This window comes from Stegostoma tigrinum, chromosome 11, assembly GCF_030684315.1.
Source record: "Stegostoma tigrinum isolate sSteTig4 chromosome 11, sSteTig4.hap1, whole genome shotgun sequence".
Lineage (NCBI taxonomy): Eukaryota > Metazoa > Chordata > Chondrichthyes > Orectolobiformes > Stegostomatidae > Stegostoma > Stegostoma tigrinum.
This window is the reverse complement of record NC_081364.1, coordinates 9,204-80,945: the sequence shown is the minus strand read 5'-3', so window position 1 is coordinate 80,945 and position 71,742 is coordinate 9,204. Positions and strand designations below refer to the sequence as shown.

At 48.9% G+C, this 71,742-nt stretch overlaps 2 long non-coding RNA genes and 3 other non-coding genes across 5 annotated transcripts; 2 read left to right on the top strand and 3 right to left on the bottom strand.

Annotated features, from left to right (window-relative positions):
- Positions 1-29,049: 29,049 nt before the first annotated feature.
- On the bottom strand, positions 29,050-39,622 carry LOC132210206 (uncharacterized). The gene is made up of 4 exons (XR_009446442.1): positions 38,799-39,622; positions 37,967-38,037; positions 34,735-34,920; positions 29,050-31,596 (listed from the first exon to the last, which is right to left on the bottom strand). It is a non-coding gene; the product is annotated as an uncharacterized LOC132210206 (long non-coding RNA).
- Positions 39,623-40,345: 723 nt separating this feature from the next.
- LOC132210262 (U2 spliceosomal RNA) lies at positions 40,346-40,536 on the bottom strand. The gene has a single exon (XR_009446509.1). It is a non-coding gene; the product is annotated as a U2 spliceosomal RNA (small nuclear RNA).
- A 7,465-nt stretch (positions 40,537-48,001) lies between these two features.
- Positions 48,002-48,192, bottom strand: LOC132210263 (U2 spliceosomal RNA). Its single transcript, XR_009446510.1, has one exon. It is a non-coding gene; the product is annotated as a U2 spliceosomal RNA (small nuclear RNA).
- Positions 48,193-55,781: 7,589 nt separating this feature from the next.
- LOC125450236 (U2 spliceosomal RNA) lies at positions 55,782-55,972 on the top strand. The gene has a single exon (XR_009446508.1). It is a non-coding gene; the product is annotated as a U2 spliceosomal RNA (small nuclear RNA).
- A 980-nt stretch (positions 55,973-56,952) lies between these two features.
- On the top strand, positions 56,953-67,915 carry LOC132210205 (uncharacterized). The gene is made up of 4 exons (XR_009446441.1): positions 56,953-57,519; positions 58,281-58,351; positions 61,398-61,583; positions 64,722-67,915. It is a non-coding gene; the product is annotated as an uncharacterized LOC132210205 (long non-coding RNA).
- The last annotated feature ends 3,827 nt before the right edge of the window (positions 67,916-71,742 follow it).

Below are 71,742 nucleotides of genomic sequence, written 5' to 3'. Positions count from 1 at the left end.
TGTTTCTGATATACTTTTTCCACCCCACTGTTTCTCATCTTCTGTTTCAGCCCCTCTGTTTCTCATCCTCTGTTTCAGCTCCTCTGTTTCTCATCTTCTGCTTCAGCACCTCTGTTTCTCATCCTCTGTTTCAGCGCCTCTTTCTCATCTTCTGCTTCAGCCCCTCTGTTTCTCATCTTCTGCTTTAGCCCCTCTGTTTCTCATTCTCTACTTCTGCCTCTCTGTTTCTCATCTGCTTCAGCCCCTCTGTTTCTTATTCTCTGCTTCAGCCCCTCTGTTTCTCATCCTCTGTTTCAGCCCCAGTGGTTGTCACCCTCTGTCTCTTATCCTTTGTTTCTGAATTTCTGTTTCTCATCCACTCTTTCTGATATTGTTTCTCCCAATCTTTTCCTGCCACTCTGTTTTACTTTATTGGTTTCTTCACTTTGTTTCTCAAACTCAATTTCTGATTCTTTTTTCTCATCCTTTCTTTCTCAACCTTTTTCTTGCACTCTGTTTCATATCCTCTCTTTCTGAGAAACAGAGGATGAGAAACAGTGGATGAGTCAGAGAATGAGAAACAGAATGGCAGAAACAGAAGAACATAGAGCATTACAGTGCAGTACAGGCCCTTCAGCCCTCAATGTTGTGCTGACCTGTGAAACCAATCTGAAGCCCATCTAACCGACACTATTCCATTATCATCCATATCTTTATCCAATGACCATTTAAGATGAGAAACAGTGTAGGAAACAAAGGATGTAAAATGGAGAGTGAGAAACATTAGCAGAGGCAGGATGAGAAACAGAGGATGAAAATCCGTTTTTCACCCTGCATTTCTCACCCTGTGCTTCAGCCACTCAAATTTTCATCCTATTTCCCATTTTCTGTTTCTCATTGTCTGTTTCTACCACATTGTTTCTCATCCTGTTTCTGACACTGTTTCTCATTCTCAGTTGCTCACCTTCTGTTTCTGCCACTCTGTCACCCTCTGTCTCTCATCCTCTATATTCTATCTTCTGCTTCTCATTGTCTAATCTTAGTCCAGCCTTTCCCTTCCTCTGTTTTTGCCACTTTATTTCCAACTCAATGTTTCTGCCAGAGAGATAGTAGGAACTGCCAATGCTGGAGAATCTGAGGTAACAACGTTTAGAGATAATGGGAACTGCAGATGCTGGAGAATCTGAGATAACAAAGTGTGAAGCTGGATGAACACAGCATCTTAGGAGCACAAAAGCTGACGTTTCAGGCCTAGACCCTGAATCCCATGCCTCCTACCTTTCCAAATAAGCCTACCATGAGGAACCTTATCAAATGCCTTGCTAAAATCCACATCCACTACATCAATGTGTTTTGTCACATCCTCAAAGAATTCAATAAGGCTTGTGAGCCATGACCTGCCCCTCACACAGCCATGCTGACTATGTCTAATTAAACTGTGCTTTTACAAATAATCATAAATACCATCCCATAGAATCCTCTCCAATAATTTGCCCATCACAGGTGTATGACTGACTGGTCTGTAATTCCCAGGATTATCCCTATTCCCTTTCTTGAACAATAGAATAACATTTACCACCCTCCATCATCTGATATTACTCCAGTGGACAGTGAGCTTACTGTGATGTATTGTGGCTTGCTTAAATAGTGTCCTGACGCAGCTCCTTTTGTGGGCGTTAAGGTGGTTGCTCATGTAATTGGTCTGTCTGTGTGTTCTTTCTACATGTGCTAGTCGCAAACTTTGGGCCTGATATCTAGATGACACCTTGGTGATGATTAAATGCACAAGACTAGAAGAAGCCCATCGTCACATAAACAACATCCTTACCAGGTTAAAATTCATGAAAGAAGAGAACAATAAATGACTACCCTTCCTAGAAATAATGGTGGAGCACAAAAACAATGGGGAACTCCAGATTAGTGTAGAGAGGAACAACAACATCTTCTGGTTGCCAAACATTTTAACTCCCCCTCCCACTCCACGGGTGACAGAGAACATAGAACAATACAGCACAGAACAGGCCCTTCGGCCCTCGATGTTGCACCGACCTGCGTGAACTAGTCTAAGCCCATCTCCCCCTACAGTATCCCATCATCATCCATATGCTTATCCAAGGACTGTTTAAATGCCCCTAATGTGGCTGAGTTAACTACATTGGCAGGCAGGGTGTTCCACAACCTTACACTCTCTGAGTAAAGAACCTGCCTCTGACATCTGTTTTAAATCTATCACCCCTCAATTTGTAGCCCCCTTGTACAAGCTGACTCCATCATCCTCGGAAAAAGACTCTCACTGTCCACCCTATCTAATCCTCTGATCATCTTGTATGTCTCTATTAAATCCTCTCTTAGCCTTCTTCTCTCCAATGAGAGCAGACCCAAGTCCCTCAGCCTTTCTTCATAGGGCCTGCACTCCAGACCAGGCAACATCCTGGTAAATCTTCTCTGCACCTTTTCCAATGCTTCAACATCCTTCCTGTAATGGGGCGACCAGAACTGTACACAGCATGACATCACGGCTCCGGAACTCAATCCCTCTACCAATAAAACCTAATACACCGTAAGCCTTCTAAACAGCACAATCAACCTGGGTGGCAACTTTCAGGGATCTATGTACAAGGACAGAGATAATGGGAACTGCAGATGATGGAGAATTCCAAGATAATAAAATGTGAGGCTGGATGAACACAGCAGGCCCAGCAGCATCTCAGGAGCACAAAAGCTGACGTTTCGGGCCTAGACCCTTCATCAGAGAGGGGGATGGAGAGAGGGAACTGGAATAAATAGGGAGAGAGGGGGAGGCGGACCGAAGATGGAGAGTAAAGAAGATAGGTGGAGAGAGTATAGGTGGGGAGGTAGGGAGGGGATAGGTCAGTCCAGGGAAGACGGACAGGTCAAGGAGGTGGGATGAGGTTAGTAGGTAGATGGGGGTGCGGCTTGGGGTGGGAGGAAGGGATGGGTGAGAGGAAGAACCGGTTAGGGAGGCAGAGACAGGTTGGACTGGTTTTGGGATGCAGTGGGTGTGGGGGAAGAGCTGGGCTGGTTGTGTGGTGCGGGGGGGGGGAGGGGACGAACTGGGCTGGTTTAGGGATGCAGTAGGGGAAGGGGAGATTTTGAAACTGGTGAAGTCCACATTGATACCATTAGGCTGCAGGGTTCCCAGGCGGAATATGAGTTGCTGTTCCTGCAACCTTCAGGTGGCATCATTGTGGCACTGCAGGAGGCCCATGATGGACATGTCATCTAGAGAATGGGAGGGGGAGTGGAAATGGTTTGCGACTGGGAGGTGCAGTTGTTTGTTGCGAACTGAGCGGAGGTGTTCTGCAAAGCAGTCTCCAAGCCTCCGCTTGGTTTCCCCAATGTAGAGGAAGCCACACCGGGTACAGTGGATGCAGTATACCACATTGGCAGATGTGCAGGTGAACCTCTGCTTAATGTGGAATGTCATCTTGGGGCCTGGGATAGGGGTGAGGGAGGAGGTGTGGGGGCAAGTGTAGCATTTCCTGTGGTTGCAGGGGAAGGTGCCGGGTGTGGTGGGGTTGGAGGGCAGTGTGGAGCGAACAAGGGAGTCACGGAGAGAGTGGTCTCTCCGGAAAGCAGACAGGGGTGGGGATGGAAAAATGTCTTAGGTGGTAGGGTCGGATTGTAAATGGCGAAAGTGTCGGAGGATGATGCGTTGTATCCGGAGGTTGGTAGGGTGGTGTGTGAGAACGAGGGGGATCCTCTTAGGGCGGTTGTGGCGGGGGCGGGGTGTGAGGGATGTGTTGCAGGAAATACGGGAGACGCGGTCAATGGGGTTCTCGATCACTGTGGGGGGAAAGTTGCGGTCCTTGAAGAACTTGGACATCTGGGATGTGCGCGAGTGGAATGTCTTATCGTGGGAGCAGATGCGGCGGAGGCGGAGGAATTGGGAATAGGGGATGGAATTTTTGCAGGAGGGTGGGTGGGAGGAGGTGTATTCTAGGTAGCTGTGGGAGTCGGTGGGCTTGAACTGGACATCAGTTACAAGCTGGTTGCCTGAGATGGAGACTGAGAGGTCCAGGAAGGTGAGGGATGTGCTGGAGATGGCCCAGGTGAACTGAAGGTTGGGGTGGAAGGTGTTGGTGAAGTGGATGAACTGTTCGAGCTCCTCTGGGGAGCAAGAGGCGGCGGCGATACAGTCATCAATGTACCAGAGGAAGAGGTGGGGTTTGGGGCCTGTGTAGGTGCGGAAGAGGGACTGTTCCACGTAACCTACAAAGAGGCAGGCATAGCTGGGGCCCATGCAGGTGCCCATGGCCACCCCCTTAGTCTGTAGGAATTGGGAGGAGTCAAAAGAGAAGTTGTTGAGGGTGAGGACGAGTTCAGCTAGGCGGATGAGAGTGTCGGTGGAGGGGGACTGGTCGGGCCTGCGGGATAGGAAGAAGCGGAGGGCCTTGAGGCCATCTGCATGCGGAATGCAGGTGTATAGGGACTGGACGTCCATGGTCACCAAGGTCCCTCTGCATATCCACACTACCAAGAATCTTTCCATTGACCCAGTATTCTGCATTCCTATTATTCTTCCCAAAGTGAATCACCTCACATTTATCTGCATTGAACTCCATTTGCCACTTTTCAGCCCAATTCTGCAGTTCATCCAAGTCTCCCTGCAACCTGCAACATTCTTCCACACTGTCCACCACTCCACTGACTTTAGTGTCATCTGCAAACTTACTAACCCTTCCACCAATGCCTGCGTCCAAGTCATTTATAAAAATGACAAACAGCAGTGGTTCCAAAACAGATCCTTGAGGCACACCACTAGTAACCGGACTCCAGGCTGAATATTTTCCATCAACCACTGCTCGTTGCCTTCTTACAGAAAGCCAGTTTCTTATCCAAACTGCTAAATCTCCCTCAATCCCATGCCTCTACATTTTCTCCAATAGCCAACCATGTGGAACCTCATCAAAGGCTTTACTGAAGTCCATGTACACCACGTCGACTGCCCTACCCTCATCCACATGCTTGGTCACCTTCTCAAAAAACTCAATGAGGTTTGTGAGACATGACCTGCCCTTGACGAATCCATGTTGACTATCTCCAATCAAATTGTTGCTGCTAGATGATTATAAATCCTATCTCTTATAATCCTTTCCAAAACTTTTCCTACAACAGATGTCAAGCTCACAGTTCTATAATTACCTGGGTAATCTCTACGGCCATTCTTGAACAAGGACTCAACATTTGCAAACATCCAGTTACCCATAGTGTTTGGGGGTGTGTGGGTTATAGGGGGATGGGTCTGGGTGGGATGCTTCAAGGGGCGGTGTGCACTTGTTGGGCCGAAGGGCCTGTTTCCACACTGTAAGGAATCTAAATCTAAATCTAAACCTGTAGACAATGAGGACTCAAAGATCAAGGCCAAAGGCTCCGCCACCTCCTCCCTAGCTTCCCAGAGAATCCTCGGAAAAATCCCATACGGCCCTGGGATTTATCTATCTTCACACCTTCTAGAATTGATAACACTTCCTCCTTAATAACCCCAATTGTTTCAATTCTAGGAGCCCATAACTCAGTCTTGTCCTCTACAATATTCTCCTTTTCCTGAGTGAAAACAGATCAGAAATATTTGTTTAGCAACTCTCCAATCTTCACAGGGTGCACACACAACTTCCCACTTCTGTCTTTGACTGGCCCTGTTCCTACCCTAGTCATCCTCTTATTCGTCACGTACCTATAGAAAGCTTTCGGGTTCTCCTTTATTCTACCTGGTAATGTCTGCTCATGTCCCCTACTTGCTCTTCTTAACTCTCTCTTTAAATCCATCCTTGCTAGTCTGTAACTCTCCATCATCTCATCTGAACCATCTCGTCTCATCATCACATAAGCCTCCCTCTTCCGTTTAACAGGAGATACAATTTCTTCAGTAAACCACGGTTCCCTAACCTTATCACTTCCTCCCTGCCTGACAGGGACATAACTGTCAAGTACATGCAATATCTGTTCCTTAAACCAGCTCCACATTTCGATTGTCCCCATCCCCTGCATTTTGCTACTCCATTCTATGCCTCCTAAGTCTTGCCTAATCGCATTATAATTGCCTTCCCCCATCTATAACTCTTGCCCTGTGGCATGTTCCTATCCCTTTCCATTGCTAAACTAAACGTAACTGAATTATGGTCAGTCTCTCCAAAGTGCTCACCTATCACTAAATCAAACTCCTGGCCTGGTTCATTACCAAGTACCAGATCAAGTGTGGCATCCCCACTTGTCGGCCCTTCGATATACTGTGTCAGGAAACTGTCCTGCACACATGCCCATCCTGGGCCTCCTCCAGTGTCACAATGACACCACATGCAAATTGGAGGAGCAACGCAACTCATATTCCGCTTGGGAACCCTGCAGCCTAATGGCATCAATGTGGAATTCACCAGCTTCAAAATCTCCCCTCCCCCCACTGCATCCCAAAACCAGCCCAGTTTGTCCCCGCCTCCTTAACCTGTTCTTCCCCTCACCTATCCCTTCCTCCCACCTCAAGCCGCACCTCCATTTCCTACCTACTAACCTCATCCCACCTCCCTGACCTGTCCATCCTCTCCGGACTGACCTATCCCCTCCCTACCTCCCCACCCATACTCTCCTCTCCACCTATCTTTTCTATCTATCTTCGGTCCGCCTCCCCCTCTCTCCCTATTTATTTCAGAACCCTCTCCCCCTCCCCCTTTTCTGATGAAGGGTCTAGGCCCGAAACGTCAGCTTTTGTGCTCCTGAGATGCTGCTTGGCCTGCTGTGTTCATCCAGCCCCACACTTTGTTATCTTGGATTCTCCAGCATCTGCAGTTCCCATTATCTCTGACCTCATACTCTGCCTTGGGAGCCTACAGCCCAATGGCTTAAACATAGAATTCACAAATTTTAAAATCTCCCCACCCCCAGCTTCATCCAATGTCCAACCCTTCCTCTCATCCCTGTCCCCTTGATCTGGCACAACCTGTCCAACTTCTTTCCAATGTATCCACCCTACCCTTCCTGCTGACTAATCCCCACTACCCCCCACCTGTGTGCAACCTATCACCGCTCCACTTACCCTTCCCTAGCCCCACCCATTCCTCCTTCTCCCTGCCTTGGCTTGGCACAACCTGTCTATCTTCTCTCTCCTGGCCTATCAACCCCACCCATCCCACTGACCAATCCCCCCCACTGCCTACCTGCACTCACCTTTCATCATCCCACCTATGTTCCCCAGCCCCTACCCTCCTCTCTCCATTTATTTTGGAACTCCCTACCCCTATCCCCATTTCTGAAAAAGGGTCCGACCTGAAAAGTCAGCTTTCCTGCTCCTCTGATGCTGCCAGGCCTGCTGTATTCCTCCAGCCCCGCACTGTGTTATCTCTGATTTCAGCATCGGCAGTTCTTACTATCTCTGAGAAATCTTCTTTGGTTTTTTTATTTCAGAATTGGTGGGACTGCACTTATCCCGGAAAGTGGGAGTGTTCCTATTCTCTGAACTACTCCTGTAGCATTCATACTTATATGGCAAGTCTAGTTGGGGAATGATAAGCCCCAAGCATGTTGACAGTGAGGAATTCAGTGTTGGTAATGCTACTGAATGTTAACAGGCAGTGGTCACACTGTCACTAAAAAGCCAAGAACAAAGAACAGTACTTCACAGGGACAGGTCCATCAGTCGATCAAGCTTGCATTGACACATAATGTCTTTCTGAACACCCTTTGTCATGTACGCAGTTTGTACCACTATATTCACTGCCTTTTTATGTATCTGTCCAGATTCCTCTTATTGGAAATGGCTATTGCCTGGCATTTGTGTGGCACAAATGTTACTTGTCACTTTTCAGGCCCAGCTTGTATATTGTCCAGGCCTTGTTGCACTTGGACGTGCGCTGCTTCAGTATCCGAGGAGTCGCAAATTGTGCAATATTCAGTGAACATTCCCATTTCTGGGCTTATTATGGCATGGAGGCCATTAATTATACAGCTGAAATCACAGAATCCCCTAATTGTGGAAGCAGGCCATTTGACCCATCAAGTGCACACAGACTGCATTCCCCCCCAAACATGAACAGCAGCCCACACAGATTTATCTCTGCATCCTATCTCTGTAACCTTGCATTTCCCATGGCTAATACACCTCGCCTGCACATCCATGAGACCATAAGAACAGGGGCAGATTTTAGGCCATTCAGCCCATCAAGTCTGCTCTGCCATTCAATAATGGTTGATACGTTTCTCAACTTCATTCTCCCATTTTCTCCCCATGACCCTTGATTCCCTTGACAATCACAAACCTATCTATCTCAGTTTTGAATGTACTCAATGACCTGGCCTCCACAGCCTTCTGTGGCAGTAAATTCCACAGACTCACCGCTCTCTGGCTGAAGAAGTTTCTCATTATCTGTGCTCTAAAAGGTCTTTCCTTTAGTTGAAGGCTGTACCCTCAGGTCCTAGTCTCCTACCAGTGGGAGCATGTTTGCAACATCCATGCTGTCCAGGCCATTCAGCGTTCTGTAAGTTTCAATTCGATCCCCCCTCATCCTTCTAAACTCCATGGTGTACAGACCCAGAGAAACGTTCCTTAGATGTTAAGCTTTTCATTCCTGGGACCATGCTCGTGAACCTCCTCTGAATCTGCTCCAGGGCAGGACATCTTTCCTAAGAAACGGGGCCCAAAACTGCACACAATACTCCAAATGTGGCCTGACCAGAGACTTTAGAGCTTCAGAAGTACATCCCTGCTTTTATATTTAAGTCATTTTAAAATGAACGCCAAAGTTGTATTTGCCTTCCTAACTGCTGACTCAACCTGCAAGTTTACCTTGAGAGAATCCTGGGAAAGAACTCCTCAGTCTCTTTGCACCTCAGACTTCTGAACTCCACCCTGCTCTCCCACCACTTTAGAAAATGGTCCATGCTTCTATTCTTCTTACCAAACTGCATGACCTCACACTTTCCCACTTTGTACTCCATCTGTCAACTTCTTTGTGTCCTATGTGTGAATAGTGTCCAATATAAATGGGCCAGAAAACACTGCAGCACTCCAGAACTACACAGGAAAGAGGAAGAACACTGATACAAGATCCTCGCTTTAAACAGATATCCCCGCAACTTTATCTACAGATGTTTACAAAACAGATGACAACAGGAGCACACAGTATGTCCTAACACACTGGCCACACTGCCCTACATCAAGAACATATTGGAACTGACAACAGGACTCCTAAGATCACTAGGAATCATGGTGGCCCACAAGCCCACGGCCACTCTACAACAAATATTTACAAGGATTAAAGATCCTACTCCCACATCATGTGGAACGAACATGGTTTATATAATACCATGCAACAACTGCCACAAACATTACATTGGACAGACAGGAAGGAAACTAACCATCAGAATGCATAAACATCAGCGAGCAGCAAAATGGCAGGGTGAACTCTCCTTAATTTGGTACATTCAGACAATGAAAGCCATCAATTCAACCAGGACAAGGTAATCATAGTAGCCCAAGCCAAACATAGACATGCACAGGAATTCCTAGAGGCATGGTTCTCCACCCATACTTCAGTCAACAAACATATTCAATTGGACCCCATATACAAACCCATACAGATCAAAACTAGAAATGACACTACTCACCATAATGGACCAGACGGTTACAGCAGGCAGTGAAGAAAGCTAATGGCATGCTGGCCTTCATAACGAGAGGAATTGAGTATAGGAGCAAAGAGGTCCTTCTGCAGCTGTACAGGGCCCTGGTGAGACCACACCTGGAGTATTGTGTGTAGTTTTGGTCTCCAAATTTGAGGAAGGACATTCTGGCTATTGAGAGAGTGCAGCATAGGTTCACGAGGTCAATTCCCAGAATGGTGGGACTATCATATGTTGAAAGATTGGAGCGACTGGGCTTGTATACACTTGAGTTTAGGAGGATGAGAGGGGATCTGATTGAGATGTATAAGATAATTAAAGGACTGGACACTCTGGAGGCAGGAAGCATGTTTCCATTGATGGGGGAGTCCAGAACCAGAGGACAGAGTTTAAAAATAAGGGGTAGGCCATTTAGAACAGAGTTGAGGAGAAACTTCTTCACCCAGAGAGTGGTGGATATATGGAATGCTGTGTCCCAGAAGGCAGTGGAGGCCAAGTCTCTGGATAGTTTCAAGAAAGAGATAGATAGAGCTCTTAAAGATAGTGGAATCAAGGGTTATGGGGATAAGGCAGGAACAGGATACTGATTGTGGATGATCAGCCATGATCATAATGAATGGTGGTGCTGGCTCGAAGGGCCGAAAGGCCTACTCCTGCACCTTTTGTCTATTGTATAAATTACAGGTAGTGTAGAATAACATCACTTCATTGGAGGCTGCACTGATGATGTCATCTAGCATGGTGACAATATATCTGAACAAAAACAAGCCAGCTTGGCGAGCAAGTCAACCACCTCACTGGAACAGCCTTGTCTACGGGTGCACAAGATCTGGGGCACTCATCTTCAGTACTATTACCAGAATGTTGTCAGAGCTCATAGCTTTTGCAGTATCTAGTATCTCCAACCATTTCTTGATATCACGTGGAGTAAACTGGATTGGCTGAAGTCTGGTATCTGTGAAGGCATGGACCTCTGGAGGAGGTGCAGATAGATCATCAACACAGCACTTGTAGTTGAAGAATGTGAATGCTTCAACCTTATCTTTTGCACTATAGTATTGGGCTTCACATTGAGGCCATGCATTGAGTGTAATGTGCATTTTTGGTCTCCTGGTCTAATGAAGGACATTCTTGCTATTGATGGAACCCAGTGAAGATTCACCAGAATGATTCCCAGAATGTCAGGAATGACAATATGAAGAAAGGCTGGATCGACTGAGTTTGTACTCACTAGAATTTAGAAGAATATGGGAGAAATCTCATAGATATATATATATAATATCCTGATGGGACTGAACAGGCTAAATGTGGCAAGAATGATCCTGATGTTAAGGAAGTCCAGAACTAGGAGTCACAGTCTAAGAATAAGGGGTAAGACATTTAGCACTGTGATGAGGAAGAATTTCTTCACTCAGAGTTGTGAATCTGTGGTGTTCTCTCCCACCCAGAAGCTTTGGTGGCCAATTTGTTAGATGTCTTCAACAGGGAGCTGGACATGGCCCTTGTGGCTAAATGGATCAAGAGGTATGAAGAGGAAGCAGGAGTGAGATACTGAAATTGCATGATCAGCCATGATCATATGGAGTGGTGCTGCAGTCTTGAAGGGTTAAATGGCCTACTTCTGGACCTAATTGTTATGTTTCCCTGAATATTTGTGGTGCTTCCTCCTTCAGTCGGTCATCTAATTGTCCACTACCAATAACAGCTGGTTTTGGCAGAACTGCAGAGCTTAGATCTGATCCATTGGTTATGTTTTTGCTTAGCTCTGTCTATTGCTTCCCGCATGCATCCTGTTTGGTAGCTTTATCAGGCTGACATCTCATTTTTAGGTATGCTTGACATGCTGTCCTGACTCTCCACTGAATCAAGATTGATTCCCTGGTTTATTGGTTATGGTTGTGTGGATGGTCTGCTGGGTGATAAGATTTAGCACTCGATCAGTTCCATCAGTCGTGTCACTGACAAGCCACTCTTGAAAGTGGACATTGAAATCATCCACCCAGAATAAATGCTATGCCCACGTCACCCTCAGTACTTCTTCTAAGTGTTCAACAAGAAGGAATATTGATTCATCAGCTGCCAAAGGATGCTACATCTTTGCCCATGTTTAACCAAATGTCATGTAACTTCAGGGGATCCGGAGTCGATGTCCAAGAAGGATTCTTGACACTATATGTCAATAGTCCAACAAGTGAAGGGGCCATATCAGACCTTGCATTGGAAACTGAGCTTGTCCAGGTGATCGAAGTTTCAGTGGGAAAGCATTTTGGGAACAGTGATCATAATTCCGTTAGTTTTAAGATCATCGTGAAAATGATAAGACTGGTGCGAAGGCTAAGTGCAACTTTATTAGGCAGGAACTGGAAAAATTGGATTGGGGGCAGCTTTTTGAAGGAAAATCCACATCTGACATGTGAGAGTTTTTTAAAAACCAACTGACCAGAGTTCAGGATAATAAAATGTGAGGCTGGATGAACACAGCAGGCCCAGCAGCATCTCAGAAGCACAAAAGCTGACGTTTCGGGCCTAGACCCTTCATCAGAGAGGGGGATGGGATGAGGGTTCTGGAATAAATAGGGAGAGAGGGGGAGGCGGACCGAAGATGGAGAGAAAAGAAGATAGGTGGAGAGGAGAGTATAGGTGGGGAGGTAGGGAGGGGATAGGTCAGTCCAGGGAAGACGGACAGGTCAAGGAGGTGGGATGAGGTTAGTAGGTAGGAGATGGAGGTGCAGCTTCGGGTGGGAGGTAGGGATGGGTGAGAGGAAGAACAGGTTAGGGAGTCAGAGAAAGGTTGAACTGGTTTTGGGATGCAGTGGTTGGAGGAGAAGAGCTGGGCTGGTTGTGTGGTGCAGTGGGGGGAGAGTGTGAGGGATGTGTGCGGGAAATGCAGGAGACGCGGTCAAGGGCATCATCCCCTCATCCCTCACATCCCTCACACCCCACCCCCGCCACAACCGCCCAAAGAGGATCCCCCTCGCTCTCACACACCACCCCACCAACCTCCGGATACAATGCATCATCCTCCGACACTCCTGCCATCTACAATCCGACACCACCACCCAAGACATTTTTCTATCCCCACCCCTGTCTGCTTTCCGGAGAGACCACTCTCTCCGTGACTCCCTTGTTCACTCCACACTGCCCTCCAACCCCAACACACCCGGCACCTTCCCCTGCAAACGCAGGAAATGCTACACTTGCCCCCACACCTCCTCCCTCACCCCTATCCCAGGCCCCAAGATGACTTTCCACATTAAGCAGAGGTTCAACTGCACATCTGCCAATGTGATATACTGCATCCACTGTACCCGGTATGGCTTCCTCTACATTGGGGAAACCAAACGGAGGCTTGGGGACCGCTTTGCAGAACACCTCCGCTCGGTTCGCAATAAACAACTGCACCTCCCAGTCGCAAACCATTTCCACTCCCCTTCCCATTCTTTAGATGACATGTCCATCATGGGCCTCCTGCAGTGCCACAATGATGCCACCCGAAGGTTGCAGGAACAGCAACTCATATTCCGCTTGGGAACACTGCAGCCCAATGGTATCAATGTGGACTTCACCAGCTTCAAAATCTCCCCTTCCCCCACCGCATCCCAAAACCAGCCCAGTTCGTCCCATCCCCCCACTGCACCACACAACCAGCCCAGCTCTTCCCCTCCACTCACTGCATCCCAAAACCAGTCCAACCTGTCTCTGCCTCCCTAACCTGTTCTTCCTCTCACCCATCCCTTCCACCCACCCCAAGCCGCACCTCCATCTCCTACCTACTAACCTCATCCCACCTCCTTGACCTGTCCGTCTTCCCTGGACTGAACTATCCCCTCCCTACCTCCCCACCTATACTCTCCTCTCCACCTATCTTCTTTTCTCTCCATCTTCGGTCCGCCTCCCCCTCTCTCCCTATTTATTCCAGAACCGTCACCCCATCCCCCTCTCTGATGAAGGGTCTAGGCCCGAAACGTCAGCTTTTGTGCTCCTGAGATGCTGCTGGGCCTGCTGTGTTCATCCAGCCTCACATTTTATTATCTTGGATTCTCCAGCGTCTGCAGTTCCCATTATCACTGACCAGAGTTCAGGATCAGCATGTTCTTGTGCGAATGAAAAATAAGGATGGCAAGGTCTGGCAACACTGGATGATGAGAGATGTTGTAAGTTTAGTCAAAAAGAAAAAAAAAGCATATGAAAGGTTGAGAAAAGCAGAAATCAAACAAGGCCCTTAAGGAGAATAAGACAGAAAAAAAGCTTAAAAGTAAGTTCGGAGGGCGAGAACTTGGCAAGTAGGATTAAGGAGAATCCTAAGGCATTTTACACTTATACTAGGAGCAAGAAGATAAGTGGAGGAGATTTAGCCGGAAGACGTCAGTGAGGTACGTAATGAGTACTTTGCATTGGCATTCACAAAGGAGAAAGTCATGAATGTATCAGAGAAATTGGGAGCTGCAGATGCTGGAGAATCTGAGATAACAAAGTGTGGGGCTGGATGAACACAGCAGGCCAAGCAGCATCTCAGGAGCACAAAAGCTGGTGTTTCGGGCCTAGACCCTTCATCAGAAAAGCCTTTTCTGTTCATCCAGCTCTGTACTTTCTTACCTCAGTCACTTTGCTGGTGTTTTTTTACAGATCCCCTAATAGTTGCAGAGAAATGGAGGAGCGGATTGGGATGCAGATACTGGAAAGATGCAGAAGTCACATGGTTGTAGACATGGGTGACTTCAACTTTCCAAATTTTGATTGGAAACATTTTAGTTGTAATAGTTTAGATGGAGCAGATTTTGTCTAGTTTGTTCAGGAAGGATTCCTGACACAGTATTGTAGAAAAACCAACATGAGGAGATAACAAAGTGTGGGGTTGTATGAACACAACAAGCCAAGCAGCATCTTAGGAGCACAAAAGCTGATGTTTCGGGCCCAGACCCTTCATCAGAAAAGGAGGATGGGGAGAGGATTCTGAAATAAATAGGGAGAGAGGGGGAGGCAGACTGAAGAAGGTAGAGGAGAAGATAGGTGGAGAGGAGAGTATAGCTCTGGAGGTAGGGAGAGGATAGGTCAGTCCGGGGAAACGGACAGGTCAAGGGGACGAGATGAGGTTAGTAGGTGGAAATGGAGGTGCAGCTTGAGGTGGGAGGAGGGGATAGGTGAGAGGGAGAACAGGTTAGGGAGACGGGGACGAGCTGGGCTGGTTTTGGGATGCAGTGGGGGGAGGGGAGATTTTGAAGCTGGTGAAATCCACATTGATACCATTAGGCTGCAGGGTTCCCAAGCGGAATATGAGTTGCCGCTCCTGCAACCTTCGGGTGGCATCACTGTGGCACTGCAGGAGGCCCATGATGGACATGTCGTCTAAGGAATGGGAGGGGGAGTTGAAATGGTTCATAACTGGGAGGTGCAGTTGTTTACTGCGAACCAAGCGTAGATGTTCTGCAAAGCGATCACCAAACCTCTGCTTGGTTTCCCCAATGTAGAGGTAGCCACACCGGGTACAGCTGATGCAGTATACCACATTGGCGGATGTGCAGGTGAACATCTGCTTGATGTGGAAGATCATCTTGGGGCCTGGGATGGGGGTGCGGGAGGAGGTGTGGGGGCAGGTGTAGCATATCCTGTGGTTGCAGGGGTAAGTGCTAGGTGTGGTGGGGTTGGAGGGGAGTGTGGAGTGGACAAGGGAGTCATGGAGAGATTTGGTGCTTGGCAATGAACTGGGTCAAGTGTTCGACCTGTTCGTAGGAGAGGATTTTGGCGGTAGTGATCATAACTCTGTTACTTTTACAATAGTCATGGAAAAGGGTAGGTGCATACAGCAGGTTCAGGTTTATAATTGGGGGAAGGGAAATTATAATTCTGTTAGGGAAGAACTGGGTAACATAAAATGGGAACAGATGCCAATTTTAAGTACATTTAAGTCATCATTGGGCAAGCATATGGATGTACATGGAATAGTGTAGTTTAGATGGGCTTCAGATTGGTATGACAGGTTGGCACAACATCGAGGACCAAAGGGCCTGTACTGTGCTGTAATGTTCTATGTTCTATGCTGTCAGGGAAGATCACTATAGAAATATGAGATTGTTTAAGGAACGCATACTGCGTGTATTCAATATGTTTGTCCCTAGCAGGAAGGATGCGGTAGAGTGATGGAGCTTTGGTGTTCAAGAGAGGTCCAGCGATTGGTTAAGAGGAAGAAGGATGCTGAGAGAAGGTTTAGGAAACAAGGATCGGAAAAGGCTCTAGAGGGATCTAAGTTAGCCAGGATAGAGCTGAAGAAAGGGCTTTGGAGATGAATAATGGTGCATGAGAAAACCTTGGCAGATAGGATCAAGGAAAACTTCAAAGCTTTTTACATGTACGTGAGGAATAAGAGAATAGCCAGAGAAAGGGTAGGGCTGATCAAGGATTGTAGAGGGAATTTGTGCATGGAGCCTACAGAGATAGGAGAGGTCCTTAATAAATACTTTTCTTTGGTATTCACAACTGAGAGGGACCTAGATGTAGAGGAGAACAGTGTGAAACAGGCTGGTAGGCTACAGGAGGTCAATGTTAGTAAAGAAGATGTGCTCGGAATTTTGAAGAACCTGAGGGCAGTGTGGAGGAACAGAGGGATCTTGGTGTGCAGATACATAGATCCCTTAAAATGGCCACCCAAGTGGACAGGGTTGTTAAGAAAGCATATGGTGTTTTGGCTTTCATTAACAGGGGGATTGAGTTTAAGAGTCGTGAGATCTTGTTGCAGCTCTATAAAACTTTGGTTAGACTGCACTTGGAATACTGTGTCGAGTTCTGGTCGCCCTATTATAGGAAAGATGTGGATGCTTTGGAGAGGGTTCAGAGGAGGTTTACCAGGATGCTGCCTGGACTGGAGGGCTTATCTTATGAAGAGAGGTTGACTGAGCTCGGACTCTTTTCATTGCAGAAAAGGAGGAGGAGAGGGGACCTAATTGAGGTATACAAGATAATGAGAGGCATAGATAGAGTTGATAGCCAGAGGCTATTTCCCAGGGCAGAAAAGGCTAACACGAGGGGTCATAGTTTTAAGCTGGTTAAAGGAAAGTATAGAGGGGATGTCAGAGGCAGGTTCTTTACACAGAGAGTTGTGAGAGCATGGAATGCGTTGCCAGCAGCAGTTGTGGAAGCAAGGTCATTGGGGACATTTAAGAGACTGCTGGACATGTATATGGTCACAGAAATTTGAGGGTGCATACATGAGGATCAATGGTCGGCACAACATTGTGGGCTGAAGGGCCTGTTCTGTGCTGTACTGTTCTATGTTCTATGATAGATAACTCCCCGGGCCTGATGGGAGTTATCCAAGGATTCTATGGGAAGTGAAAGAAGAGATCGCAGGGCCTTTGGCGATAATCTTTTTGTCCTCACTGTCCACAGGTATAGTGCTGTAAGATTGGACAGAGGCAAACATCATTCCTTTGTTCAAAAAAGGGAACAGGGATAACCCCAGAAATTACAGGCCATTTAGTCTTACGTCAGTGGTGGACAAATCACTGGGAAGGGCTCTGAGAGATAGGATTTGTGATCACTTGGAAAGGCACTGTTTGATTCATGACAGTCCGCATGGATTTGTGAGGGGTAGATCATGCCTCAAAAACCTTACTGAATTCTTTGAAGAGGTGACCAAACACGTGAATGAAGGTCAAGCAGTGGATATGATATACATGGAGTTAAGTAAGGTGTTTGATAAGGTTCCTCATGGTATGCTCATGCAGAAAGTAAGGATAGGGTGAAATGTGGCAGATTGGATTCAGAATTGGCTGAACCTTTGAAGACAAAGGGTGGTCATGGATGGAAAATATTCAACATGGTGCTCAGTTACGAGTGGTGTACCATAAGGATCTGTTCTGGGTCATCTCCTATTTGTGATTTTTGTAAATGATTTGGATGAAGGAGTGGAAGGGTGGATTTGCAAATTTGCAGACGATACAAAGGTGGGTCGAGCTGTAGATAGTGCGGAGGGTTGTTCTTGGTTATAAAGGGACATTGATAGGATGCAGAGCTAGGCTGAGAAGTGGCAGATGGAGTTTAAGCTTGAAAAGTGTGAGGTGATTCATTTAGGAAGGACAAACTTGAAAGCAGAATACAGGGTTAACGGAAAAATTCTTGGCAGTGTGGAGGAGCAGAGGGATCCTGGAGTTCATGTCTACAGTTCCCTGAAAGCTGCCACGCAGGTGGATAGAGTTGATAAGAAGGCATATGGTGTGTTAACTTTCATTAACAGAGGGACTGAGTTCAAGAGCTGTGAAGTTATGGTCCAGCGAGACAAAAGCTTGGTTCGGCCACATCTGGAGAATTTGTGTGCATTCTCCTCGCCTCATTACAGGAAAGATGTGGAAGCATTGGAAAAGGTGCAGGGGAGATTTACGAGGATGTTGCATGGAATAGAAGGAAGGTCTTACGAGCAAAGTTTAAGAGAGCTAGGGCTTTTCTCTTTAGAATGAAAAAGGATAAGACATGACTTGATAGAGGTGTATAAAATGATCAGAGGTATAGATAGAGTGGCTAACCAGAGATAATAAAGTGTGGAGCTGGATGAACACAGCAGGCAAAAGCTGACATTTCAGGCCTAGACCCATCATCAGAAAAGGGGGAATGGGGAAATGATTCTGAAATAAATAGGGAGAGAGGGGGAGGCGGACTGAAGATGGATAGAGGAGAAGATAGGTGGAGAGGAGAGTATAGATGGGGAGGTAGGGAGGGGATAGGTCAGTCCAGGGAGGACGGACAGGTCAAGAGGGTGGGATGAGGTTACTGGTAGGAAATGGAGGTGCAGCTTGAGGTGGGAGGAGGCGATAGGTGTGAGGAAGAACAGGTTAGGGAGACGGGGACGAGCTGGGCTGGTTTTGGGATGCAGTGGGGGGAGGGGAGATTTTGAAGCTGGTGAAATCCACATTGATACCATTAGGCTGCAGAGTTCCCAAGCGGAATATGAGTTGCCGCTCCTGCAACCTTCGGGTGGCATCGCTGTGGCACTGCAGGAGGCCCATGATGGATATGTCGTCTAAGGAATGGGAGGGGGAGTTGAAATGGTTCATAACTGGGAGGTGCAGTTGTTTACTGCGAACCAAGCGTACATGTTCTGCAAAGCGGTCCCCAAGCCTCCGCTTGGTTTCCCCAATGTAGAGGTAGCCACACCGCGTACAGCCGATGCAGTATACCACATTGGCAGATGTGCAGGTGAACATCTGCTTGATGTGGAAGAGCATCTTGGGGCCTGGGATGGGGGTGTGGGGGCAGGTGTAGCACATCCTGCGGTTGCAGGGGAAAGTGCTAGGTGTGGTGGGGTTGGAGGGGAGTGTGGAGCAGACAAGGGAGTCACGGAGAGATTTGGTGCTTGGCAATGAACTGGGCCAAGTGTTCGACCTGTTCGTAGGAGAGGATTTTGGAAAGTGCCGGGTGTGGTGGGGTTGGAGGGGAGTGTGGAGCTGACAAGGGAGTCGTGGAGAGAGTGGTCTCTCTGGAAGGCAAACAAGGGTGGGGTGGGAAAAATGTCTTTGGTGGTGGGGTTGGATTGTAGATGGCGGAAGTGTCGGAGGACGATGCGTTGTATCCGGATGTTGGTGGGGTGGTATGTGTTCCTGGGGCGGAGGTTGCTACTACGAGGGGCCATAGTTTTAAAGTGAGTGGCGGTAGAGTACTCAGAGAGTGGGAGAGGCGTGGAATGCATTGCCGGAGAGTGTAGTTGAGTCGGCCTCATTAGGGGCATTTAAGCAGCTATTAGATAGGCACATGGATGATAGTATAAAGTAGGGGTAGAGGTTGGATAGACATTAGGTTTAGGGCAAAAGTTCGACACAACATCGTGCGCCTAAGGGGCTGTGCTGGTAAAAATGTTTTTTAAAAATTGGAAATTACAAAATGATCACAGACACTGGAATGTGTACTGTAAAGAACCAATGCTGGTGATTACAGTAAGTCAGGCAGCATCCGAGGAGAAACAGCAAGCTAATGTTTCAAGTCTAAATGACTCTTCAACAGATGACACGAAGAGAGGACAACATTTATGCTGCAGCTGGGGTGAGGGGTGTGGGTGTAGAGTGGTGGTGGAGAAAAGGTGTTGTTAGTTCAGACTGAGAGATGGGAATACCATTCCACAAGAGGATTGTAACCTCCACAACTCCATTCCCCACCAGGATGTTGGCTTTCATTGTAAGTGATTTTGAGCACAGGAGCAGGGATGTGCTGTTGCAGTTATACGGGGCCTTGGTGAGGCCACAGCTGGAATATTGTGTGCAGTTTTCGTCCCCTTTTCAGAAGAAAGATGCTCATGCTCTCAAGGGAGTGCAGCAAAGGTTTACCAGGTTGATTCTGGGAATGGCGGGACTGACATGAGGATAGATTGACCAGGTTGGGAATGTTTTTGCCAGAGTTCAGGCAAATGAGGTTCGGGTGGGGTGGAATCTCATGCAAACTTATTAAATTCTAAGACTATACAAGGTCGATGCCGGGACAACGTTCCCAATGGTGGGTGTCTCCAGAACAAAGGGTCACAGCCTGAATATTTGAGGTGGATAATTTAGGACAGAGATGAGAAGACATTTCTTCACCCACAGAGTGATGAGCCTGTGGTATTCATTTCCACAGGAAGTAGTTGACGCCAAAACATTAAATATATTCAAGAGTCGACAAGATACAGCACTTGGGGCAAATGAGATCAAAGGTTGCGGGGAGAAGGAAAGATTAAGCAGTTAGCTGGGCGATCGGCCATGATTGCGAAGCATGGCAGAGCAGGCTCAAAGGGCCGAAAGGCCGCCTCTGAACTTCTCTCTTCCGACGTAACAAGTGCTGGGCATCTCTGTTCCAGTTAATTTCCTTTCATGGTCCCTACATTTCTGGATGGTCTCCGTCAGACACTCAGCACCCACCCTTGTCTCCCCTTCACCCTCTTGTCGATTTTCCCGCTCCGGGTACAGTGGATGCAGTATACCACATTGGCAGATGTACAGGTGAACCTCTGCTTAATGTGGAAAGTCATCTTGGGGCCTAGGATAGGCGTGAGGGAGGAGGTGTGGGGGCAAGTGTAGCATTTCCTGCGGTTGCAGAGGAAGGTGCCGGGTGTGGTGGGGTTGGAGGGCAGTGTGGAGTGAACAAGGGAGTGGTCTCTCCGGAAAGCAGACAGGGGTGGGGATGGAAAAATGTCTTGGGTGGTGGGGTCGGATTGTAGATGGCGGAAGTGTCGGAGGATGATGCGTTGAATCCGGAGGTTGGTGGGGTGGTGTGTGAGAACGAGGGGGATCCTCTTTGGGCGGTTGTGGCGGGGGCGGGGTGTGAGGGATGTGTTGCGGGAAATGCGGGAGACGCGGTCAAGGGAATTCACGACCACTGTGGGGGGAAAGTTGCGGCCCTTGAAGAACTTGGACATCTGGGATGTGCGGGAGTGGAATGCCTCATCGTGGGAGCAGATGCGGCGGAGGCGGAGTAATTGGGATAGGGGATGGAATTTTTGCAGGAGGGTGGGTGGGAGGAGGTGCATTTTAGGTAGCTGTGGGAGTCAGTGGGCTTGAAATGGACATCAGTTACAAGCTGGTTGCCTGCGATGGAGACTGAGAGATCCAGGAAGGTGAGGGATGTGCTGGAGATGGCCCAGGTGAACTGAAGGTTGGGGCGGAAGGTGTTGGTGAAGTGGATGAACTGTTCGAGCTGCTCGAACAAAACCAAGCGGAGGCTTGGGGACCGCTTTGCAAAACACCTCTGCTCGGTTCGCAATAAACAACTGCACCTCCCAGTCGCAAACCATTTCCACTCCCCCTCCCATTCTTTAGATGACATGTCCATCATGGGCCTCCTGCAGTGCCACAATGATGCCACCCGAAGGTTGCAGGAACAGCAACTCATATTCCACTTGGGAACCCTGCAGCCCAATGGTATCAATGTGGACTTCACCAGCTTCAAAATCTCCCCTTCCCCCACCGCATCCCAAAACCAGCCCAGTTCGTCCCCTCCCCCCACTGCACCACACAACCAGCCCAGCTCTTCCCCTCCACCCACTGCATCCCAAAACCAGTCCAACCTTTCTCTGACTCCCTAACCTGTTCTTCCTCTCACCCAGCCCTTCCTCCCACCCCAAGCCGCACCTCCATCTCCTACCTACTAACCTCATCCCACCTCCTTGACCTGTCCGTCTTCCCTGGACTGACCTATCCCCTCCCTACCTCCCCACCTATACTCTCCTCTCCACCTATCTTCTTTTCTCTCCATCTTCGGTTCGCCTCCCCCTCTCTCCCTATTTATTCCAGAACCCTCACCACATCCCCCTCTCTGATGAAGGGTCTAGGCCCGAAACGTCAGCTTTTGTGCTCCTGAGATGCTGCTAGGCCTGCTGTGTTCATCCAGCCTCACATTTTATTATCGAGGAATAAAACTCTGTTCGGTCACCAGAGAGAGACATAAAACTCTGTCCGGTCACCAGAGAGAAAGAGAAATAAAACTCTGGCCGGTCACCAGAGAGAGAGGAAAAGCAAGCCAACTGAGTAAGTTAGGGGTAATGGGAACTGCAGATGCTGGAGAATTCCAAGATAATAAATTGTGAGGCTGGATGAACACAGCAGGCCAAGCAGCATCTCAGGAGCACAAAAGCTGACGTTTCGGGCCTAGACCCTTCATCAGAGAGGGGGATGGGGAGAGGGAACTGGAATAAATAGGGAGAGAGGGGGAGGCGGACCGAAGATGGAGAGAAGATAGGTGGAGAGAGTATAGGTGGGGAGGTAGGGAGGGGATAGGTCAGTCCAGGGAAGACGGACAGGTCAAGGAGGTGGGATGAGGTTAGTAGGTAGGAGATGGATGTGCGGCTTGGGGTGGGAGGAAGGGATGGGTGAGAGAAAGAACCGGTTAGGGAGGCAGAGACAAGTTGGACTGGTTTTAGGATGCAGTGGGTGGGGGGGAAGAGCTAGGCTGGTTGTGTGGTGCAGTGGGGGGAGGGGACGAACTGGGCTGGTTTAGGGATGCAGCAGGGGAAGGGGAGATTTTGAAACTGGTGAAGTCCACATTGATACCATTAGGCTGCAGGGTTCCCAGGACCCACTGCATCCTAAAACCAGTCCAACCTGTCTCTGCCTCCCTAACCAGTTCTTCCTCTCACCCATCCCTTCCTCCTACCCCAAGCCGCACCCCCATCTACCTACTAACCTCATCCCACCTCCTTGACCTGTCCGTCTTCCCTGGACTGACCTATCCCCTCCCTACCTCCCCACCTATACTCTCTCCACCTATCTTCTTTTCTCTCCATCTTCGGTCCGCCTCCCCCTCTCTCCCTATTTATTCCAGTTCCCTCTCCCCATCCCCCTCTCTGATGAAGGGTCTAGGCCCGAAACGTCAGCTTTTGTGCTCCTGAGATGCTGCTTGGCCTGCTGTGTTCATCCAGCCTCACATTTTATTATCTGAGTAAGTTAGGGGAGCAGGAGGAGGCTAACGGCACTGGAGAGCCGATGTGGGGATGGGCTGAGGGAAGCTGTTATCTGCGCCAGACAGAGAACATAAAATCAAACATTATGAGCTAACTAACTGACCAGAGAGAGTCTGGGGGTGGCCTACAGGTGCTGGGGAGGGGTACGGTAGGGATGGCTCAGTGACGCTTGCTGTAATAAAGCAGAACATTGCAAGAAGAAATTTCATACAAAAAGGAAGTGATCGTGTGGACTTGTAACAGTTAAATGTTGCCGGGCCTTCAAAGATAAAGCATGTGTCGGTGTATTTGGCTAAATGGCCTCGTGTTTGCACTCCTGCATGACCTGAGTGTGATAAGTAATACAGAAACAATCGGGAAAATTCAGGAATTCATTGAATTGATCCTGTTTTAAATTAATAATTTAAATTGCAGTGTGTTTGGGTGTGGAATAACCTTCTGATAATTAGTTTAAATGTTATCTGAATTGAAGTGACTACAATTTGTGAGTATTTTGATGGCCTCTATTGAGATGGAAGCCCTTTGTGTGGCCCAAGTATGCTGTAATGAACTGAGCTTGATTGGTCGGCACTCTCTCTTAAATATGCAGTTTTTAAAAAAATCAACAAGACATCCCACCCACATGGCTTTCCCCACTGGCCTGACCCTCCTGTTACTGATAAAGCTTTTTTTTAAACAGGAGAAGAACATTCTAGTTTTATTTCTCGTGGCGTATGGTGTTCTGCTTTGAACTGAATTTCTCCTGAAATCCGTCTTCCTGACATTTGCGTCTAAAAGCTGACCAGAACCAAGAACGAGGCTGGGGAGCTGGGCCTTGCTTTCTGCAGGGAAACTAATCTGCCCTCTGTAAAACTGTAAAGAAAATCTGGGGTTGTAAAGTGACATAAATAAGACAATAAAAACTGACAGCACCGCAGATGCTGGAGAAGCTCAGCAGGTCTGGCAGTATCTCTGAAGAAAATCACAGTTAATGTTTCCTGAGGAAGGGTCACTGGACTGGAAACATTAACTCTGGTTTTCTTTACAGAGGCGGCCAGACCTCCTGAGGTTTTCCAGCAAATATTTTACCATTACCAATACACCATGCAAAAAAAGTTTGCAACGTGGCGACTGTCTTCGCCCAGGCTTCTGGTCCAGGATACTGGTTCAAATTTGATTAAGGCAGCTGGTAGAAATTGGCTTCATTTATTTATTGTCACAAGCACAGGGAAACTGAAAACTAATCTTATTGGTTATGCCCTGAATCAAAACTTTTTGTTTAATGAAGAAAAAATCTGGTTTACGAATGACCCCTCTTCTAGGGATATTACTTTTACTTTGTCTGGTCTAGCCTGTGTTCCACAGCAAGGTGGTTGATTCTCGTCTGATCTCAGACATGGCTCCCAACAGGTCATGCAGCACAAGTACAATTGGAGATTACAAACAAATGCTAAGTATTGAATTTGCCAGCAACACATTGCACGAATATGCTTTGACAGATTTAAGTTGGTAACAAACTAAAGGATCAGCATAGAGAAGCTGACTGCCTTATACTGCATAGAATGGGCACAGTGATGCCACCAGGGTCTTGGTGGAGTGTGTTTCGATGTACAGGGGAAAGTGGCATTTCTGCCATTTTTATGCAAAGTGGTCTCTCTCTAATCTGTCTGAACTGGATGCTGAGACCCATCTCAGGCATCAGTGTGACAACACTTTTAAGGACAGAAATACAATTAAAACACGATATAGAGAAGGGTGATAACAAAGTGTGGAGCTGGATGAACACAGCAGGCCAAGCAGCATCTCAGGAGCACACAAGCTGACGTTTCGGGCCTAGACCCTTCATCAGAGAGGGGGATGGGGAGAGGGAACTGGAATAAATAGGGAGAGAGGGGAGACCGAAGATGGAGAGAAAAGAAAATAGGTAGAGAGGAGAGTATAGGTGAGGAGGTAGGGAGGGGATATGTCAGTCCAGGGAAGATGGACAGGTCAAGGAGGCGGGATGAGGTGGTAGGTAGGAAATGGAGGTGCGGCTTGAGGTGGGAGGAAGGGATGGGTGAGAGGAAGAACAGGTTAGGCAAGCAGAGACAGGCTTGGCTGGTTCCCTAACCCCGCACGGCCCGTTTCTATCTCCTTCCCAAAATCCACAAACCTGCCTGCGCTGGTCGAACCATTGTCTCAGCCTGCTCCTGCCCCACCGAACTCATCTCCACCTATCTGGACTCCATTTTCTCCCCTTTGGTCCAGGAACTCCCTACCTACGTCCGTGATACCACCCACGCCCTCCACCTCCTCCAGGACTTCCAATTCCCTGGCCCCCAACACCTCATTTTCACCATGGACATCCAGTCCCTATACACCTGTACTTCTCATGCAGATGGCCTCCACTTCTTCTTGTCCTGCAGGCCCAACCAATCCCCCTCCACCAACACCCTCATCCGCCAAGCTGAACTCGTCCTCACCCTCAACTTCTCTTTTGATTCCTCCCACTTCCTAGAGACAAAGGGGGTGGCCATGGGTAGACACATGGGCCCGAGCTATGCCTGCCTCTTTGTAGGTTACGTGGAATAGTCTCTCTTCCGCACCTACACAGGCCCCAAACCCCACCTCTTCCTCCGTTACATTGATGACTGTATCGGCACTGTCTGTTGCTCCCCAGAGGAGCTCAAACAGTTCATCCACTTCACCAACACCTTCCACCCCAACCTCGAGTTCACCTGGGCCATCTCCAACACATTCCTCACCTTCCTGGACCTCTCAGTCTCCATCTCAGGTAACCAGCTAGAAACTGATGTCCATTTCAAGCCCACTGACTCCCATAGCTACCTAGAATACACCTCGGCCCACCCACTCTCCTGCAAAAATTCCATCCCCTATTCCCAATTCCTCCGCCTCTGCCACATCTGCTCCCACGAGGAGGCATTCCACTCCCGCACATCCCAGATGTCCACGTTCTTCAAGGACCGCAACTTTTCCCCCACAGTGGTCAAGAACGCCCTTGACCGCGTCTCCCGCATTTCCTGCAATACATCCCTCACACCCCACCCCCGCCACAATGGCCTCAAGAGGATGCCCCTCGTTCTCACATACCACCCCACCAACCTCCGGATACAACGTATCATCCTCCAACACTTCCGCCATCTACAATCCGACCCCACCACCCAAGACATTTTTCCATCCACACCCTTGTCTGCCTTCCGGAGAGACCACTCTCTCCACGACTCCCTAGTCCACTCCACACTCCCCTCCAACCCCACCACACCCGACACCTTCCCCTGCAAGCGCAGGAAGTGCTACACTTGCCCCCACACCTCCTTCCTCACCCCTATCCCAAGCCCCAAGATGACCTTCCATATCAAGCAGATGTTCACCTGCACATCTGCCAATGTGGTATATTGTATCCATTGTACCCGGTGTGGCTTCCTGGACATTGGGGAAAACAAGCGGAGGCTTGAGGACTGCTTTGCAGAACACCTCCACTCGGTTTGCAATAAACAACTGCACCTCCCAGTTGCGAACCATTTTAACTCCCCCTCCCATTCCTCAGATGACATGTCCATCATGGGCCTCCTGCAGTGCCACAATGATGCCACCCGAAGGTTGCAAGAACAGCAACTCATATTCCGCTTGGGAATGCTGCAGCCCAATGGTATCAATGTGGACTTCACAAGCTTCAAAATCTCCCTTTCCCCCCACTGCATCCCAAATCCAAAACCAGCCCAGTTCTTCCCCTCCCCCCACTGCATCACAAAACCAGCCCAGCTCGTCCCCTACCCCCACTGCATCTCAAAACCAGCCCAGCCTCTCTCCACTTCCCTAACCTGTTCTTGCCCTCACCCATCCCTTCCTCCCACCTCAAACTGCACCTCCATTTCCTACCGACCACCTCATCCCGCCTCCTTGACCTGTCCGTCTTCCCTGGATTGACCTATCTCCTCCCTACTTCCTCACCTATACTCTCCTCTCTACCTATCTTCTTTTCTCTCCATCTTCGGTCCGCCTCCCCCTCTCTCCCTATTTATTCCAGGTCCCTCTCCCCATCTCCCTCTCTTATGAAGGGTCTAGGCCTGAAACTTCAGCTTTTGTGCTCCTGAGATGCTGCTTGGCCTGCTGTGTTCATCCAGCTTCACACTTTGTTATCTTTGATTCTCCAGCGTCTGCAATTCCCATTATCACTCACACATAGAGAAGGGTGTTGTCACTCTCGTCATTGCAGCAAAGGCTATCAAAATGTCTGGAAGGATTTATCACTGAATACCCAGTGATTATTTCAGCTGTAAGAATGCTGGAAATTGTGACGGTATAGTTTATTGAAGTTGTATCTCCTGACCTTTCAAAAACACCAGCACCAATGGATGACCAATGACCCAGTTGTACCTGCTGTCTCATGTCTCAGTGACTGAATAGAGGAGAAGGGAACAATAACAATGCAGGTGCCAGTAAAGCAGAATTGATCACGTACTCATTCATTTGGGATCTTTAAAACTCATACATGGGATGCAGATGTCATGGAATCATAAAATAGGCGGAGGTCATTCGGTCCTTCTAGTCTGCTCTGCTGTTCATCACAATCATGGTTGATTATCCAACTGGATAGTCTATTCCTGCTTTCTCCCCATTACCTTTGATCTCATTCAGCCCCAAGTGCTGTATCTAGTCACCTCTTGAATACATTCAATGTTTTGGCATCAACTACTTCTTGTGGTAATGAATTCCACAGGTTTACCACTCTTTTGGGTAAAGAAATGTCTCCTTGTCTCCATCCTATGTGTTCTACCCAGAACCCTGGCCTGACCAGGCGAGCATTTATTACCCACCCCTAATTATCCAGTGGGCAGTTAAATGTCAATCACATTCTTCTGGGTCTGGAATCAGTTAGTGAATTGGCAGCTGAGTTGCTTCTCATCTTGTGTGTGTAGCCATTAGAACGCCATTTGAGAACAAGGACTCTTGACAGACAAAAAGGGACAGTGCTCATCTTCTGGGAATTTAAGCAGGAGCTGTCAGCTGGCTGGAAGCAATAAAACAGTGTCTACAGGTATATTGTCCGATTTGACAGCAGGTGACCTTTGTCAAAGGTCTCTGAGGAAGTCCCCTGAATATGAGGAAAAGTTAAACAGGAGTTGGCCAAAATGCTGAAACTCACAACCAGATTGGGATCAAAGGGGAACCAAACACTAGAAGCTGTTGACTGAGCCCAACAGCTAGACTGGGATACAAGGGTTCAGGTGTGAGTCCGACAGACAGGACAGTGGGACAAACACCCAGTAGCCCTGGAAAAACCCACGACAGACACCCAGGAAAATGTTATCTGTGAGTGGGGGGTGGGGGGTGGGGGGGGGAAGGGCCACTGGTCCAAGAAGTGCTGGCAAAGGGGTAAGGGGCACATGCACGCTGGATACAGGAGCAGACATGCCTACCCAGGAAATATGAAGCCAAGCTCCCACTAGACAGGGCAGTAAAGGCAGCTGAAGGAGCAGGAGCTGACAGGGTTGAATTTTTAAAACAACCCAAGTCTTTAAACACCACATTTTCCCCCCAAGAATTGATAACCTGCGTATGGGGAGGGACTTTAGCCCAGCCACTGTTCCACATGGATATCCTTCATCGATTACATCCATTCCTACATTTCAATGATAGGCCGCCTCATTCTTCCATCAGATCCCTCCACAGGGAAGAATTAAAAGACCGCCCCATCTTGGCTAAAGACAAGATTGATTGTGAGTTACGAGAAGTGGAACGTGCCAGCTTTACAGGGATATCCCCTGCCTTGCACCAAACAGTATATATTGCAGTTGTATAGGACTTCAGTTCGGCCACATGTAGAGTACTGTGTACAGTTCTGGTCGCCACACTACCAAAAGGATGTGGATGCTTTGGAGAGGGCGCAGAGGAGGTTCACCAGGATGTTGCCTGGTATGGAGGGTGCTAGCTGTGAGGTTGAACAGATTAGGATTATTTTCATTAGAAAGACGGAGATTGAGGGGGGACCTGATTGAGGTCTACAAAATCATGAGGGGTATAGACAGGGTGGATAGCAAGAAGCTTTTTCCCAGAGTGGGGGACTCAATTACTAGGGGTCATGAGTTCAAAGTGAGAGGAGGAAAGTTTAAGGGAGATAGGCATGGAAAGTTCTTTACACTGAGGATGGTGGGCGCCTGGAACGCGCTGCCAGCGGAGGTGGTAGACGCAGACATGTTAGCGTCTTTTAAGATATATTTGGACAGGTACATGGATGGGCAGGGAGCAAGTGGACACAGACCCTTAGAAAATAGATGACAGGTGAGACAGAGGATCTTGATCGGCGCAGGCTTGGAGGGCCGAAGGGCCTGTTCCTGTGTTGTAGGTTTCTTTGTTCTTTGTTCTATCCCACCAGCACGATGTCACTCACAGGAAACCCCTCAATAATTCAAAGAAAGTGGAAGAAACAATACAGAGGAGAGTCCTTGTAAAAGTACACAGCACCTCTAACAGCCCAGTATAGCCTGTGGGGAATGAAGACTGACTGTGGGCTATGGAAAAGTTAACCAGTGCTTTGATCAAAAGGCCCCACTGGTAGCTGACCCATCCACATTATTTAGTGTCTTTACACCAGAATGCAAGTGGTTTTCAGTTATAGATATGGCTGTAACAGCTTCTGGTCAATGCCCAGAGCACCTGAAGAACAGTCATGGTTTGCCTTTACTCTTTAGCAACAACAATAGATATGGACCCATCTCCACAGGGATTCCACAACAGCCCAACTGTGTATCACATGGCTTCACAGAATCACTGCTGTCAAACGCTACCAACCGAATGAGTCATCATGCAGTATATGGATGATATACTGGCAGCTTCTGAAACAGAAAGGCAACACAAGACAGATCTTAGATCTTAAAGTTCTCCTAAATCACCTGCAGCAGAAAGGCCACAAAGTTGGTATTGACAAGGCCCAGATTGCCCCGAAAGCGGTGGTTTACCTGGGGCAGAAAATCTCCCACAGGAAGAGGGAGATCACCTAGAATTGAACTCTTAGCCACACAAGCTGCTGAACAACCCACAACTATTCCACAGTTGAGAGCCTTTGATGGTCTATGTAATTTCAAACGGTGCTGGTTGACTCACACACCCAACTAGCTCAGCCCCTAACAGGCATCCTGAAGGGAAAACAAGACTCAAACAGACAGCAATAACAAGGGAACAGGAAGAAGCCTTCCATGACCTGAAAAAAGCGCTCTGTTTGGTACAAGCATTAGGGATGCCGAATAAGGGAAAATCCTTCATGGTTGTGCATGAGAAGAAGGGATATATGACAGCAGTATTGGCCCAGGGACATGGGGGAACACAGTTGAATACTACTCTGGGAATTTGGACAATGTAGCCCTTGGACGGGGGAGGTGTTTTCGGAGCAGTACAAGCTACGTGTATGGCAGTAGAAGTTGCCGCAAGTCTGGGATTGGAGCAGAAATTAACGGCTAAATGTCCACATGCTGTGCACACTTTGCTATCTCTGAACAGAGTATGACAAGTGAATCCTGCTCAGTGGAACCAGTCAACAGCTGTCCTGGAAGCCTGAATCTACACGTAATTCATGCAAGTCCAGTCAACCCAGCCACACTCACGTCTTTACTGACATGAGAAGAGGAAAATGGCCCTGACCGCAATGCCATCACGCAGGAATCGGAAGACAGTAGCCAAATGATGGATGAAACTCTACAAAACCCAGATCTCGTCCTTTACACTGATCTTTGTTTGTGGAGAAGGGTATAAGGAAAGCTGGATGGGCTGTTTCAACACTCCACACTGTCATAGCATTGGGTAACCTACCCCGCAGCGCAGTAAACAGAGTTACGGGCCTTATCTGATCCTGTGCTACTTTGCAGGCTTCAATCTGCTGACATCTACACAGACCCCCGCTATGCTTTTGGAGTTGCCCTCAACTTTGGCCAGCGATGGAAGCAGCGCACACGCCTAAATGCTGCAGGGTCCCCATCAGGAACAGACCTGAAGTCAAGGGCCTGCTGGAAGCTCTCCAGCTACCCAGGAAAGTGGCCATATTAAAATGTAAAGCACATACCAAAAACAGCACCGTGGAAGCTGAGGGCAATGCCCTGGCAGATCAGGCAGCCAAAAGAGCTGCTTCCAATCAGTCCTGCCAAGAGCCTCAAGTACATGCCTGCCACCTCGACACTGGGACAACAAATCATGATCTGCAAACAACGCAGAGTGAGTGTTCCCAAAAGGAAAAATGGGACTGGATTGAAAATGGACACAAGTTCTGGATGTAAGTTTGCTCGCTGAGCTGGAAGGTTAGTTTTCAGACGTTTCGTCACCATTCTAGGTAACATCATCAGCGAGCCTCCGATGAAGCGCTGGTGTTATGTCCCGCTTTCTATTTTATCCGGTGAGGTTTCCTTGGGTTGGTGATGTCATTTCCTGCGTTGGTGATGTCATTTCCTGTTCTTTTTCTCAGGGGATGGTAGATTGGCTCCAAATCAATGTGTTTGTTGATGGAGTTCCGGTTGGAATGCCATGCTTCTAGGAATTCTCGTGCGTGTCTCTGTTTGGCTTGTCCTAGGATGGATGTGTTGTCCAATCAAAGTGGTGTCCTTCCTCATCTGTACAACAAACACATTGATTTGGAGTTTACGTGCGATAATTCAATAAAATGCAGCTGAATGCATTCAAACGGTCCACTTGGCAAAGGTGTTTTTCCCGATGAGCATCTCACCCCATGACCAACATGATGCTATACAAGATCGGGCTGCCTCAGCCAGTCTTGGGTGTCACCAGGTACGGAGCAGAATACCACTGATTCCCTCCTTGCCAAGGTGGGTGTCAGAATGCAGACAGTCCACAAACATAGGTAACAAAGTATCAGGTACGCACACTCAGCCGACTGGGGCGACCCAAAGGCCATAGGACGCAGATTGCGAGCATCCATGCACCTTCCAAATATCCTTTTCAGAAGCAGGGGCGTTCCCCCTGTAAGTGCTGAACAGTGACTATATCTGGCATGCCCGTCTTGTCCAAAGGAGGCGTGCGATTTATCGCCTGCTTCTTCATAGAGGGCACAATAAAAGTTTGATCTGCGGCAGCCTGGTCAGCACGAGTGTTGCCCTGAGTAACTACAGAATCATCGGGGGCGTGGGCAGTGCATTTGATAATAGCCAATTGTTTAGGGAGGAGGATTGCCTGGAGAAGGTTTTTAACATACGGGGAGTTCTGGATGGGTGTACCTGAGAATGTTTTTTCAGGCTTCTCCTGTGAGTTTTAAAAGAATCCTGCCCTCCCTCCCTTAGTCCACTAGCAGTCTGTTCTGTATTCTGTGTCCTGTTTTTCTATTTAGTTTTGGACCTAGTACGACAGGAGATGAGGTCTGCACAAGCTGCAGATTTGTCAGGAGACTCATGTGGGCTGATTACTGAAGGGCTGGGAGATTCTATAGCAGGAGGTTTGGTTTGGTCAGCGTACGGTGGTGGTGACAGGGCTACGGGCAATTGTTGGGACTGATGGCAGTCTTGGCCAAGGACGGGTAGGGTTGTGGAGGGGGTAGTGATCCTGACAGGGCAGAGGGGTGCCTTCCCTGGTCCTCCTCCTCTTGCTCATATGTATCATTAATTTGGAGCAACATCGGCACGCCAGGTATCTCAGGAGGTACCTCCGATTTTTTTATTCTCTCTCTGTCAACACGGCCTGCCGCTCTAATCCCCGTTTCTTGTCTCGTCTTCCCCTTTCCAGCCTTTCTTGCTTAACCCGTTCCTGTTCATTGAATATAGAAATCAATGGGATGTTATCCCAATAACATTTCACTACCACCCTTTGTCTTTTAAGGGTCAGCCAATTCTGAATCCAATCTGCCACATTTTCCCCTTATCCCATGCCTCCTTACTTTCTGCATGAGCCTACCATGGGGAAGCTTATCAAACACCTTACGTAAATCCATGTGTACCACATCCACTGCTCCACTTTCATCTACGTGTTTGGTTACCTCTTCAAAGAATTCAATAAGGTTCGTGAGGCATGATCTACCCCTCACAAATCCATGTGGACTGTCACAAATCAAACTGTGCCTTTCTGAGCAATCTTAAATCCTGTCTCTCAGAGCCCTTTCCAATAATTTGCCCACCACTGACGTGAGACTAACTGGCCTGTAATTTCTGGGGTTATCCCTGTTCCCTTTTTATTTTTCTTTAGAGCAAAGGAATGACTTTTGCCTCTTTCCAATCTTCCGGCACTATACCCACGGACTGTGAGGGCAAAAAGATCATCGCCAAGGGCCCTGCGATCACGTCCCTCGCTTCCCATAGGATTTATGGCCTGGGGAATTGTCTATCTTCGACTTTCTCAGAATTCCTAGCACATCTTCTTTACTAACATCAACCTCCTCTAGCCCACCTGCCTGTTTCACAATGTCCTCCTCTACAACTACGTCCCTCTTAGTTGTGAATAATGAAGAAAAGTATTCATTAAGGACCTCACCTATCACTTTAGGCTCCGTGCACACAATGCCTTTACAATCCTTGATCAGCCGTACCCTTTCTCTGGTCATTCTCTTGTCCTGCACATACGTTTAAAAAGCCCTGGAGTTTTCCTTGATCCTATCCACCGAGGTTTTCTCATGCCCCCTTAAAGCTCTCCTTCAGCTCCTTCCTGGCTAACTTGTAATCCTCTAGAGCCTTTTCCATTCCTCTTTTCCTAAACATTACATAAGCCTCCTCCATCCTCTTACGCAGGCGTTCGACCTCTCTCGAGTAACATGGCACCCTCACTCGACCGCATCTTCTCTGCCTACTAGGGACAAACACATCGAGCACATGCAGTACGCATTCCTTAAACAATCTCCACATTTCTGTGGTGATATTCCCTGACAGCATCTGTTCCCAATTTATGTTACCGACTTCTTGCCCTACTGAATCGTAATTACCCTTCCTGCAATTATAAACTGATGAGAGCTAAGCCTTTTTTATGATTCATTCACAGGATGAGGGCATCGCTGGCTAGGCAGCATTTATTGCCCATCCCTAATTGCCCAGAGGGCCGTGAAGAGCCAGCCACAGTGCTGTGGGTCTGGAGTCACGTGTAGGCTAGACCAAGTAAGGATGGCAGTTTCCTTCCCTAAAGGACATTAGTGAATTGGATGGATTTTTCCCGACAATTAGCAATGGATTCACGGTCATCATTAGATTGTTAATTCCAGATATTTTTATAGAATTCAAATTCCACCATCTGCCATGGCGGGATTCAAACCCGGATCCCCAGAACGTTATCTGGGTCTCTGGATTAACAGTCCAGTGATAATACTACTAGGCCATTGCCTCCTGTTAATTTTGCCGTGATTTTAGTGAGTAACAAAGTAAGCTGGGACCAATTGTAATGGGCCTCCTGTTGTCAATATCTCTAAGGCATTCCTTCTTTTGGTTTGATTTATTGTTGTCCCATGTGCAGAGGTACAGGTGAAAAGTATCATTTTGAGTGCTCAGCAGTCAAACCATACTTCAAATATTACCATCAAGGTAATAGAACAGAACGCAGAATATAGTGTTACTGCTACAGAGAAGGTGCAGAGAAAGATCAACTCCCATGAGTGGACCATTCAAAAGTCTGATAACACGAGGGACAAAACTGTTCTTTAATTTTTGCATGTTTTCACATTTTCTCTTTACCAAAAGAGTAAATATGGGGCAAGCGTGTGGCATCTTCAGAATGGGTATCTGGGTCACCCAGCCCTCAAAGGGTTCCCCCGTCCCACATACCTGGTAAAACCTGGGAATGTGAGGGAAGCACCTTCCTCTCCTCTACCTGATGGCCCAGTAAGAGCTCCGGTACCTGCGCCGCGGCCCTTGTAGGGCTCCTGCTTGTCCCCAGGGGTCAGTGGATTTTGGCAGCCGCGAAGACCGCTGCGACCCCTGAGGCTCTGGATCCACGAGGCTGCGACCTGGCTGCAAAGAAAGTAAGTTGTTTGTGCCTAATGTTGCAGCATGCACCACCCTTAATTACATACATCTCTACTAATAACAAACTGTTAAATGAACTCTCAAAATGACAAAAATAACATTATTCCTGGTTATGTTTAACTACTAATGTACTGTCAGAAGATTTAAAGGTCCCAGCACTGATCCCTGCAGAATGCCAGACGCAGATGGTAGACGCAGACACGTCAGCGTCTTTTAAGATATATTTGGACAGGTACATGGATGGGCAGGGAGCAAATGGACACAGACCGTTAGAAAATAGATGACAGTTTAGACAGAGGATCTTGATTGGCGCAGGCTTGGAGGGCCGAAGGGCCTGTTCTTGTGCTGTAGGCTTCTTTGTTCTTTGTTCAATACCACTAGTTACTGATCTCCATTCTGAAAAAGCACCCTTTTACCGCTACTGTCTTTTTTATGACCAAGCCACTTCGGTATAAATCTAGCCACCTCATCGTGGATCCCAAGATACTTTACCTTTTTGTACCAGCCTGCCGTGAGGCACTTTATGAAATGCCTTACTAAAGTCCACGTAGACAATATGCACTGCCCTTCCCTCAATCAATCTTGTCACGTTCTGGAAAAACTCAATCAAGTTTGTGAGGCATGACCTTCCCTGCATTAAGCCAAGCTGTTTGTGATTAACACGTCCATACGCTTCCAAATGTCAATAAATCGTGTGTCTCAATATCTTCTCCAACAGCTTCCTCACTATTTGATGCCAGGTTCACTGGCTGATAATTACCTGAGCTATTTGCCTTTTTCATGACATTGGTGGTGGGTTGGGGGGGTGTCCACAATAGGCTCCAGGCCCAGCAATGCCCCCACATCACAGTCCATTCCAGCAGTCGTGCACTGGGACCATCGCAACTCTGTTGCCAAGAGTCCCACACTGGCCTACCACACCAACGCCAATGCAACCGCATGATGGCATGTTGACTCAGGCTAATAGAATCACCACAACTGAAGGCCATGACCCTAGTAACCCTCACCCTCCCTTGGGGAAAGCTTTTTGCAGTCTGCCTCACCTGTGCTTCTCATGATTTTATGGATCACTATCGGGTCACCCCTCAGTTTCCTGCGCCCCAGGGAAGTAAGTCCTCGGCGCTCCTCCTCACTCAAACCTTCCATCCCAGGTCGTATCCTAGTAGCTTTTTCACTGCACTCTCTATTTAGATCCTTTCTACAGTAAGGTGACAAGAAGTGCACCCAGCAGTCCAAATGAAGCCATACCAGCGTCTTTTACAGCTGAAACGAGACATCCCAACTCCTACACTCAGTGCTTTGACCGATGAAATCAAGTATTCCTTCTTCACTACCCTGTCAACCTGTGATTCCACTTTCAAGGAGCTATGAACTTGTACCCCTAGATCTTTGTTCTCTAACACTGTCTCATGCCCTGCCATTGACTGTACAAGTCCTGCCCTGGTTTGACCGATCAAAACATAACACCATGCTTTATCTCAATTAAACTTCAACTGCCATTCTTCAGCCCACTGGCTCGTATGATCAAGACCTCGCCGTATTGCCAAATAACCTAATTAATTCAACTAAATAACCTAGGGCCCAGACTGCCCTCCGGTATCCTCTCGCGTGTATTCTGACATCCTCTATATACACCTCCAAGGAATTCACTTGATGCCAGGTGCCTACGGCATGTCATATGCCTGGTTTTTCTTGGCTCGTGCCTCCAACTCTGTCCAGGGTTCGCTAATAGTGCCAGCATTACCCTTCATTCCAAGATGAACATGCTGGCACTGGACCCTCGTTAACTCACTTTTGAAGGCCTCCCATCTACCAGACGTGCCTTTGCCTGCAAACAGAAAACCCCCTCCCAATCAAATTTTGAAGGTTCTTGTCTTAGATCATCAAAATTGGCCTTACCCCTGTTTCGAACTTTAACTTGTGGACCAGACCTAACCTTTTCCATAGCTATTTAGAAACTAGTGGAATTATGGTCACTAATCCTAAAGTGCTCCCTCGCTGACACCGCAGTCACTTGCCCTGCCTTAGTTTCCAACAGGAGGTCAAGTTTTGCCCTGCAGTAGGGCCATGTATATAATGCATGAAAGATTGTCCCTGAACACACTTAACAAATTTCTCTCCATCCAAGCCCTTAGCGCTATGGCAGCCCCTGTGATGTTAAGAAACTAAAATGCTGTACTATTGCAACCGTAGAAAATAACTGCAGGAGTAGGCCATTTGCCCCTTTTGGGCCTCTATGACTCATCCAGCGTGATCATGGCTGATTTTCAGTCTCCCACTCCCTCTTTGTCTTCCATACCTCTTGATGCCTTTAGCTCCAGGGGCCATGTCCAGCTCCATTCTCAGTATATCTAATGAACTGGCGCCAACAACTTTCTGTGGTAGGGAATTCCACAAGGTTACAAACCTGATATTCTTGCAGCTATCAGTGATCTCCTTACATATTTAGGAGCAGACAGAACAATGTTATCAAAGTGATCTCCCTTTTTTAATTTCTCGGTTGGCTTTGTTAGTCAAGGACAGTATAACGGTGGCTGAAAGAACTTTCAACGCGGACTCATCTACTGTGGAGGTATGGGCTGAGGTCAGAAACAGGACAGGAGAGGTCACGCTGCTGGGAGTTTTTTATAGGCCTCCGCAAAGTTCCAGGGATGTGGAAGAGAGGATTGGCAGAACGATTCTGGGCAGGAGTGAAAGGAACAGGGCGGCCATTATGGGAGACTTTAACTTTAGTTCACAGGTTGGCGCAACATTGAGGGCCGAAGGGCCTGTTCTGCGCCGTATTATTCTATATACCAATATATACTCAGTGGATGAATCCTCAAGACTGTCTTCTCAGTGCTGCTGTGATGTTCTCCCTAATCAAAAACACAAGTCCCCCTTCTGCTCTTGCTTCTCCTTCTATCCTTTCTATAGCAGCTATATCCCAGAACATTGAGCTGCCAGCCCTGTCCCTCCCACCAGCCATATTCCCGTAACAGTTATTATATCCTAGTCGCATGTACCCATCCATGCCCTGAATTTGCCTCACCTGTCAGACCTATTGCATTGAAATGAAAGCACTTTAATCCAGACTTCTCTTGCTTTCTGTCATGCTCTTGCCTGAAAACAGAAAATGCGGGAAATCACAGCAGGTCAGGCGACATCCGTGGAGAGAGAGCAAGCTAACATTTGAGTCTTGATGACTCAAGCTGACGTGTGGTGTGAAGGGGGCAGTATTTATGCAATTATGTGGGGGTTTGGAGTGCTGGGGGAGAAAGGTTGCTGATAGTGCAGATTCAGTGGTTGGAATGTGAAAATGCCAGACCACGCAGTGTCCAACTGCCAAACTGGGGCGGGGGAAGGAAACCAATAATCCCGTGGGAATGGGTGGAGGGGAGAAAGGACATGGTGATGGAGAATGCAACAACTAAAGCTAAAAGGAAGGAATGAGAGTAGGGTCACAATCTGAAGGTGTTACCAAGTGCGGAAGCAAAGTGCTCAGTACGAAGATGAGATGTTGCTCCTCCAGCTTTTGCTGTGATTTTTTGCAGCAGTCGCACGCGGAGGGCAGACCAGTGGGAATGCAAGTAGAATGCTGTACAAGCCTGTGTGGCTCACTGAAATCTTTTAAACAGTCTGCCATACGCTGGTGGAAAATGCTGGGGCTATTATGGAAACCCTGTGGCAGACAACTCCACGTGTACTGTTGTCCTTTTAAAGTAAATGCGAATTTGTACTGCCGAACCGGGATAGACCAGAAACCATTCGAGACATCCAGCACCATGAAATTCCGCCACCGCCCCCCGCTCCCTGCTTTAAGGCAGGGGTGCGCCGTTCCATCAACGGCACGCGCCATTGTTTTGAAATTCACAACCACTTACCCAGGTAACTAATACCTCTTGAAACTGCCGGCTGCGGTTTCTCCCACAGCTGTGGCTCCGCTGGGTCCTAGGGTCCATCATCCATTCCAGTTCTGAGGAAGGGTCGTTGGACACGAAACATTAGCTCCTTTTTTAAAGAATTTCTGATTTTTGTGTGTGGTAAATTTGGTTAATTTTTTAGCATGTATAATTCGGTCAATTTACACTATAATTCTTGACTAGTTGTTGACTGGTGATGTACACACACATGGTAATTTTTTAAACTAACTAGAGTTTTCTTTCCCCTTCCTGCCTCTCTCTCTAAGTTCAGGACACCGTAGCAATGTTAGTGCCCATACTGCCTCCCTGGTTCAGTTTGGCAAATGGGATATTGTGACACTGTGCAAATGAGGCATGACACAGAGCAGAGATTCCTCCTGTGTTCTTCACCCTGTTGCCCTTCCTCCTAACTGATAGCAATCATCATGTAGAGTGGGTATTGAAGCTGTCCTACCACGTGTGTTGATCTGCCTCACCACCACTAGCGCCATCGCTGCCATGGGTCAGTCTACGCTCCTTGGTGCTCCCTTTAAGTCCACAAGATGAGGGAGAGAATGCTCCTATTCTGAACCCAATCCCCTGCCCCATCCCAGTGTTCACTGTTTACTGCCTGTAAGCGGACAGTCATCCTACTCTCGTCTGCTGCTTCTGCATACACCAGGGCTACAATGAAGCCACGTGATTAAAGCCAGCCAATCCTGAACCCCCACTATGTGCTGTAGCATTTCTACTGCGTGTGTCTGATCTGTCAGCTGTTGAATTGATTACTTTCCTTTGTACCGTACAGCTCTGTTACGGCAGTGATTGTGTTACAGGCCTTCACTGACACCTCCCCCACCCCCGCCCTGCTATTGCTCAATAGTGAACAAAGGACTTACAGCAGGAGTAGGCTGTTCAGCCTTGCAAATGTGCTCTGCCACTCACTAAGATCATGGCTGATCTCATTGTGGTTTCAACCCCACGTTCCTGTTTCTTGCCCTTGTGTATGTGCTGCCATTCTTCAGATATCAAGGACGTACCTGTCGCAATCCACTACATCACTTACACACACGCATACGTCATACTGAAACTGACAGGTTTCCAGTAGGCCCCTTAAACTTGAATTATAATGACCGGTTGCCTAATACTCCACTCGCCTGGACGCTGTAGCTCAGGGATTTAACCCCTTGTTCCCAGACTCTCTCTGCATTTTATTAATTATTTATTTAAAACCTTCTGCAGGCAATCCTCCTCCCTAAACGAACGGCTATTATCAAATGTGCTGCCCGTGCCTCCGATAATTGTATAGTTACTCAGGGCAACACTCGTGCTGAAACAGGCTGCTGCAGACCAAATTTTTGTTATACCCTCTATGAACAAGCAGGCGGCAAATCGCACGCCTTCAGACAAGACGGGTATGCCAGACATAGTCACTGTTCAGCACTTACAGGGGGAAACGCCCCTGCTTCTGAAAAGGACATGGATGTATGTATACCTGAAAATAACATTCTGTTCTTAGACTTGCAAATGAGGGGTGCACCGTTCTTGGAAGTACTGCAATACCAGGTCGATGCATGGAGTGGACAGAGCAAGCCCCTATTCCATCTCCCTGCTCCAAAAATCAATTTAATATATGGTCCCCAGATAAGGGACATATCAGATATTAAACTGATAAGAACAGATACTACACTTGATCTTAGCCAAAAGGCCGAGAAGCGATAACTACAATATCGCGGACTGCGTCAAGTCCTGTTTGTCCTCCGTCTTTTCAACCAGCTTGATTATTTTCAAAGACTTGTACTTCACTGCTGACAGTTCACTATTCCCGCAGTCCTTCCGGGATTTCTAACTACAGCCAAGATCACTTTACAGCAGTTGCTTCCCGGCCCCCCACCGCCGTTGTCAGTAAATCGCTGCTTCATAGTCATGTAGATCATTGGTATTTCACCAATCAGATGGAACAGGACTGAGCCAACGTCACTTATCACGTGTCTGGCAGGGCGTCAGTGACAAGGCAGCAACCAACTGTGCACAGCTGCACGCATAGAATGAGACATTCAATCAAAGAACCAGTTCTGACAAAGGGTCACTGGACCCGAAACGTTCATTGTTTTTTTCCTTCACAGATGCCGCCCCTGCTTCTGATGAGAATATTTGGAAGGCGCATGGATGCTCACAATCTGCGTCCGATGGCCTTTGGGTCGCCCCAGTCGGCTGAGTGTGTGTACCTGATACTTTGTTACCTATGTTTGTGGACTGTCTGCATTCTGACACCCACCTTGGCAAGGAGGGAATCAGTGGTATTATGCTCCGTACCTGGTGACACCCAAGACTGGCTGAGGCAGCCCGGTCTCGTACAGCATCTTGTTGGTCATGGGGTGAGATGCTCATCGGGAAAAACACCCTTGCCAGGTGGACCGTTTGAATGCACTCAGCTACATTTTATTGAATTACCGCATGTAAACTGTTATAAATATTGTCTTGTCATTGTAGATGTATTCAGTAGGTGGACAGAGGCTTTCCCAATGACAAACAACAAAGCCTCATCCGTAGTAAAACTATTATTAACGGAAATAATACCGAGGTTTGGAGTGCCTCGACAAATTAGTTCAGACAATGGTCCTCACTTTGTGAGAAAGATTAATAAGGAACTGTGTGAGGCGTTCCGCATCCAGCAGCAATTCCACTGTGCCTACCAGCCCCGGGCGGCAGGGATAGTGGAAAGAGCTAACAGAACACAAAGCGAAATTGACCAAGTTGATAAGAGACCGGCCTTAACTAATTAAAGGTTTTGCCCCCAGCCTTGTACCACGTGCAAACATTAGAGACCAGCCTTAATTGGTTAAAGATTTTCCACTAGCCTTGTATCACATACGAATAACACCCCACTCTACTACTGGGCTCTCAGCAGCAGAAATAGTCTATGGCTGACCCAGCAGAACACCACGGGATGCCAATACCAGCCCACACAACCAAATTGACCTAAACGTGATGGGAGAAGAAATGCAAAGGTACTTCCGGCAACTAACATCATCTTTAAAGTTTCTCCATTCACAGGTGGTGCGCCTTTGGACCGCCTCCGCCGACACCGGACCAAGACCTCAAGATTCAGGATTGGTCTTCGTGGCCGCAGATCAGAGATTTTGTACTTGTCCGGGACCGGGATCGTCCCAAGCTTGGACCAAGGTGGAAAGGACCGTATCAAGTGCTTCTTCAGACTCTGACAGGTCTTAAAGGACAGAATCGCTGGATCCACCTAAGTGACTGCAAATGATGGATTTCCTCAGAGATAATGGGAACTGCAGATGCTGGAGAATCCAAGATAACAAAGTGTGAAGCTGGATGAACACAGCAGGCCAAACAGCATCTCAGGAGCTCAAAAACTGACGTTTCGGGCCTAGGCCCTTCATCAGAGAGCTTGGATTTCCTCATCAGCTGGCAATTAACCATTGGACTGAGTATTATTCTGCCCATGCATGGCCGGCAGGACAATCTGTTTTATAGAACACACATCCAGCTGCACGGGAATCAGACAGCGTGTTACCCGCTAGCACGGTCTGTAGAAGCGTGATTTGTGGCAACACCAGCCTGGAACCCTAGTCAGCTTTATGAGGTAGAGTATTCTGGTAAACCTTGCCGAGGGGAGAGGGGTGTGCAGGGTAAGTGTGTGGAATTGGTAGATAATAGCCCCTCTAATTGTGGGGACACTAGACCTAGACATGGGAAGGAAGGGGCTAACTGTACAAATCCCAACAGCTAGTTTTGTTTTAATGGAACTGTGGCTTGTTGTGTGCATGCTCCAGTCACTAATCACCCCCATAATGTTTCCTGGCCCCATCGGTGCGTAAAAGAGAACTTGCACTACTAGAGGAGGACTGTTGAACTGCCCCTGCTTAGAATCTAAGCCAATAACTGTGACCCCGGGCATACAGTGGACTTGTGGGGATTGCAATGGCACCCATGTAGAAACAGACTACGGGTTATTTCCATTTAGCTCCGCAAACTTCCATCCATATAAGACTCAGTCCTCCTGGCATAGCTATCAAGAAATACGTGAATCTATTACCTGCTACCGGGCTAAAAAGGGATTCGCTTTCCTCCTTCACAACTGCCACTCCAACTCTGCCGGTGCTGTCTACTGTTGGGACCATTGGCACCCCCTCACAGTCCCTTGTCCCCAACAAGCACGAACGCAATGGCAAATTGTCACACGCTTCCTGAGCTGGGAGTTTTGCGCTGCATGGTAGAACCCAATTGACTTGGGCTCTTCCTTAGGATACGGCTTCCTGGGAACTGTCAGCTTGGGAGGCTCCCCACGGTGGTGGCCGCAAAACAAAAAAAAATTAAATCGAAATTACCTTGTATGTGGACTCACTGCCCTGGGACACAGCACAATGACGGCATTGGAGGTAGTCAACCAAGAATTAGCCGAACTTCGGCTCTGTGCTCAGCAAACCCGGCACGCAGTGGACTATCAACTGGCTCAGCGAGGAGGAGTATGCACTATTATAGGGGACAAGTGCGTCACCCCTGTGTCACCGGCGAGTCCTATAACATTACCCAGGCTATTCAAGCCATACAGGGGCAGTTGGAACAGTACAGACAGGGTCCGCGAACTGGGGAGGCCTTGTTAGGTTGGCTTATGGGCGGTTCTTGGGGCTCATACCTGCTACATGGGTTAGTTCTAGTAGTTATCATAGCTGTCTGCTGTACATTTATGGCATGCCTGAACCCGTGCTGCAGATTTGCATTTGACAAGCTGGCAGCTCCCTTCTCGGCCCCGATATAGGTTATCATGAAATGATAAAAGGAGGGAATGAGATGTTATTGGGATAGCATCCCACTGATTTCTATACTTCTATAAATTAACGTGCTTTATCTGCCTACACATAGGTATGCAGACACAGCCTTAAAACTTCCTGCCCAACTAGAATTAGGTGTAAAACTTTGTAACTCCTTATCTTCCTACACATCGGCAAGCAGACACTGCCTTAAGCTTCCTGTCTGAATAGAATTGGAGCTAAACTGTGCAAATCTTTATCTTCCTGCACAGGGGGCATGTGGAAACTGTTTCAAGTAAGGTTAAGTGAGGAACGTTTGTAAAGGTGTGTGGCTCCTGAAGGATTTAACTTCTGTCTCTGACAAAGGGGCCAGGGCACTGACCTTGTTCAAGCCAGACACGTCGGCAACTTGAAATTACATTCTGTCACGTTAACAACTTGAAATCGCCCCCTGTCATGAGCAGTCACTTCACGAACAATCCATACTATATCCTGTGATAATGGGAACTGCAGATGCTGGAGAATCCAAGATAATAAAGTGTGGAGCTGGATGAACACAGCAGGCCCAGCAGCATCTCAGGAGCACAAAAGCTGACGTTTCGGGCCTAGACCCTTCATCAGAGATACTGTATCCTGGTCTTTTATGTTCTTGATGTAATAATCGTTTTGTATCCTGTCTTTGTCTGTTGTAGTAGTTGTTTCATGTATCATGTCATTGTGAGATGTGAAACTGTTTTATGTATTATGCACTTAGCAAAGTATAAGAAGCAGGGACTGTCCACTGCTCGGAGAGAATTACTTACGAGACGCTGCACTCTGTGTCTTGTTATTGCATCAAGTCCGTGAGGGTCTCCGAAAACAAACCTGACACAACGACTCGGAATGTTCCGCGGCAACGAGGCCAGGCCCATACGTCACAACACCGGGGACAGGTAGAACCTCAGTAAGTAGTGACACTTGGTGTTTGCGTACTGAGGATCTACGCACAGCTTGACGCAGCCGCACACAAAGGTAGCCATCAGGGCGAGGGTGGCGTTCGGCACGTCCTTTCCCCCGTTTTCCAGGTCTTTGTACAGCGTCCCTGCAGACCCGGTCCATCCTCGACTCCTAAATGAAGGGGAAGATGGCCCGGGTGACCGCAGCGGCGCAGGTCCGGGGAATAGGCCAGGCCTGCGCCACATACAACAGTACCGAAAGCCCCTCGCACCTGACAACCAGGGTTTTACCCGCGACGGAGGGGGACCGGAGCGTCCACCTGCCCGGCTTCTGCCTCAGTTTGGCGATACGTTCCTCCCAAGTCTTAGCGCACGCCCCAGCTCCACCGAACCAAACACCCAGCACCTTCAGGTAGTCTGTCGTGACGGTGAAGGGGATGAAGGAGCGGTCGTCCCAGTTCCCGAAGAATATGGCCTCGCTCTTGCCCCTATTGACTTTAGCACCCGAGGCCAGTTCAATCTGGCCACAGATGTCAAACAGCCTTCTCACCGACCGGCGATCGGCGCAGAAGACGGCAACGTCGTCCATGTACAGGGAGGTCTTGACCTGCAGGCCTCACCTCCTTCCTGATGGATGCGGCGAAGGGCTCCATACAGCACACGAACAAGGCAGGAGAGAGCGGGCAGCCCTGCCTGACTCCAGATCTGACAGGAAAACTGTCCGATTTCCACCCGTTGATCGAGACTGCGCTAACGATGTTGGTGTAGAGCAGCCGGATCCAATTGCGGATGCCCTCCCCGAACCCTAATTTGGAGAGGACGTCCCTCATGTAAACATGAGAGACCCCGTCGAAGGCCTGCTCCTGGTCCAGGCTGACGACCACCCTCCTGTCCTGCACGTAGGCGATCGCGTCCCTGATGAGCGCGAGGCTCTCAGCGATCTTCCTGCCTGGCACAGCACAGGTTTGGCCAGGGTGAATCACCGACTCAGGGCAGACCTGACCCAGTTGGCTATGACCTTGGCCAGGATTTTGTAGTACACGTTCAAGAATGAAATGGGACGCCAATTCTTAATTTCTTCCCTCTCCCCCTTCTTCTTGTAAACGAGGGCGATGATGCCCTTCCTCATGGGCTTACACATTTCCCCTGCCCGAAGTGCACTGTCATACACCTCCAGCAGGTCCTGGCCGATCAGGTCCCACAGAGCGGCATACAGCTCGACCGGTAAGCCGTCGCTCCCGCGAGTCTTATTCCTCTCAAAGGACTTGAGGGCTCTGGTCAGCTCGTCCAGGGATATCGGCTAATCCAGCCACTCCCTCGTGCCGTCGTCTGAGACCTCCGTGATAGACGACAGGAACGACTCGGAGGCCGTGCTGTCCGTGGGCTTCGCGTCATACAGTCTGGCATAAAAGGCCATGCTGATCCTCAAAACGTCGGGCCGAGACGACGTCACCGAGCCGTCGTCCTCCTTCAGCCAGCTAAGCACAGAGCTCTCTTTGTGCACCTTCTGAAAGAAGAAACACGAGCACGTCTCGTCCCGCTCCACGGAGCGGACCCTGGACCGGAAGATTATCCGGGAGGCCTCCGCGGCGAAGAGCGAGGCTCGCTGGCCCCTCACCTCGCGGAGGTCCTCCGTCACATCGACCCCCATCGACTGCAGAAGGAGCAGGTTCTGCAATCTTTTCTGGAGTTGCGACAGCTTTCCCCGCCTCTCTCTCGCCTTCCGAACACCCTTGAGGACAAAGGACCTCTTGACGTTCTCCTTCACCGTCTCGCACCAGTCGCCCGGAGACTCAAAGAGGGGTTTCACGGTTCTCCAACCGGCGTACTCCCTCTTGAGCTCCTCGACGTTCCCTGGGGTCAACAGAGTCGTGTTGAGCTTCCACGTCCCCTTGCCGGCTTGCCGGTCGTCCTGTAAGTGACAGTCGGCCAGCAGGAGGCGGTGGTCAGAGAAGAACACCGGCTCGACGCCGGTGGACCTGACCGAGAACGCTCACGACACAAACAGGAAGTCTATCCCTGAGCGGATAGACCCGCCTGGCCGCGACCAGGTGTATCTCCGCTGCGCTCCAGCTGCAGGGGTGCTGATGACGTCGAGCAGCTTGGCGTCCTTCACCGTGTCCATCAGGAATCTGGACGTGACGTCCAGTTTACTCTCCCTGCCCGCTGTCCCCACGCCGGATCTTCCGTCTGCATTGTTGACGCAGTTGAAGTCTCCGCCTAGGATGACTGGCGCGGACGCAGCCAGCAGGGGTGGAAGCCGCTGCAGGACGGCCAACCGCTCACTCCGTACCGCTGGAGTGTACACGTTGATCAGCCTCAGGGGAACGTTCCTGTAGGTGACGTCAGCCACTAAGAGGCGCCCCCCCCCCACCCCCCAACCACCTCCTGAACTTGGGAGATGGTGAAGTTGCACCCCCGCAGCAAAATAGCCAGGCCCAAGGAGCGACAGTCGTTACCCACCCGACCAGACTGAAGGCCCACGGGTCCAGGCGCCCGACCATTTCCCGTACCTGCCGAGGTGCAGTATCCAGCACTGCTGCAGAAACAGGGAGTCTGCCTTAATGGCGATCAGGTAGGCCAACGTGGAGATACATCGAGCTGTAGACTTGATGCTCCGCACGTTAACGTTCGCGATTCGTACCCTGATTGCGAGCAGTAACCGCAGTACTTAGTCCGAGTCCATTCACCCCAAGATCCGGTCCCTGTGACAGTCCCTGCATCCCCGCTGTACGGGCGAACACCTGGACGCTCCCCGGGCTGACCTAACCGTCAGGGTCACTTTCACCGTGTGGAGTCGCCGGGCTTAGGACGCAACTGGGCACATCGGGCTGCGGGTCCTGCTGTTCCCTGTTCCTGACATGAAGCTTCGGTGCTCCCGGTCGCCCGGAGCCGTGGTGTGGACCGACCCTCCAGATCCCCGGCGTTGGAGGCTCTGAGTGTTGGCAGGGCGCTCCCGACATCCACGGCTTTCGGGTAGGGGGTCCCTCCAGATTCCCGGCGTTGGAGGGCTGAGTGTTGGCAGGGCGCTCCCGACATCCACGGCTTTCGGGTAGGGGGCCTGCTCCTCTCCTTCTTCTCCCTGGTGACCTTGATCCTCCTCCTTTGATGGCCCTCCCTCTGAGAATCCGCTTCTTGGGAGGAGCTTCTGTAGGCGTCCTGCAGCTGCCTCTTCCTGTTGCGTTGTCGCGGTGTGAAGGCTTGACGGGGCTTTCTTTTCCTAGTATTTGCTGTGACGGTTTTCCACTGCCCTGACTCGGTGGTGGCCGCCTCCTCCACCAGAACGAGCAGCGTGGACATAGCCAGTAGGAATAGAAGCTGCTGCAGGACTGCTGACCGCGCTCTCTTTCCCGACTGCGGGGGGGTGGGGGAAGGGGTCGCGCGCGTCCGTATCAATTAGTCTGAGCGGAACACTCCTGGACGTGCTATGTACACCTGAAGACAACACTCTGTTTTTAGACTTGTAAATGAGGGGTGCACCGTTCCTGGAAGTACTGCAATACCAGGTCGATGCATGGAGTGGACGGAGCAAGCCCCTATTCCATCTCCCTGCTCCAAAAATCAATTTAATATATGGTCCCCAAATAAGGGACGTATCAGATATTAAACTGATAAGAACAGATACTACACTTGATCTTAGCCAAAAGGTCGAGAAGCGATAACTATACTATCGTGGACTGCGTCAAGTCCTGTTTGTCCTCCGTCTTTTCAACCAGCTTGATTATTTTCAAAGACTTGTACTTCACTGCTGACAGTCTACTATTCCCGCAGTCCTTCCGGGATTTCTAACTACAGCCAAGATCACTTTACAGCAGTTGCTTCCCGGCCCCCCACCGCCGTTGTCAGTAAATCGCTGCTTCATAGTCATGTAGATCATTGGTATTTCTCCAATCAGATGGAACAGGACTGAGCCAACGTCGCTTATCACGTGTCTGGCAGGGCGTCAGTGACAAGGCAACAACCAACTGTGCACAGCTGCACGCATAGAATGAGACATTCAATCAAAGAACCAGTTCTGACAAAGGGTCACTGGACCCGAAACGCTCATTGTTTTTTTTCCTTCACAGATGCTGCCATGCCTGCTGAGCTCTTCCAGCAATTTCTGTTCTGTTCCTGATTTACAACATCCGCAGCGCTTTCGTTTTTGATATGAATGATACAGCCAGCCTGCCGTGCCTGCATCAGCTCTCTGCGCGAGCAACTTCCCTACTCCCGCTCGCCCTGCCGCAAATGTTCTCTCTTCAGATCGTTACCTAACTCTCTTACGAAAGCCACAATTCAATCTGCCTCCAGCACCCTCTCAGGCAGTGCACTGCATATTCGAACCACTCGCCGAAGATGCTCACGCCTAGGACACCACCTCATTGAAATGTGACACTTGGACAGAAATCCCTGCAGTGCAGCCAATTAAGCGAACTGATTCTGCCACGACCCTCTGAACAGCATCCCACTCTCAGAGATAATGGGAACTGCAGATGCTGGAGAATTCCAAGATAATAAAATGTGAGGCTGGATGAACACAGCAGGCCAAGCAGCATCTCAGGAGCACAAAAGCTGACGTTTCGGGCCTAGACCCTTCATCTAGGCCCGAAACGTCAGCTTTTGTGCTCCTGAGATGCTGCTTGGCCTGCTGTGTTCATCCAGCCTCACATTTTATTATCTTAGCATCCCACTCTCTCCCTGTAACCATCGTTGCATCCACCTGGCCTACACATCCCTAGACACAATGGCCAATCCACCTAATCCGCGCTTCTTTGGACTGTAGGGAGAAAAAAACATCACCTGGCAGTAGCCCACATAGACACGGGAGAATGTGCAAACACCTCAGGCACCGTAACGGACCAGGCAGCATAAATTCCCAGCGGTGGAGAACAACAACGCTTCATCCACTGAGGATGTTACCTAGCATGGTGCTCAGTCAACCTCTCTTCATAAGATAAGCCCTCCAGTCCAGGCGGCATCCTGGTAAACCTCCTCTGAACCCTCTCCAAAGCTTCCACCCCTGCTGGCTGCGTCCGCGCCAGTCATCCTAGGCGGAGACTTCAACTGCGTCAACAATGCAGACGGAAGATCCGGCGTGGGGACAGCGGGCAGGGAGAGTAAACTGGACGTCACGTCCAGATTCCTGATGGACACGGTGAAGGACGCCAAGCTGCTCGACGTCATCAGCACCCCTGCAGCTGGAGCGCAGCGGAGATACACCTGGTCGCGGCCAGGCGGGTCTATCCGCTCAGGGATAGACTTCCTGTTTGTGTCGTGAGCGTTCTCGGTCAGGTCCACCGGCGTCGAGCCGGTGTTCTTCTCTGACCACCGCCTCCTGCTGGCCGACTGTCACTTACAGGACGACCGGCAAGCCGGCAAGGGGACGTGGAAGCTCAACACGACTCTGTTGACCCCAGGGAACGTCGAGGAGCTCAAGAGGGAGTACGCCGGTTGGAGAACCGTGAAACCCCTCTTTGAGTCTCCGGGCGACTGGTGCGAGACGGTGAAGGAGAACGTCAAGAGGTCCTTTGTCCTCAAGGGTGTTCGGAAGGCGAGAGAGAGGCGGGGAAAGCTGTCGCAACTCCAGAAAAGATTGCAGAACCTGCTCCTTCTGCAGTCGATGGGGGTCGATGTGACGGAGGACCTCCGCGAGGTGAGGGGCCAGCGAGCCTCGCTCTTCGCCGCGGAGGCCTCCCGGATAATCTTCCGGTCCAGGGTCCGCTCCGTGGAGCGGGACGAGACGTGCTCGTGTTTCTTCTTTCAGAAGGTGCACAAAGAGAGCTCTGTGCTTAGCTGGCTGAAGGAGGACGACGGCTCGGTGACGTCGTCTCGGCCCGACGTTTTGAGGATCAGCATGGCCTTTTATGCCAGACTGTATGACGCGAAGCCCACGGACAGCACGGCCTCCGAGTCGTTCCTGTCGTCTATCACGGAGGTCTCAGACGACGGCACGAGGGAGTGGCTGGATTAGCCGATATCCCTGGACGAGCTGACCAGAGCCCTCAAGTCCTTTGAGAGGAATAAGACTCGCGGGAGCGACGGCTTACCGGTCGAGCTGTATGCCGCTCTGTGGGACCTGATCGGCCAGGACCTGCTGGAGGTGTATGACAGTGCACTTCGGGCAGGGGAAATGTGTAAGCCCATGAGGAAGGGCATCATCGCCCTCGTTTACAAGAAGAAGGGGGAGAGGGAAGAAATTAAGAATTGGCGTCCCATTTCATTCTTGAACGTGTACTACAAAATCCTGGCCAAGGTCATAGCCAACTGGGTCAGGTCTGCCCTGAGTCGGTGATTCACCCTGGCCAAACCTGTGCTGTGCCAGGCAGGAAGATCGCTGAGAGCCTCGCGCTCATCAGGGACGCGATCGCCTACGTGCAGGACAGGAGGGTGGTCGTCAGCCTGGACCAGGAGCAGGCCTTCGACGGGGTCTCTCATGTTTACATGAGGGACGTCCTCTCCAAATTAGGGTTCGGGGAGGGCATCCGCAATTGGATCCGGCTGCTCTACACCAACATCGTTAGCGCAGTCTCGATCAACGGGTGGAAATCGGACAGTTTTCCTGTCAGATCTGGAGTCAGGCAGGGCTGCCCGCTCTCTCCTGCCTTGTTCGTGTGCTGTATGGAGCCCTTCGCCGCATCCATCAGGAAGGAGGTGAGGCCTGCAGGTCAAGACCTCCCTGTACATGGACGACGTTGCCGTCTTCTGCGCCGATCGCCGGTCGGTGAGAAGGCTGTTTGACATCTGTGGCCAGATTGAACTGGCCTCGGGTGCTAAAGTCAATAGGGGCAAGAGCGAGGCCATATTCTTCGGGAACTGGGACGACCGCTCCTTCATCCCCTTCACCGTCACGACAGACTACCTGAAGGTGCTGGGTGTTTGGTTCGGTGGAGCTGGGGCGTGCGCTAAGACTTGGGAGGAACGTATCGCCAAACTGAGGCAGAAGCCGGGCAGGTGGACGCTCCGGTCCCCCTCCGTCGCGGGTAAAACCCTGGTTGTCAGGTGCGAGGGGCTTTCGGTACTGTTGTATGTGGCGCAGGCCTGGCCTATTCCCCGGACCTGCGCCGCTGCGGTCACCCGGGCCATCTTCCCCTTCATTTAGGAGTCGAGGATGGACCGGGTCTGCAGGGACGCTGTACAAAGACCTGGAAAACGGGGGAAAGGACGTGCCGAACGCCACCCTCGCCCTGATGGCTACCTTTGTGTGCGGCTGCGTCAAGCTGTGCGTAGATCCTCAGTACGCAAACACCAAGTGTCACTACTTACTGAGGTTCTACCTGTCCCCGGTGTTGTGACGTATGGGCCTGGCCTCGTTGCCGCGGAACATTCCGAGTCGTTGTGTCAGGTTTGTTTTCGGAGACCCTCACGGACTTGATGCAATAACAAGACACAGAGTGCAGCGTCTCGTAAGTAATTCTCTCCGAGCAGTGGACAGTCCCTGCTTCTTATACTTTGCTAAGTGCATAATACATAAAACAGTTTCACATCTCACAATGACATGATACATGAAACAACTACTACAACAGACAAAGACAGGATACAAAACGATTATTACATCAAGAACATAAAAGACCAGGATACAGTATCTCTGATGAAGGGTCTAGGCCCGAAACGTCAGCTTTTGTGCTCCTGAGATGCTGCTGGGCCTGCTGTGTTCATCCAGCTCCACACTTTATTATCTTGGATTCTCCAGCATCTGCAGTTCCCATTATCACAGGATATAGTATGGATTGTTCGTGAAGTGACTGCTCATGACAGGGGGCGATTTCAAGTTGTTAACGTGACAGAATGTAATTTCAAGTTGCCGACGTGTCTGGCTTGAACAAGGTCAGTGCCCTGGCCCCTTTGTCAGAGACAGAAGTTAAATCCTTCAGGAGCCACACACCTTTACAAACGTTCCTCACTTAACCTTACTTGAAACAGTTTCCACATGCCCCCTGTGCAGGAAGATAAAGATTTGCACAGTTTAGCTCCAATTCTATTCAGACAGGAAGCTTAAGGCAGTGTCTGCTTGCCGATGTGTAGGAAGATAAGGAGTTACAAAGTTTTACACCTAATTCTAGTTGGGCAGGAAGTTTTAAGGCTGTGTCTGCATACCTATGTGTAGGCAGATAAAGCACGTTAATTTATAGAAGTATAGAAATCAGTGGGATGCTATCCCAATAACATCTCATTCCCTCCTTTTATCATTTCATGATAACCTATATCGGGGCCGAGAAGGGAGCTGCCAGCTTGTCAAATGCAAATCTGCAGCACGGGTTCAGGCATGCCATAAATGTACAGCAGACAGCTATGATAACTACTAGAACTAACCCATGTAGCAGGTATGAGCCCCAAGAACCGCCCATAAGCCAACCTAACAAGGCCTCCCCAGTTCGCGGACCCTGTCTGTACTGTTCCAACTGCCCCTGTATGGCTTGAATAGCCTGGGTAATGTTATAGGACTCGCCGGTGACACAGGGGTGACGCACTTGTCCCCTATAATAGTGCATACTCCTCCTCGCTGAGCCAGTTGATAGTCCACTGCGTGCCGGGTTTGCTGAGCACAGAGCCGAAGTTCGGCTAATTCTTGGTTGACTACCTCCAATGCCGTCATTGTGCTGTGTCCCAGGGCAGTGAGTCCACATACAAGGTAATTTCGATTTAATTTTTTTTTGTTTTGCGGCCACCACCGTGGGGAGCCTCCCAAGCTGACAGTTCCCAGGAAGCCGTATCCTAAGGAAGAGCCCAAGTCAATTGGGTTCTACCATGCAGCGCAAAACTCCCAGCTCAGGAAGCGTGTGACAATTTGCCATTGCGTTCGTGCTTGTTGGGGACAAGGGACTGTGAGGGGGTGCCAATGGTCCCAACAGTAGACAGCACCGGCAGAGTTGGAGTGGCAGTTGTGAAGGAGGAAAGCGAATCCCTTTTTAGCCCGGTAGCAGGTAATAGATTCACGTATTTCTTGATAGCTATGCCAGGAGGACTGAGTCTTATATGGATGGAAGTTTGCGGAGCTAAATGGAAATAACCCGTAGTCTGTTTCTACATGGGTGCCATTGCAATCCCCACAAGTCCACTGTATGCCCGGGGTCACAGTTATTGGCTTAGATTCTAAGCAGGGGCAGTTCAACAGTCCTCCTCTAGTAGTGCAAGTTCTCTTTTACGCACCGATGGGGCCAGGAAACATTATGGGGGTGATTAGTGACTGGAGCATGCACACAACAAGCCACAGTTCCATTAAAACAAAACTAGCTGTTGGGATTTGTACAGTTAGCCCCTTCCTTCCCATGTCTAGGTCTAGTGTCCCCACAATTAGAGGGGCTATTATCTACCAATTCCACACACTTACCCTGCACACCCCTCTCCCCTCGGCAAGGTTTACCAGAATACTCTACCTCATAAAGCTGACTAGGGTTCCAGGCTGGTGTTGCCACAAATCACGCTTCTACAGACCGTGCTAGCGGGTAACACGCTGTCTGATTCCCGTGCAGCTGGATGTGTGTTCTATAAAACAGATTGTCCTGCCGGCCATGCATGGGCAGAATAATACTCAGTCCAATGGTTAATTGCCAGCTGATGAGGAAATCCAAGCTCTCTGATGAAGGGCCTAGGCCCGAAACGTCAGTTTTTGAGCTCCTGAGATGCTGTTTGGCCTGCTGTGTTCATCCAGCTTCACACTTTGTTATCTTGGATTCTCCAGCATCTGCAGTTCCCATTATCTCTGAGGAAATCCATCATTTGCAGTCACTTAGGTGGATCCAGCGATTCTGTCCTTTAAGACCTGTCAGAGTCTGAAGAAGCACTTGATACGGTCCTTTCCACCTTGGTCCAAGCTTGGGACGATCCCGGTCCCGGACAAGTACAAAATCTCTGATCTGCGGCCACGAAGACCAATCCTGAATCTTGAGGTCTTGGTCCGGTGTCGGCGGAGGCGGTCCAAAGGCGCACCACCTGTGAATGGAGAAACTTTAAAGATGATGTTAGTTGCCGGAAGTACCTTTGCATTTCTTCTCCCATCACGTTTAGGTCAATTTGGTTGTGTGGGCTGGTATTGGCATCCCGTGGTGTTCTGCTGGGTCAGCCATAGACTATTTCTGCTGCTGAGAGCCCAGTAGTAGAGTGGGGTGTTATTCGTATGTGATACAAGGCTAGTGGAAAATCTTTAACCAATTAAGGCTGGTCTCTAATGTTTGCACGTGGTACAAGGCTGGGGGCAAAACCTTTAATTAGTTAAGGCCGGTCTCTTATCAACTTGGTCAATTTCGCTTTGTGTTCTGTTAGCTCTTTCCACTATCCCTGCCGCCCGGGGCTGGTAGGCACAGTGGAATTGCTGCTGGATGCGGAACGCCTCACACAGTTCCTTATTAATCTTTCTCACAAAGTGAGGACCATTGTCTGAACTAATTTGTCGAGGCACTCCAAACCTCGGTATTATTTCCGTTAATAATAGTTTTACTACGGATGAGGCTTTGTTGTTTGTCATTGGGAAAGCCTCTGTCCACCTACTGAATACATCTACAATGACAAGACAATATTTATAACAGTTTACATGCGGTAATTCAATAAAATGTAGCTGAGTGCATTCAAACGGTCCACCTGGCAAGGGTGTTTTTCCCGATGAGCATCTCACCCCATGACCAACAAGATGCTGTACGAGACCGGGCTGCCTCAGCCAGTCTTGGGTGTCACCAGGTACGGAGCATAATACCACTGATTCCCTCCTTGCCAAGGTGGGTGTCAGAATGCAGACAGTCCACAAACATAGGTAACAAAGTATCAGGTACACACACTCAGCCGACTGGGGCGACCCAAAGGCCATCGGACGCAGATTGTGAGCATCCATGCGCCTTCCAAATATTCTCATCAGAAGCAGGGGCGGCATCTGTGAAGGAAAAAAACAATGAACGTTTCGGGTCCAGTGACCCTTTGTCAGAACTGGTTCTTTGATTGAATGTCTCATTCTATGCGTGCAGCTGTGCACAGTTGGTTGCTGCCTTGTCACTGACGCCCTGCCAGACACGTGATAAGTGACGTTGGCTCAGTCCTGTTCCATCTGATTGGTGAAATACCAATGATCTACATGACTATGAAGCAGCGATTTACTGACAACGGCGGTGGGGGGCCGGGAAGCAACTGCTGTAAAGTGATCTTGGCTGTAGTTAGAAATCCCGGAAGGACTGCGGGAATAGTGAACTGTCAGCAGTGAAGTACAAGTCTTTGAAAATAATCAAGCTGGTTGAAAAGACGGAGGACAAACAGGACTTGACGCAGTCCGCGATATTGTAGTTATCGCTTCTCGGCCTTTTGGCTAAGATCAAGTGTAGTATCTGTTCTTATCAGTTTAATATCTGATATGTCCCTTATCTGGGGACCATATATTAAATTGATTTTTGGAGCAGGGAGATGGAATAGGGGCTTGCTCTGTCCACTCCATGCATCGACCTGGTATTGCAGTACTTCCAAGAACGGTGCACCCCTCATTTGCAAGTCTAAGAACAGAATGTTATTTTCAGGTATACATACATCCATGTCCTTTTCAGAAGCAGGGGCGTTTCCCCCTGTAAGTGCTGAACAGTGACTATGTCTGGCATACCCGTCTTGTCTGAAGGCGTGCGATTTGCCGCCTGCTTGTTCATAGAGGGTATAACAAAAATTTGGTCTGCAGCAGCCTGTTTCAGCACGAGTGTTGCCCTGAGTAACTATACAATTATCGGAGGCACGGGCAGCACATTTGATAATAGCCGTTCGTTTAGGGAGGAGGATTGCCTGCAGAAGGTTTTAAATAAATAATTAATAAAATGCAGAGAGAGTCTGGGAACAAGGGGTTAAATCCCTGAGCTACAGCGTCCAGGCGAGTGGAGTATTAGGCAACCGGTCATTATAATTCAAGTTTAAGGGGCCTACTGGAAACCTGTCAGTTTCAGTATGACGTATGCGTGTGTGTAAGTGATGTAGTGGATTGCGACAGGTACGTCCTTGATATCTGAAGAATGGCAGCACATACACAAGGGCAAGAAACAGGAACGTGGGGTTGAAACCACAATGAGATCAGCCATGATCTTAGTGAGTGGCAGAGCACATTTGCAAGGCTGAACAGCCTACTCCTGCTGTAAGTCCTTTGTTCACTATTGAGCAATAGCAGGGCGGGGGTGGGGGAGGTGTCAGTGAAGGCCTGTAACACAATCACTGCCGTAACAGAGCTGTACGGTACAAAGGAAAGTAATCAATTCAACAGCTGACAGATCAGACACACGCAGTAGAAATGCTACAGCACATAGTGGGGGTTCAGGATTGGCTGGCTTTAATCACGTGGCTTCATTGTAGCCCTGGTGTATGCAGAAGCAGCAGACGAGAGTAGGATGACTGTCCGCTTACAGGCAGTAAACAGTGAACACTGGGATGGGGCAGAGGATTGGGTTCAGAATAGGAGCATTCTCTCCCTCATCTTGTGGACTTAAAGGGAGCACCAAGGAGCGTAGACTGACCCATGGCAGCGATGGCGCTAGTGGTGGTGAGGCAGATCAACACACGTGGTAGGACAGCTTCAATACCCACTCTACATGATGATTGCTATCAGTTAGGAGGAAGGGCAACAGGGTGAAGAACACAGGAGGAATCTCTGCTCTGTGTCATGCCTCATTTGCACAGTGTCACAATATCCCATTTGCCAAACTGAACCAGGGAGGCAGTATGGGCACTAACATTGCTACGGTGTCCTGAACTTAGAGAGAGAGGCAGGAAGGGGAAAGAAAACTCTAGTTAGTTTAAAAAATTACCATGTGTGTGTACATCACCAGTCAACAACTAGTCAAGAATTATAGTGTAAATTGACCGAATTATACATGCTAAAAAATTAACCAAATTTACCACACACAAAAATCAGAAATTCTTTAAAAAAGGAGCTAATGTTTCGTGTCCAACGACCCTTCCTCAGAACTGGAATGGATGATGGACCCTAGGACCCAGCGGAGCCACAGCTGTGGGAGAAACCGCAGCCGGCAGTTTCAAGAGGTATTAGTTACCTGGGTAAGTGGTTGTGAATTTCAAAACAATGGCGCGTGCCGTTGATGGAACGGCGCACCCCTGCCTTAAAGCAGGGAGCGGGGGGCGGTGGCGGAATTTCATGGTGCTGGATGTCTCGAATGGTTTCTGGTCTATCCCGGTTCGGCAGTACAAATTCGCATTTACTTTAAAAGGACAACAGTACACGTGGAGTTGTCTGCCACAGGGTTTCCATAATAGCCCCAGCATTTTCCACCAGCGTATGGCAGACTGTTTAAAAGATTTCAGTGAGCCACACAGGCTTGTACAGCATTCTACTTGCATTCCCACTGGTCTGCCCTCCGCGTGCGACTGCTGCAAAAAATCACAGCAAAAGCTGGAGGAGCAACATCTCATCTTCGTACTGAGCACTTTGCTTCCGCACTTGGTAACACCTTCAGATTGTGACCCTACTCTCATTCCTTCCTTTTAGCTTTAGTTGTTGCATTCTCCATCACCATGTCCTTTCTCCCCTCCACCCATTCCCACGGGATTATTGGTTTCCTTCCCCCGCCCCAGTTTGGCAGTTGGACACTGCGTGGTCTGGCATTTTCACATTCCAACCACTGAATCTGCACTATCAGCAACCTTTCTCCCCCAGCACTCCAAACCCCCACATAATTGCATAAATACTGCCCCCTTCACACCACACGTCAGCTTGAGTCATCAAGACTCAAATGTTAGCTTGCTCTCTCTCCACGGATGTCGCCTGACCTGCTGTGATTTCCCGCATTTTCTGTTTTCAGGCAAGAGCATGACAGAAAGCAAGAGAAGTCTGGATTAAAGTGCTTTCATTTCAATGCAATAGGTCTGACAGGTGAGGCAAATTCAGGGCATGGATGGGTACATGCGACTAGGATATAATAACTGTTACGGGAATATGGCTGGTGGGAGGGACAGGGCTGGCAGCTCAATGTTCTGGGATATAGCTGCTATAGAAAGGATAGAAGGAGAAGCAAGAGCAGAAGGGGGACTTGTGTTTTTGATTAGGGAGAACATCACAGCAGCACTGAGAAGACAGTCTTGAGGATTCATCCACTGAGTATATATTGGTATATAGAATAATACGGCGCAGAACAGGCCCTTCGGCCCTCAATGTTGCGCCAACCTGTGAACTAAAGTTAAAGTCTCCCATAATGGCCGCCCTGTTCCTTTCACTCCTGCCCAGAATCGTTCTGCCAATCCTCTCTTCCACATCCCTGGAACTTTGCGGAGGCCTATAAAAAACTCCCAGCAGCGTGACCTCTCCTGTCCTGTTTCTGACCTCAGCCCATACCTCCACAGTAGATGAGTCCGCGTTGAAAGTTCTTTCAGCCACCGTTATACTGTCCTTGACTAACAAAGCCAACCGAGAAATTAAAAAAGGGAGATCACTTTGATAACATTGTTCTGTCTGCTCCTAAATATGTAAGGAGATCACTGATAGCTGCAAGAATATCAGGTTTGTAACCTTGTGGAATTCCCTACCACAGAAAGTTGTTGGCGCCAGTTCATTAGATATACTGAGAATGGAGCTGGACATGGCCCCTGGAGCTAAAGGCATCAAGAGGTATGGAAGACAAAGAGGGAGTGGGAGACTGAAAATCAGCCATGATCACGCTGGATGAGTCATAGAGGCCCAAAAGGGGCAAATGGCCTACTCCTGCAGTTATTTTCTACGGTTGCAATAGTACAGCATTTTAGTTTCTTAACATCACAGGGGCTGCCATAGCGCTAAGGGCTTGGATGGAGAGAAATTTGTTAAGTGTGTTCAGGGACAATCTTTCATGCATTATATACATGGCCCTACTGCAGGGCAAAACTTGACCTCCTGTTGGAAACTAAGGCAGGGCAAGTGACTGCGGTGTCAGCGAGGGAGCACTTTAGGATTAGTGACCATAATTCCACTAGTTTCTAAATAGCTATGGAAAAGGTTAGGTCTGGTCCACAAGTTAAAGTTCGAAACAGGGGTAAGGCCAATTTTGATGATCTAAGACAAGAACCTTCAAAATTTGATTGGGAGGGGGTTTTCTGTTTGCAGGCAAAGGCACGTCTGGTAGATGGGAGGCCTTCAAAAGTGAGTTAACGAGGGTCCAGTGCCAGCATGTTCATCTTGGAATGAAGGGTAATGCTGGCACTATTAGCGAACCCTGGACAGAGTTGGAGGCACGAGCCAAGAAAAACCAGGCATATGACATGCCGTAGGCACCTGGCATCAAGTGAATTCCTTGGAGGTGTATATAGAGGATGTCAGAATACACGCGAGAGGATACCGGAGGGCAGTCTGGGCCCTAGGTTATTTAGTTGAATTAATTAGGTTATTTGGCAATACGGCGAGGTCTTGATCATACGAGCCAGTGGGCTGAAGAATGGCAGTTGAAGTTTAATTGAGATAAAGCATGGTGTTATGTTTTGATCGGTCAAACCAGGGCAGGACTTGTACAGTCAATGGCAGGGCATGAGACAGTGTTAGAGAACAAAGATCTAGGGGTACAAGTTCATAGCTCCTTGAAAGTGGAATCACAGGTTGACAGGGTAGTGAAGAAGGAATACTTGATTTCATCGGTCAAAGCACTGAGTGTAGGAGTTGGGATGTCTCGTTTCAGCTGTAAAAGACGCTGGTATGGCTTCATTTGGACTGCTGGGTGCACTTCTTGTCACCTTACTGTAGAAAGGATCTAAATAGAGAGTGCAGTGAAAAAGCTACTAGGATACGACCTGGGATGGAAGGTTTGAGTGAGGAGGAGCGCCGAGGACTTACTTCCCTGGGGCGCAGGAAACTGAGGGGTGACCCGATAGTGATCCATAAAATCATGAGAAGCACAGGTGAGGCAGACTGCAAAAAGCTTTCCCCAAGGGAGGGTGAGGGTTACTAGGGTCATGGCCTTCAGTTGTGGTGATTCTGTTAGCCTGAGTCAACATGCCATCATGCGGTTGCATTGGCGTTGGTGTGGTAGGCCAGTGTGGGACTCTTGGCAACAGAGTTGCGATGGTCCCAGTGCACGACTGCTGGAATGGACTGTGATGTGGGGGCATTGCTGGGCCTGGAGCCTATTGTGGACACCCCCCCAACCCACCACCAATGTCATGAAAAAGGCAAATAGCTCAGGTAATTATCAGCCAGTGAACCTGGCATCAAATAGTGAGGAAGCTGTTGGAGAAGATATTGAGACACACGATTTATTGACATTTGGAAGCGTATGGACGTGTTAATCACAAACAGCTTGGCTTAATGCAGGGAAGGTCATGCCTCACAAACTTGATTGAGTTTTTCCAGAACGTGACAAGATTGATTGAGGGAAGGGCAGTGCATATTGTCTACGTGGACTTTAGTAAGGCATTTCATAAAGTGCCTCACGGCAGGCTGGTACAAAAAGGTAAAGTATCTTGGGATCCACGATGAGGTGGCTAGATTTATACCGAAGTGGCTTGGTCATAAAAAAGACAGTAGCGGTAAAAGGGTGCTTTTTCAGAATGGAGATCAGTAACTAGTGGTATTGAACAAAGAACAAAGAAGCCTACAGCACAAGAACAGGCCCTTCGGCCCTCCAAGCCTGCGCCAATCAAGATCCTCTGTCTAAACTGTCATCTATTTTCTAACGGTCTGTGTCCATTTGCTCCCTGCCCATCCATGTACCTGTCCAAATATATCTTAAAAGACGCTGACGTGTCTGCGTCTACCATCTGCGTCTGGCATTCTGCAGGGATCAGTGCTGGGACCTTTAAATCTTCTGACAGTACATTAGTAGTTAAACATAACCAGGAATAATGTTATTTTTGTCATTTTGAGAGTTCATTTAACAGTTTGTTATTAGTAGAGATGTATGTAATTAAGGGTGGTGCATGCTGCAACATTAGGCACAAACAACTTACTTTCTTTGCAGCCAGGTCGCAGCCTCGTGGATCCAGAGCCTCAGGGGTCGCAGCGGTCTTCGCGGCTGCCAAAATCCACTGACCCCTGGGGACAAGCAGGAGCCCTACAAGGGCCGCGGCGCAGGTACCGGAGCTCTTACTGGGCCATCAGGTAGAGGAGAGGAAGGTGCTTCCCTCACATTCCCAGGTTTTACCAGGTATGTGGGACGGGGGAACCCTTTGAGGGCTGGGTGACCCAGATACCCATTCTGAAGATGCCACACGCTTGCCCCATATTTACTCTTTTGGTAAAGAGAAAATGTGAAAACATGCAAAAATTAAAGAACAGTTTTGTCCCTCATGTTATCAGACTTTTGAATGGTCCACTCATGGGAGTTGATCTTTCTCTGCACCTTCTCTGTAGCAGTAACACTATATTCTGCGTTCTGTTCTATTACCTTGATGGTAATATTTGAAGTATGGTTTGACTGCTGAGCACTCAAAATGATACTTTTCACCTGTACCTCTGCACATGGGACAACAATAAATCAAACCAAAAGAAGGAATGCCTTAGAGATATTGACAACAGGAGGCCCATTACAATTGGTCCCAGCTTACTTTGTTACTCACTAAAATCACGGCAAAATTAACAGGAGGCAATGGCCTAGTAGTATTATCACTGGACTGTTAATCCAGAGACCCAGATAACGTTCTGGGGATCCGGGTTTGAATCCCGCCATGGCAGATGGTGGAATTTGAATTCTATAAAAATATCTGGAATTAACAATCTAATGATGACCGTGAATCCATTGCTAATTGTCGGGAAAAATCCATCCAATTCACTAATGTCCTTTAGGGAAGGAAACTGCCATCCTTACTTGGTCTAGCCTACACGTGACTCCAGACCCACAGCACTGTGGCTGGCTCTTCACGGCCCTCTGGGCAATTAGGGATGGGCAATAAATGCTGCCTAGCCAGCGATGCCCTCATCCTGTGAATGAATCATAAAAAAGGCTTAGCTCTCATCAGTTTATAATTGCAGGAAGGGTAATTACGATTCAGTAGGGCAAGAAGTCGGTAACATAAATTGGGAACAGATGCTGTCAGGGAATATCACCACAGAAATGTGGAGATTGTTTAAGGAATGCGTACTGCATGTGCTCGATGTGTTTGTCCCTAGTAGGCAGAGAAGATGCGGTCGAGTGAGGGTGCCATGTTACTCGAGAGAGGTCGAACGCCTGCGTAAGAGGATGGAGGAGGCTTATGTAATGTTTAGGAAAAGAGGAATGGAAAAGGCTCTAGAGGATTACAAGTTAGCCAGGAAGGAGCTGAAGGAGAGCTTTAAGGGGGCATGAGAAAACCTCGGTGGATAGGATCAAGGAAAACTCCAGGGCTTTTTAAACGTATGTGCAGGACAAGAGAATGACCAGAGAAAGGGTACGGCTGATCAAGGATTGTAAAGGCATTGTGTGCACGGAGCCTAAAGTGATAGGTGAGGTCCTTAATGAATACTTTTCTTCATTATTCACAACTAAGAGGGACGTAGTTGTAGAGGAGGACATTGTGAAACAGGCAGGTGGGCTAGAGGAGGTTGATGTTAGTAAAGAAGATGTGCTAGGAATTCTGAGAAAGTCGAAGATAGACAATTCCCCAGGCCATAAATCCTATGGGAAGCGAGGGACGTGATCGCAGGGCCCTTGGCGATGATCTTTTTGCCCTCACAGTCCGTGGGTATAGTGCCGGAAGATTGGAAAGAGGCAAAAGTCATTCCTTTGCTCTAAAGAAAAATAAAAAGGGAACAGGGATAACCCCAGAAATTACAGGCCAGTTAGTCTCACGTCAGTGGTGGGCAAATTATTGGAAAGGGCTCTGAGAGACAGGATTTAAGATTGCTCAGAAAGGCACAGTTTGATTTGTGACAGTCCACATGGATTTGTGAGGGGTAGATCATGCCTCACGAACCTTATTGAATTCTTTGAAGAGGTAACCAAACACGTAGATGAAAGTGGAGCAGTGGATGTGGTACACATGGATTTACGTAAGGTGTTTGATAAGCTTCCCCATGGTAGGCTCATGCAGAAAGTAAGGAGGCATGGGATAAGGGGAAAATGTGGCAGATTGGATTCAGAATTGGCTGACCCTTAAAAGACAAAGGGTGGTAGTGAAATGTTATTGGGATAACATCCCATTGATTTCTATATTCAATGAACAGGAACGGGTTAAGCAAGAAAGGCTGGAAAGGGGAAGACGAGACAAGAAACGGGGATTAGAGCGGCAGGCCGTGTTGACAGAGAGAGAATAAAAAAATCGGAGGTACCTCCTGAGATACCTGGCGTGCCGATGTTGCTCCAAATTAATGATACATATGAGCAAGAGGAGGAGGACCAGGGAAGGCACCCCTCTGCCCTGTCAGGATCACTACCCCCTCCACAACCCTACCCGTCCTTGGCCAAGACTGCCATCAGTCCCAACAATTGCCCGTAGCCCTGTCACCACCACCGTACGCTGACCAAACCAAACCTCCTGCTATAGAATCTCCCAGCCCTTCAGTAATCAGCCCACATGAGTCTCCTGACAAATCTGCAGCTTGTGCAGACCTCATCTCCTGTCGTACTAGGTCCAAAACTAAATAGAAAAACAGGACACAGAATACAGAACAGACTGCTAGTGGACTAAGGGAGGGAGGGCAGGATTCTTTTAAAACTCACAGGAGAAGCCTGAAAAAACATTCTCAGGTACACCCATCCAGAACTCCCCGTATGTTAAAAACCTTCTCCAGGCAATCCTCCTCCCTAAACAATTGGCTATTATCAAATGCACTGCCCACGCCCCCGATGATTCTGTAGTTACTCAGGGCAACACTCGTGCTGACCAGGCTGCCGCAGATCAAACTTTTATTGTGCCCTCTATGAAGAAGCAGGCGATAAATCGCACGCCTCCTTTGGACAAGACGGGCATGCCAGATATAGTCACTGTTCAGCACTTACAGGGGGAACGCCCCTGCTTCTGAAAAGGATATTTGGAAGGTGCATGGATGCTCGCAATCTGCGTCCTATGGCCTTTGGGTCGCCCCAGTCGGCTGAGTGTGCGTACCTGATACTTTGTTACCTATGTTTGTGGACTGTCTGCATTCTGACACCCACCTTGGCAAGGAGGGAATCAGTGGTATTCTGCTCCGTACCTGGTGACATCCAAGACTGGCTGAGGCAGCCCGATCTTGTATAGCATCATGTTGGTCATGGGGTGAGATGCTCATCGGGAAAAACACCTTTGCCAAGTGGACCGTTTGAATGCATTCAGCTGCATTTTATTGAATTATCGCACGTAAACTCCAAATCAATGTGTTTGTTGTACAGATGAGGAAGGACACCACTTTGATTGGACAACACATCCATCCTAGGACAAGCCAAACAGAGACACGCACGAGAATTCCTAGAAGCATGGCATTCCAACCGGAACTCCATCAACAAACACATTGATTTGGAGCCAATCTACCATCCCCTGAGAAAAAGAACAGGAAATGACATCACCAACGCAGGAAATGACATCACCAACCCAAGGAAACCTCACCGGATAAAATAGAAAGCGGGACATAACACCAGCGCTTCATCGGAGGCTCGCTGATGATGTTACCTAGAATGGTGACGAAACGTCTGAAAACTAACCTTCCAGCTCAGCGAGCAAACTTACATCCAGAACTTGTGTCCATTTTCAATCCAGTCCCATTTTTCCTTTTGGGAACACTCACTCTGCGTTGTTTGCAGATCATGATTTGTTGTCCCAGTGTCGAGGTGGCAGGCATGTACTTGAGGCTCTTGGCAGGACTGATTGGAAGCAGCTCTTTTGGCTGCCTGATCTGCCAGGGCATTGCCCTCAGCTTCCACGGTGCTGTTTTTGGTATGTGCTTTACATTTTAATATGGCCACTTTCCTGGGTAGCTGGAGAGCTTCCAGCAGGCCCTTGACTTCAGGTCTGTTCCTGATGGGGACCCTGCAGCATTTAGGCGTGTGCGCTGCTTCCATCGCTGGCCAAAGTTGAGGGCAACTCCAAAAGCATAGCGGGGGTCTGTGTAGATGTCAGCAGATTGAAGCCTGCAAAGTAGCACAGGATCAGATAAGGCCCGTAACTCTGTTTACTGCGCTGCGGGGTAGGTTACCCAATGCTATGACAGTGTGGAGTGTTGAAACAGCCCATCCAGCTTTCCTTATACCCTTCTCCACAAACAAAGATCAGTGTAAAGGACGAGATCTGGGTTTTGTAGAGTTTCATCCATCATTTGGCTACTGTCTTCCGATTCCTGCGTGATGGCATTGCGGTCAGGGCCATTTTCCTCTTCTCATGTCAGTAAAGACGTGAGTGTGGCTGGGTTGACTGGACTTGCATGAATTACGTGTAGATTCAGGCTTCCAGGACAGCTGTTGACTGGTTCCACTGAGCAGGATTCACTTGTCATACTCTGTTCAGAGATAGCAAAGTGTGCACAGCATGTGGACATTTAGCCGTTAATTTCTGCTCCAATCCCAGACTTGCGGCAACTTCTACTGCCATACACGTAGCTTGTACTGCTCCGAAAACACCTCCCCCGTCCAAGGGCTACATTGTCCAAATTCCCAGAGTAGTATTCAACTGTGTTCCCCCATGTCCCTGGGCCAATACTGCTGTCATATATCCCTTCTTCTCATGCACAACCATGAAGGATTTTCCCTTATTCGGCATCCCTAATGCTTGTACCAAACAGAGCGCTTTTTTCAGGTCATGGAAGGCTTCTTCCTGTTCCCTTGTTATTGCTGTCTGTTTGAGTCTTGTTTTCCCTTCAGGATGCCTGTTAGGGGCTGAGCTAGTTGGGTGTGTGAGTCAACCAGCACCGTTTGAAATTACATAGACCATCAAAGGCTCTCAACTGTGGAATAGTTGTGGGTTGTTCAGCAGCTTGTGTGGCTAAGAGTTCAATTCTAGGTGATCTCCCTCTTCCTGTGGGAGATTTTCTGCCCCAGGTAAACCACCGCTTTCGGGGCAATCTGGGCCTTGTCAATACCAACTTTGTGGCCTTTCTGCTGCAGGTGATTTAGGAGAACTTTAAGATCTAAGATCTGTCTTGTGTTGCCTTTCTGTTTCAGAAGCTGCCAGTATATCATCCATATACTGCATGATGACTCATTCGGTTGGTAGCGTTTGACAGCAGTGATTCTGTGAAGCCATGTGATACACAGTTGGGCTGTTGTGGAATCCCTGTGGAGATGGGTCCATATCTATTGTTGTTGCTAAAGAGTAAAGGCAAACCATGACTGTTCTTCAGGTGCTCTGGGCATTGACCAGAAGCTGTTACAGCCATATCTATAACTGAAAACCACTTGCATTCTGGTGTAAAGACACTAAATAATGTGGATGGGTCAGCTACCAGTGGGGCCTTTTGATCAAAGCACTGGTTAACTTTTCCATAGCCCACAGTCAGTCTTCATTCCCCACAGGCTATACTGGGCTGTTAGAGGTGCTGTGTACTTTTACAAGGACTCTCCTCTGTATTGTTTCTTCCACTTTCTTTGAATTATTGAGGGGTTTCCTGTGAGTGACATCGTGCTGGTGGGATAGAACAAAGAACAAAGAAACCTACAACACAGGAACAGGCCCTTCGGCCCTCCAAGCCTGCGCCGATCAAGATCCTCTGTCTCACCTGTCATCTATTTTCTAAGGGTCTGTGTCCACTTGCTCCCTGCCCATCCATGTACCTGTCCAAATATATCTTAAAAGACGCTAACATGTCTGCGTCTACCACCTCCGCTGGCAGCGCGTTCCAGGCGCCCACCATCCTCAGTGTAAAGAACTTTCCATGCCTATCTCCCTTAAACTTTCCTCCTCTCACTTTGAACTCATGACCCCTAGTAATTGAGTCCCCCACTCTGGGAAAAAGCTTCTTGCTATCCACCCTGTCTATACCCCTCATGATTTTGTAGACCTCAATCAGGTCCCCCCTCAATCTCCGTCTTTCTAATGAAAATAATCCTAATCTGTTCAACCTCACTTCACAGCTAGCACCCTCCATACCAGGCAACATCCTGGTGAACCTCCTCTGCGCCCTCTCCAAAGCATCCACATCCTTTTGGTAGTGTGGCGACCAGAACTGTACACAGTACTCTACATGTGGCCGAACTGAAGTCCTATACAACTGCAATATATACTGTTTGGTGCAAGGCAGGGGATATCCCTGTAAAGCTGGCACGTTCCACTTCTCGTAACTCACAATCAATCTTGTCTTTAGCCAAGATGGGGCGGTCTTTTAATTCTTCCCTGTGGAGGGATCTGATGGAAGAATGAGGCGGCCTATCATTGAAATGTAGGAATGGATGTAATCGATGAAGGATATCCATGTGGAACAGTGGCTGGGCTAAAGTCCCTCCCCATACGCAGGTTATCAATTCTTGGGGGGAAAATGTGGTGTTTAAAGACTTGGGTTGTTTTAAAAATTCAACCCTGTCAGCTCCTGCTCCTTCAGCTGCCTTTACTGCCCTGTCTAGTGGGAGCTTGGCTTCATATTTCCTGGGTAGGCATGTCTGCTCCTGTATCCAGCGTGCATGTGCCCCTTACCCCTTTGCCAGCACTTCTTGGACCAGTGGCCCTTCCCCCCCCACCCCCCACCCCCCACTCACAGATAACATTTTCCTGGGTGTCTGTCGTGGGTTTTTCCAGGGCTACTGGGTGTTTGTCCCACTGTCCTGTCTGTCGGACTCACACCTGAACCCTTGTATCCCAGTCTAGCTGTTGGGCTCAGTCAACAGCTTCTAGTGTTTGGTTCCCCTTTGATCCCAATCTGGTTGTGAGTTTCAGCATTTTGGCCAACTCCTGTTTAACTTTTCCTCATATTCAGGGGACTTCCTCAGAGACCTTTGACAAAGGTCACCTGCTGTCAAATCGGACAATATACCTGTAGACACTGTTTTATTGCTTCCAGCCAGCTGACAGCTCCTGCTTAAATTCCCAGAAGATGAGCACTGTCCCTTTTTGTCTGTCAAGAGTCCTTGTTCTCAAATGGCGTTCTAATGGCTACACACACAAGATGAGAAGCAACTCAGCTGCCAATTCACTAACTGATTCCAGACCCAGAAGAATGTGATTGACATTTAACTGCCCACTGGATAATTAGGGGTGGGTAATAAATGCTCGCCTGGTCAGGCCAGGGTTCTGGGTAGAACACATAGGATGGAGACAAGGAGACATTTCTTTACCCAAAAGAGTGGTAAACCTGTGGAATTCATTACCACAAGAAGTAGTTGATGCCAAAACATTGAATGTATTCAAGAGGTGACTAGATACAGCACTTGGGGCTGAATGAGATCAAAGGTAATGGGGAGAAAGCAGGAATAGACTATCCAGTTGGATAATCAACCATGATTGTGATGAACAGCAGAGCAGACTAGAAGGACCGAATGACCTCCGCCTATTTTATGATTCCATGACATCTGCATCCCATGTATGAGTTTTAAAGATCCCAAATGAATGAGTACGTGATCAATTCTGCTTTACTGGCACCTGCATTGTTATTGTTCCCTTCTCCTCTATTCAGTCACTGAGACATGAGACAGCAGGTACAACTGGGTCATTGGTCATCCATTGGTGCTGGTGTTTTTGAAAGGTCAGGAGATACAACTTCAATAAACTATACCGTCACAATTTCCAGCATTCTTACAGCTGAAATAATCACTGGGTATTCAGTGATAAATCCTTCCAGACATTTTGATAGCCTTTGCTGCAATGACGAGAGTGACAACACCTTTCTCTATGTGTGAGTGATAATGGGAATTGCAGACGCTGGAGAATCAAAGATAACAAAGTGTGAAGCTGGATGAACACAGCAGGCCAAGCAGCATCTCAGGAGAACAAAAGCTGAAGTTTCAGGCCTAGACCCTTCATAAGAGAGGGAGATGGGGAGAGGGACCTGGAATAAATAGGGAGAGAGGGGGAGGCGGACCGAAGATGGAGAGAAAAGAAGATAGGTAGAGAGGAGAGTATAGGTGAGGAAGTAGGGAGGAGATAGGTCAATCCAGGGAAGACGGACAGGTCAAGGAGGCGGGATGAGGTGGTCGGTAGGAAATGGAGGTGCAGCTTGAGGTGGGAGGAAGGGATGGGTGAGGGCAAGAACAGGTTAGGGAAGTGGAGAGAGGCTGGGCTGGTTTTGGGATGCAGTGGGGGTAGGGGACGAGCTGGGCTGGTTTTGTGATGCAGTGGGGGGAGGGGAAGAACTTGAAGCTTGTGAAGTCCACATTGATACCATTGGGCTGCAGCATTCCCAAGCGGAATATGAGTTGCTGTTTTTGCAACCTTCGGGTGGCATCGTTGTGGCACTGCAGGAGGCCCATGATGGACATGTCATCTGAGGAATGGGAGGGGTAGTTAGAATGGTTCGCAACTGGGAGGTGCAGTTGTTTATTGCAAACCGAGTGGAGGTGTTCTGCAAAGCAGTCCTCAAGCCTCCGCTTGTTTTCCCCAATGTCCAGGAAGCCACACCGGGTACAATGGATACAATATACCACATTGGCAGATGTGCAGGTGAACATCTGCTTGATATGGAAGGTCATCTTGGGGCCTGGGATAGGGGTGAGGAAGGAGGTGTGGGGGCAAGTGTAGCACTTCCTGCGCTTGCAGGGGAAGGTGTCGGGTGTGGTGGGGTTGGAGGGGAGTGTGGAGTGGACTAGGGAGTCGTGGAGAGAGTGGTCTCTCCGGAAGGCAGACAAGGGTGTGGATGGAAAAATGTCTTGGGTGGTGGGGTCGGATTGTAGATGGCGGAAGTGTTGGAGGATGATACGTTGTATCCGGAGGTTGGTGGGGTGGTATGTGAGAACGAGGGGCATCCTCTTGAGGCCATTGTGGCAGGGGTTGGGTGTGAGGGATGTGTTGCAGGAGACGCGGTCAAGGGCGTTCTCGACCACTGCGGGGGAAAGTTGCGGTCGTTGAAGAACGTGGACATCTAGGATGTGCAGGAGTGGAATGCCTCCTCGTGGGAGCAGATGTGGCAGAGGCAGAGGAATTGGGAATAGGGGGTGGAATTTTTGCAGGAGAGTGGGTGGGAGGAGGTGTATTCTAGGTAGCTGTGGGAGTCAGTGGGCTTGAAATGGACATCAGTTTCTAGCTGGTTACCTGAGATGGAGACTGAGAGGTCCAAGAAGGTGAGCGATATGTTGGAGATGGCCCAGGTGAACTTGAGGTTGGGATGGAAGGTGTTGGTGAAGTGGATGAACTGTTTGAGCTCCGCCTGGGAGCAAGAGGCAGTGCCGATACAGTCATCAATGTAACGGAGGAAGAGGTGGGGTTTGGGGCCTGTGTAGGTGCGGAAGAGGGACTGTTCCATGTAACCTACAAAGAGGCAGGCATAGCCTGGGCCCACGCGGGTACCCATGGCCACCCCCTTTGTCTGTCGGAAGTGGGAGGAATCGAAAGAGAAGTTGAGGGTGAGGACGAGTTTGGCTCGGCAGATGAGGGTGTCGGTGGAGGGGGACTGGTTGGGCCTGCGGGACAGGAAGAAGCGGAGGGCCTTGAGGCCATCTGCATGAGGAGTACAGGTGTATAGGGACTGGACGTCCATGGTGAAAATTAGGTGTTGGGGGCCAGGGAATTGGAAGTCCTGGAGGAGGTGGAGGGAGTGGGTGGTATCACGGACGTAGGTAGGGAGTTCCTGGACCAAAGGGGAGAAAATGGAGTCCAGATAGGTGGAGATGAGTTCGGTGGGGCAGGAACAGGCTGAGACAATGGTTCGACCAGGGCAGGCAGGTTTGTAGATTTTGGGAAGGAGATAGAAACGGGCCGTGCGAGGTTGGGGAACCAGCCAAGCCTGTCTCTGCTTGCCTAACCTGTTCTTCCTCTCACCCATCCCTTCCTCCCACCTCAAGCTGCACCTTCATTTCCTACCTACCACCTCATCCCGCCTCCTTGACCTGTCCGTCTTCCCTGGACTGACATATCCCCTCCCTACCTCCTCACCTATACCCTCCTCTCTACCTATTTTCTTTTCTCTCCATCTTCGGTCCGCCTCCCCCTCTCTCCCTATTTATTCCAGGTCCCTCTCCCCAACCCTCTCTCTGATGAAGGGTCTAGGCCCGAAATGTCAGCTTGTGTGCTCCTGAGATGCTGCTTGGCCTGCTGTGTTCACCCAGCTCCACACTTTGTTATCACCCTTCTCTATATCGTGTTTTAATTGTATTTCTGTCCTTAAAAGTGTTGTCACACTGATGCCTGAGATGGGTCTCAGCATCCAGTTCAGACAGATTAGAGAGAGACCACTTTGCATAAAAATGGCAGAAATGCCACTTTCCCCTGTACATCGAAACATACTCCACCAAGACCCTGGTGGCATCACTGTGCCCATTCTATGCAGTATAAGGCAGTCAG